This window comes from Sebastes fasciatus, chromosome 13, assembly GCF_043250625.1.
Source record: "Sebastes fasciatus isolate fSebFas1 chromosome 13, fSebFas1.pri, whole genome shotgun sequence".
Taxonomy (NCBI): domain Eukaryota; kingdom Metazoa; phylum Chordata; class Actinopteri; order Perciformes; family Sebastidae; genus Sebastes; species Sebastes fasciatus.
The window spans coordinates 1,830,399-1,891,346 of record NC_133807.1 but is presented as its reverse complement, the minus strand read 5'-3'; the positions used below and the strand labels follow the sequence as shown (position 1 = coordinate 1,891,346).

At 42.8% G+C, this 60,948-nt stretch overlaps 1 protein-coding gene across 2 annotated transcripts; it reads right to left on the bottom strand.

The window, feature by feature from the left end:
* Positions 1-2,611: 2,611 nt before the first annotated feature.
* On the bottom strand, positions 2,612-31,611 carry LOC141779965 (guanine nucleotide-binding protein G(I)/G(S)/G(O) subunit gamma-13-like). 2 transcript variants are annotated; one of them, XM_074655012.1, is made up of 4 exons: positions 31,563-31,611; positions 11,601-11,728; positions 4,040-7,990; positions 2,612-3,935 (listed from the first exon to the last, which is right to left on the bottom strand). In XM_074655012.1, exons 2-3 carry the CDS (start codon positions 11,696-11,698, stop codon positions 7,885-7,887), a joined length of 204 nt encoding a protein of 67 aa, XP_074511113.1. In that variant the 5' UTR covers positions 11,699-11,728; positions 31,563-31,611; the 3' UTR covers positions 2,612-3,935; positions 4,040-7,884. The 2 variants fall into 2 exon arrangements, with proteins under 2 accessions (XP_074511113.1, XP_074511114.1); XM_074655013.1 differs by lacking the exon at positions 31,563-31,611 and adding an exon at positions 14,776-14,920.
* Positions 31,612-60,948: the final 29,337 nt, after the last annotated feature.

The window sequence follows — 60,948 nt, the reverse complement described above, 5'->3', positions numbered from 1 at the left end:
GGAAACTTTAAGAGTTTTGCATATCCCAGAGCTACAGTAGGCCTGCTATAGGAGGCTGAAAAATGTAGTAATAAAAACCTACGGTCAGAGCCAAAGAGCTGTAGTTTCTCTGGCTAACATGATACTGAAGCACAGTAAAAAGGCAAGTGGCAGGAAAACATGTTAAGAATTTGAAGGCTAGCATTTTACTTGATGAAAAAAAAAAGAATTTGTGATGATAGTTGATGAATAGTCATGAATTACACTAACATTGATATTTTATCAAAAGCTTTTGTCTGCCATTTGTTTGAGGATTTCTGAGTTTAGACAGGCACTGATGTAGGAGGAAGCTATGAAGAAGAAAATTACCAACTTTAAAGTTCCCATGAAATCAAAAGAGATGTTTAAGTTGTTTTATCACATATGTATTGCATTGGTCTACGCCAGTATCTGGCCCAACAATGACAAAAAAGTTGTTTAGTAGGTAGGGATGTCACGATACCAGAAATCTAGTAATCGATAACAATACCAGTAAATTTCCACAATTCTCGATACCCAATAAATGATGAGACTTTATTCCTCAGGTATAGCTCAATGACTGTAAGAAAACAGCAGAGGCTGTACACGCACACACACACTCTCTCTATATATATCCTCAGATTGCAAGCAGTAGTTTAAATTCACTGACATGGGGACAGACCATTAGACCATTAAATATTTATTTTAAAATGCTAATGTTACATTTTGATGACGGATGACACAGACTGGTTAGGACGATAGCCTCCTACTACGAGCCATGGTTACATTACGTTAGCCAAAACACTGTAGCCTTTAGCGTTTTGCCATTGCAAGCGTTGTATGGAACATACTTGGCTACAAAACAATGCCAGCTGTCTCAAACAAAAATAATGGTAACGTGTAGGCCAGGAGTCTCCATCCTTTTTCCCTCTGAGAGCTACTTTCGGAAAAAATAATGTACAGTAGTCAACGGTGAGAGACAAATATTTTTTTAATACCGTTTGAATTGCGCCAAGAATCACACGTGATGTTTGTCAGTTTAAAAGATAATTTTGAAGGTCAAGAAAGTTGCAGTGTGTCGTAGGTTTGTCGTAGTATCGTTTAGTTTTGTGTGAACCCACTCAGTGAACAACATCTCTCGTTTCGCACAATATACGTCAGTAGCTAGCTAGGTAACTACTATATCCTGTGCGCATATGTAACGTTATCTTACTTGATGTGTTTTATCCAGCGACTTCTGGTCTTTTTATCAGCCGGGAAGTGAAAGAACGAGCGAGCTCGTGAAGCAGAGCTCTTTCTTCCTGACAAACTTAACTGTAGTTTCTTGGGCTAAGGAACATCAGACTGAAGTCCAGCAAAAAGGAGAGTAGCAGAGCAAGATGCTAAAAATTTGAAGACTAGCACTTGCTAATACACAATTTTGTAATAGCTGGTTTGATACATGATAGCATGTTAGCTGGTCAGCTAGATAACCGGCTGACTTCGCAAGACCATGACCCTGAATGCTAATATGGCCATGAATATCACTAACATTGATCACTTAACAAAAGTTTCTAATTTGTTGAAGAGTGTGTATTTAGCCAGGTGCTGTTGTCTACAACGGAGACAACTACCAACTTTAACCTGCCACCTAGAAAGAAGCCTGCATTTGGTACATTTTGGGTGGAGTATAACTTTTACCCACCCAGTGAGTTCATTCCTACATCTAGAGCTGCTGCCTTTGAGGATATTGTAAAATGTATTGCTGCTGTATGTCTGCCAGTTCACACAAAAAGTTGAATACATGCCACAATAATGCGCAAGGCATTTAGCGTGCAATAAGTGTGCCTTTCTTGATTTCTGCGTGTCTTTTGTACGCAATGTATCCCGCACTGACTGCAACGCAAACGTATCTGCATATAAATGCTACGGTAAGAATTTGTGATGTAGTATAAAAAGCGAGAAAGACCACTTATGGTGGACGGGTGGAGATGTGGATGGGCCTAACAAACACTGGACATTTAACCAGGAGACCCCTATTTGAGACCATTGTCGACCGGTGTTTTGTTGCAAGTTACGTTAGTGACGTTTGTCATGTCATGTGTTTCATGTTGACGTTTGTGACGTGTTTTCGGTAGTTGTATCCGTATGTGTTTCACTTAGTTTACTTACTTTTTTAAGCCCAACCATGACGTTTTCCCTTACCCTAACTAAGTGGTTTTCTTGCCTGAACCTAAGTTGGTGGTTTTCTTGCCTAAATCTAACTGCGGACGTTTGCGTGGCGTACAAATGACACAATAGCGCTAAAATGCGTACTCATGACACACAGAATGTCCGTATAATGTCGTGGTATTTATACGCTTTCCCGTGAGACCGAGTTGGCTATGTCTGCCCGTCCCTTTTTCTTTCTTTGTCTCTCTCATTATACAATGCTAAATTGACTGAATGGCCATCTGGTTTCACGTTGCCAATTTCTGGCTTGGAGATGGGGTTATTATGTATTATTTCGCCATAACAAATCAGTTGGAAGTGGCATATCTCTCTTGCTGATGCCATTAATCAGGCCACTCTTACTGTAGATTTGCAGTTGATGTTGCACTTACAAAGGTACACACAAAAGACAAAGACAACAGAGTTGTCTAAAAATCTTCTACTTTATTCAATAAGATAAATGTTTTTGCAAAACATTCAATAAAAAATGATCTTTAATTTATTGCTCATTGTCATCTTTACACTAGGACTTGATCTGATGCATAATATTTTTTTTCCAAAGCACTCTCACAAGGAATATGTTGCTAGATATTTAGACAAGATTTTATGCTGTCATTATAATAGTAATAACTTACATATGTACGCACGTTCAGATTATATAAAAACAAACCAAACAAATAAAGTTACAGTTGCTGAACAGAAAACAGAGAAGGGACAGGCAGACTCAGGAATCCTCTCACGTACTTTTGGAGCTGCTGTGAGACTGCAGCGAACAGCATTTGTTGCTTTTCCAGTGGTGTTGTAAGAGCAAAAAAAGTTTGAAACCTTTGAGTGGTAAAATCATGTTGGAAGAGGGAATAAACTTAAGCCTAACACTGGAAAAGCTACAAACCTGAGGCTCAGAACTTCAGTTCTTTGTACCGTGGAAGTCGTTTTAAAAGTCCCCCTACATGCATTTATCATGAAATTACAAGGCTATATTTTAACGCAAAGCTTTAGTATCATTCTGTCAACTAGTTAACACACATTGTACTTTCCAACACCTAAACTATTAAAATAAAATGAATAATACATAATGTCCAAAACAATGGAGGTGCATACTGTACATGCCAGTGAACCATGGAGCCTCTAAAATGATTCCATTTGGAATTGTCATGTTGCTTATATGCTTCTTGTTGTAGGCTAAAGTGACAATTTTGATTTTGTTCCCAAAAAGTATTTTAATAAATCTAAAACATGTCAATAGGCAGCCCTGTCTCCTAAAAATGACGTTCTCATACAAAGAAACTGCATTGTGAATCGTGTTTAGAGGGAAACACATTTTGTCGCGGATTACGTTTGTTTTTGATGCACCACAAATATGTTTTTCGTGATAGTCCGCGGAAGTCCGCCTAGGGAGGAGGTCGGGATGGTGGGTGGGTCAGACAAACACAGGACTTTCACCCAGGAGACTGCCGTTTGTGTCCCGTCTGAAACTAAGAGTCAATATTCATTTATTTTAATTTACGTCCATAGCTTAATAACATAATAAACATTAATTTATTTCATTAGTCATTAACCATGTAGTGGTTTTGTTTTGCCAAACCATGATGGGTTTTTTTCTTTTTCTAAACCTAACCAAGTAGTTTTGTTTCTTAAACCTAACCGCATAGTTTTGTTCCCTAAACCCAACCGCGTAATTTTGTTTCCTAAACCTAACCAAGTAGTTTTATTTCCTAAACCTAACCAAATGGCTTTGTTTCCTAAACCTAACCGCAGTTTTATTTCCTAAACATAACCAAGTAGTTTTGTTTCCTATACCTAACCACAGTTTTGTTTCCTAAACCTAACCACGTAGTTTTGTTTCCTAAACCTAACCACAGTTTTATTTCCTAAACATAACCAAGTAGTTTTGTTTCCTATACCTAACCACATAGTTTTGTTTCCTAAACCTAACCACGTAGTTTTGTTTCCTAAACCTAACCATGTAGTTTTGTTACCTAAACCTAACCAAGTAGTTCTGTGACTTGAACCTAACCAAGTAGCTTTGTTGAGTTATTTGTTTTGTTTTGTTTCAATTTACAGCGTTAACCACGTGTTTCAAACTGTTTAAAACTGCAACTGTAATCCGGTTGAAAATATGTTACCCTCGTAACGTAACTGAGAATGCATTTTAGTTGTATGGAAACGTAATTCTGTAGGACACATGGTTACAGTATGATTGGATGGAATCTTGCTTGCCGGATATGTTTTTCAGAAAGTAAGAAGTGCAGGTCTAAGATAAATGCAAGCATGTTTAAAAAAAAAAATTACTTCATTCAACAAACGTCATGGACCATATCATTGTTGAAATTAATTTAAGAAAAGGGGAAAATTAAACATTTTCTGTTACACGTTATAGGACCAAAGTCATCCAAGCACTGAGTAGCCATTGGGGAATCGGGTCATCTTGAAGAAAATGTTATATAATGAGACTCATTACAGTACTGAGATGATGTGAGGCTCTCCTGTCCCAAGTCATTTAGAGAATCCCACATCCTTGCCACTCCTCCCCTCATACACATTCTCAATAAGCAGCGTGTGTGTGTGTGTGTGTTTTGTTGATCTGCTCGGCTTCAGGCCTGCCTGTGTGTGTGACACAGCTGATTGTGTGTGCATGTACAGTATGTGTGTGTGTGTGTGTGTGTGTGTTTCACAATCCACAACGGGGCCTAATGTCCAAATTTATGCACTTTTTAGAAAAAAAAGAATACGCACACATAAACACACAATTACAGTCATGTGCACGCACACACAGGCCAGTTCTGAGGTCAGTGGTTATCATGCCGTATATTTACATTCTCGTTTTAAGGAAACTGTGTACAAGGCAGTAGTAGATGGTGATCTGGCAAGGTGTAGTCTTTTTTCTTCTTGTTGTTTTTTTTGGTCTTTCTGTTTTTTTCTTTCGAGTTGGGGTAGGAGGAAGAGGGGGTGCAGACATAGGACACAAAAACTAAGGTGAGAGAAAGGTCTCATCAATAAATAAATGAATAAATAAACCAAGTAATAAGTTAATAAGTTAAGTTAAAGGGCCTGTACATGTGTGGAGAGAGACGGTGTGCGTGCATGGTTCGTTTGATGTTGCATGTTGTCCTTAGGGGGCTGTAGCTAAGGCGGAGAAGGAGCAGTAGACTCAACCCACCCCCGCCCCCTAGAGACACCATAGCTTCATTCTGCTTCGACAACACAAACTGAGCTGCTATGAAACTTTCTGACCTAATGACAGTGAAGAAAAACAACACCGGTTGCAGATCTCGTCTTCAGAATGTAAATGTGAAAACCATGCGTTGCATGTTGTGTGAAATCAAAACGTACATATGAAAACTGTAAGTAGTCACACTGGGAGGATAGAAGTGAAACTGAAAACGCAATTTTCGCTGTCACGGTGAACTTTTCTTAACTCGTGCATGTTCGTTCTTTGTTTGTCTCTTTGACGGAAGGCTGTTCACCCTAGCAGATCGGAACTGCCACAAACACTTTTGTGTTCCGGTATGGGTGCTGTGCCATTGTTCCGATGGCCTATTGTTCCGAAACCCCAATAGCCCAAAAAATGTCCTGACAGCCCGTTATTCCGAACATGGCTAATTATTATGCAAAATGGCTTCATCGGACCTTCCCGGTCGAAGGCATGAAGCTGATTTGCAAAAACTCTCGCGAGACTCACTGCCCGAAGACCTATCCTAACCGTACCAATTTGAGGTCAATGCCTAACCTTAACTGTTCCAGGTCAATCCCTAACCTTAACTATTCGAGATCAATGATTAACCTTAACAATCTTGAGAGTTTCCTCAGTTTGCAGGCTCCCTTCTAGCCACTACCCTAATTTCACTCCTCATGCCTAAACCCAACCAACCCAACCAATGAAAGCTTCAAGGCAAATGAGACGGGAAGTTCCGTTAATGTCATTCTGCATAATAATTAGCTACGTTCTTCTGTTTGTTGCGCAGGGAGTGTGTATTTTCGGAACAATGGGCAGTCCCCCCGACATGGTCAGATGACACTTCGTACGAACTAATTTGTCTGGCATAATTTGTTAATTAAGTTTGTGGTTAACATATTAAAGTTAAGTAATTGGTTAACAAAGAACATGTTTATAGTTTGAAAATGCAGCATAAGAACCTATAAAGATTTAAAATTGATAATAATGAAATTCATATTGTCACAATGGCTTTTACACACCTGCATCCGAGAAGCATTCGAGATGGACTGAAATCCAATTGCACAAACCACTAAATATTAATTATTCATATGTTTGTGTTAGCTTACTATGGATAACTCTTAGCCAGCTAGCTGAGCTGTCATTATCGTAACTAAACTAATACTTCGCTCAAGGTATTCTTCTGCGTTTCTTGGCGTTATTGAACCACCTCATTACCACCACCCTCTATTCTAGAGTAAAGCCAACGCTGATTTACATGCAGCCCAGGAAAACCAAGCAATCCCGTTTGTGTAAATACAAGAGTATTAAATCACATCTGGATTTAATCTTACTTTACTTAAAGCTTCATATACAATACAGCCATGACTCTTAATGTCCCCTACATGTAGGTCCTACGGTTCTTAAGGCCTTTACACACCGGGGGCGTTTTTTTAAGTGATTCATTCGCATCAATATATTTTTAATAAAGGCATCGACCAATCATGGTCTCGGAAGAACGGGTTGAGATGCACCTATATTTATGCAGCAACAACACGGAGGCTCCGTAGTTCGAATCAGGACAGCCAACTTTATTACTCAACGCAGACCAGATCCACTCCTTCCGTTCTTACCTTTCACAATAAAAGCCCTACACATATAAGATTCGCAGGCAAGTATTACTCATATTTATGTCTCATCTCATTCGTCACACCCCCGGTGTGTTATGGCCTTGAGGTTAGTCAGATTTCTAACCCTAACCTTTGGGGAATTGTAAAACATTAAAACCATTGTCTGTAAGCCAACATTAGCAAATCCTTGGTGTATAAATATACTGTACTATAAATAAGCTTGATTTAATTATGAATCATTGTAGGTTCTTATGGTATGGTTTAGTTTTAACATGGCGTTAACAGCTTTAATGTAGTTATTTTGTCAACCACAAACTTGCGCAATTTATTAACTTTCAATCGATAAAGTACCAAAACTTTATTCTGGTTTTATGATCATTTTGTAAGAGCAAGTGGTTTGTATCTCAACGTGGAACAAAATCCCCCTAGCAGATCTGCAGTCAGTCTGGCAGTAAGAATGTGACTACAGTTTATTACAACATGGAAATGGAAAAAAAAAAAGTAGAGATTGTAAAAGAGCAGAGAAAGTGTGTGACTGGCAGCTGCATAAATAAGTCATCATATATCATACAGAGACATGTAATAATATTGATCATCGTCTTCATATATCGTAGTAATGATGCATTGCCGTGGCAGGAATAAACTTGCAGTGAATGTGTGGCGGTCAGGGAGAAACCCAAAGTTTGGAGTGTGTGAGTGTGTTTCTCTGTCAGTGTGTGTTTCTGTGCCCTTGTTGGAGTGTGTGTGTAGGGGGACATCAGCTGTTGTACATTCACGGTGAGAGGTTAGGAGGCGCTGTCCTGTCAGGGCCGTCACAGGCCCGGGACAGGAGGGTCAGGTTCAGGGGTCATCAGGTGTGTGTTGGCCAGCGTGGTTAAAGTTGAAAGGCCGTGGCAGGGTGGTTGGTTTCTTCTAGAGAAGGATGCACTTTCCTTTCTCCACCCATGGGTTGTTCTTCATCAGCTCTGGGTTCAGGAAGGGATCCTCTGGGACGCCGTCCTCTATCCACTTTACCAAACTTTGTGAAGAGAGAGAGAGAGAGAGAGAGAGAGAGAGAGATTTTTCAAATTCCTGAGGAAGTTTACTACCACAATCCATCCTCTCTTTTTCCATACAAGGCAAGAAGGAGAGGGGGAAGCTGAGCAACCAGAAGTAACTAATTACATTCAATTCTGCAGCTGTAGCTTTTTGTGTACTTTAACTTTTTTTAGAAAGTTTGAATTTGTACAAAAGTCCTTTTCTTTAACTAAAGTAGTGTACTTTACAGCAGTTGAACTTGTTGAACGGACTAGGGTTTTGCGTTATGACATTTAGTCGTCTCATTTAGCCACTTGTTAGCAGCCACCTTTTTCAAGACATATAAAAGCTTAAAAATTCACGAGTGTGTTATTTATTTAATGTATTTTATGCCGTAGAACAAAATGTTAAAATCTCTTAATCTTATGTTAACCACAGACTTTATTTCAGGCATCTAACAAAATACCCATTCAAAAACATTCCAGATGAAGGAATCGGGACTTGCTAAAATGATAACTCATTTCCGGGTTTTAGGACTCATTCCTCTAGCACTCTATGCCTCTGCACCTCGGTCATGACTTGTAGCTCATGGTCTGAAAATGTCCATTTTCTTTTTCTCTCTGCATCCTGTGTTCTTGGCGAATGTACAGAGTAGTAAAATGTCTCCGTTCGTTTTTTATCATATTTAGTCAACCTCATCCTGGTTTTCTTTTGTCTTTCTTAGGTTTAGTTGACTAAAAGTCTGGGCATTTTAGTCTCATTCAGAGAAAATGGTGACTATTTTAGTATAGTTTTAGTCAATGAAAACTGTTGACTTTAGTCGATTTAAGTCATTACGTCATATTGAACATTTTAGTCAATTTAATCTAGCCAAAGAATCACCTGCTTTCTTTCTCCCAAGCCCTGTTGTCGTCATTGTTAACTTTAACTTATATTTTAAACTACATTTTTAGTCAATATTGCCTGTTGATATAGTCACAGTTAGTGTTTAATGATGTTGGTGCCGTCTCATCTTAGTCATGGAAAAATAGGTCCTTGACGTACATATTTAGTCATAGTTTTCGTTAAAGGTATAATATGCATGGATTTTCTAAAAAAACAATGTATATACCGATACAAAAATAATCCCTCTCAATCATCTCTTTTCCTCTTATTTTGCTGTGTTCGGGACGTTACTTGGCTTCAGCAATAACATTTTATTTCTCTGATTCACCTGTTTCCCACTAACACCATTCCCTATCTTCATTCACTCTATAGCTTGCTCAACCATTGCTCTCTCTCCCCCTCGCTCGCTCATTGAGCTGAGGAGGAGTGGCCAACTTTGAATGCTGTGTGTTTACAAACGGCAACCGACAACGATTACATATTATATAGGGATGCTAATTTTAAAAAATTTCCTTATCCTATAACCGACCTTCGTTAACTGATTATTAACCGTTTACTGACAAGATTTGTGCCTCTTAAGCAGCGGTGCGTCAGCTGCAGTGTATGAGGACAACAGACAACGTAGTCCCGAGTTCACCCGTCCGGGAGCGTATACTGCATTCACTATCTCCAGTTCAGCGTCCGGGAGCGTTAATTTAGCAGGCAGACACTTTTTTTGTTGGTGGCGTTCTAGCTGTGAACGTAGGTGTAGCAGACACAGTTTATTTGTTGGTGAATAAATGCTACGAGGCTACAACTCCTCCGCTCAAGCGAGCTATAGACGGGAGCCAACTTCCTGTATCTGTAACGCCGGCTCCGCCTCTTAAGGTGGGCTTAAGGTGGACGTTTTTTTTCAGCTTTTTAATTACTTATTAACATTTCTTTTAACCGTTTTAACCGATAGCGTTAATCGGTTAAAATGCTTAATGTCGGTTAACGTTAAATGGTTAATCATGGACATCCCTAATATTATAGCTTTCACAAAATTAACACTAATACTTTGCCACATGGATAATTGCAATTATATGCAAAAAAAGGGTAAATTGCACTCAGCTCCAAAACTTTATGGGCGTGTTTGCGCTGTAATATCATTTACGCAATATCTTTTGTGAATCGGACGGGGTAGCAGTTGCAAGTGATTCGCATTTCATGGTGCTATCAGCGGCTGCAATCCATTCTTGGTGAATTTGCCTGTGCTGAAATTGGCAAAGGTGTGTTTTATTGTTTCAGGCATTTAACTTTTCTTTTGTAAAAGAAAGAATATGTTAATTGTTCTCTCGAAGTTTACATAATCTCACTTTAAATTCAGTTAATTAGCCTATCCATAACAGTACTTGAAGTAAATAAAGATGTAAGTAAGGAAAACAATGTACTCTTTCCATCACTACTTCTCCTATTTTTTCAGTATTTTTTTTATATTCACAAGTTTCAAAACACTGACCCTGAATACTTTTGTACTCTACATGAAAGACAGACAGTCCTCTCTAGCAGTGCTGTTGAAGCGTCAGAAGTGTTTCTTCTGATTGGCCCTTCATCTACTGGCACTGCAGTGAGAGCATGAGACAGACAAAGAGAGCGCTGAACACAACTTAATGACGGCTGCAGCTTTGCTTAATGATGCGATATGCGCTGTGACAGTAGCCTTCAAGGCAGCATTAGTTAATGAAATCATATCACTGTTTTATTATTGTGCTGGAATGACTTATGCAGTCATATCCAAAGTCATTGTGTTCATCGTACTTATTACAATGAACAACAGCAGATATTTCTAGCCGTATGTGAGTAGCATTTATATTGGTGTATAATTGAATAACCCACTGAATACTTGAGTTACCGTGGAAACAGCAGTTGGTTATACAACCTCAACTCGAGGTCCACTTACTCACATGTTCACAGGGTAGTCAAATTTAAGATATGAAGGAAAGTCACCGTGACGTCAACCATTGGATTGTGGACTACGGTTTTGAAGCCTCGACTTCGGCATTTTGGCCATCGCCATCTTGGTTTTTGGCCATTATTTGCGACCGGAAGTGACACGAGAGGGAGGAGCTAAGTACAACCGAACGCTGAATAAGACATTTCTAGGCGACCATAAAGGTTATAATTAACTTTCATGTACTGAAAACACACTGTGAAAGGGTTAAAGCTGTAAGAGGAACACACGGACTACTCCCAGATCGGGACTGATCGGAACACTGTGGTAGCGACCTGTCAATCACAAGGTAGCCACGCCCTAAAGCATACCCTGCTTTATCGTTTATGCTGTCTTGAAGAAGACTTGAAACTATGTTTTCTATTTTTACAATGTGTAATAAATCAAGTGAGAAGTAGGGTCATTTTCTCATAGACTTCTATACAATCAGGCTTCTTTTTGCAACCAGAGGAGTCGCCTCCTGATGGCCGTTAGAAAGAATGCAAGTTTAAAGCATTTCCGCATTGGCTTCACTTTTTAGAACCGGAGTTCACCACCTGGTTGTACTTCAAATATTCAGTTACAACCTTGTGTAAGTGGATTAACAACTTTTACATTGTTGCATGCTGTGTCTAACTGTCACATGTTTCTCATTGTGCTCAATGCATTTAGCAAAACCAAAGCTATTTCATTTCAGAGCTACTTATCACAGTTGTCTTTTGGGGTTTGAACTCTGTGCAGGTGCTTGTAGAGCTATTGTGGACCAACTACTCACTCAGTCACTGTTTTGGAGGACTTCTCTCGTTTGAAGGCCAGCTGGTACTTGAGGCTCTCCACCTCCTTCTTCATCTGGGGCAGGTCCATCTCATCCATGGTTGCAGCTTGTATGAAGGGCTTTTCTACCTGTGCACAACGGGGAGGCCAGTTAAATTTATGCAGTACCTAACACTGTTAAATAGCAGTCAGACACACTCAATGCAACTATGCCCTGCAGCAAGAACACCAGAAAGTACATCTGATTTATAATGGCTGCTTAGCGATTCCACCTACAGGAGGGGAGAACAGAGGCTATTAAACGTAGTACAAACAAGTGCTGCCAAAACTGGCAGACCCACTTAACGCCACAGGATACAGGGTGCCTTCTTTTGTGTCCTTGGGGCTTCTTGTTTCCACTTTGGAAAAGTTTCTCAGCTTTAATGAATATGCCAAATTTAATTACGTTTGCAACCAACCAACATAACAGCAGGTCAACAGCAAATCAATTTTATGCAAATTTTGGTTCATTTCTTCCATATTGCCACTTGCATTGACTGCAGGTTAGAGTAGAGTAGTTGATATTCAACACCTGAAGGGAGGGAAAAGAGACATTGTTTTGCTTCTATGCCCAAAAAGTAGAAAAGGGACATCCTGTACTTGTGCTGTGTCCCATTTCTTCCCATTTGCCCTCAATCCCCCCCGTCCTATTGCGTGTGCTTCTGAAATGTAGTGGTGTCCCAACACAAAACTTCACTCTGTGAGATGAGTGCTTGGCCCTCCTCTCCACAACCCACCACACCGAGGGCGAGCTGAAGCAGAAGAACAAAAAAAGAACAGTAAAAGGCAGTCGGCCTAATGTAGCTTTAAGATGGCTTTAAGCTGGAGGGGATGCTCTATTACAGTGATTCCCAACCGGGGGGGGTACATGTCTGCAGTTGCCATATGACACCAGCACTTCTTGGATCTTCTGAAGATTACATTTTCCCGTCTACCCGTCTTGAAAAACGGACCAAGGAGTCTAACGTGCATGCACAAGTCAGAGGGTGCAAGCAAAAAACCGTGGTGCAATGAAAGTGAGGGCCGGTGTGCGCCGGCTGAGGTGGGATCCCAGCCCAGCGGGGTCGGGCGCACCGTCGTAAAGTGGTATCGGTGCCGTTTTGCGATACGAGTAAATGAGCACAGTATCAGACCCGATACCCGGTATTAGTATTGGTGCATCCATAATGTGAACCACTCACCCACCAGCATAATAAGATCAGTACTCCCTCAACACAACCTGTAGAGATTAATGCATCAGTAATAGATTAATGCACCAGTAATATTTATCACTTTAATGGGTCATATCCACTGTAAGTTAGTAGGAGGAGCTGCAATGAACAAAAGACAAAATCCATCCTATGGAGACAAAACTGTAGTGCGTTTTATCATGTTATAGCGTATTAGCTGTAATGGAAGTTGGAGATTGAGTATTATATGATGTCTGTCTGTATGTTGATGAGAGAAAAAAACACTAACATATTTATACGGCAGTAGTTGAGTGAGTTTTCCTTTTATTTTATGCTAAATGTGAGGTTTCTATACTTTCTATAGCCTACTGTATAAAATGTTACAGTATTGTGGAAACTAAAGTCCTAATGCACAGTTATATAATGTTACCAGTGCAGCCTTCTAGTACTCTTCAACCTTGGACGAGAGGGAGAAAGTCACATGTAACCAGGTCAAAGTCATTGCTAGCTACAGCTAACTGCAGGCAACTGCACTTCTGTAGAAATGGACTGTTGCAAACAGAGATGTTTCTCAACATCTTTTCAGGATCTTTTTAGAACACGATCGTTGCTGCATTAAATGAATACTTCCACATGTTTGGAAATACGCTTATTCACTTTCTTTCCAAGAGTGATAAAAGATCAATACCACCCTTCAGAGTTAAGTACGGAACTAAAGTCGAGACACCGTTAGCCTAGCTAACTATAAAGACTAGAGAGAGGGCCAAACTGCTAGCATGGTTTTGTCCAAAGTGCAAAAATGCAACTCTAAAGCTCACTAGTTAACACGTTGTATCTCATTTGTTTACCCGACAGTGATGAAAAAAAATATTTATTGTGGTTCTATGGTGAGTTACTTGAGGTAACTATTGTTTAGCAAACAACAGCTTCCCAAGTCAGTTCATCACATTGAGGTGGCCAGGTTTGGTACCAAACCGGACGTAGCTAGCAACATGCGCTATAGCTGGTAATAGAGTGCTACAGGGATGACGTATTTTTTAGTCCAACCAGGAAGTTAGCATCACCCTGGTTCCCCCGACAAAAGCCAATGGGATTGTTCCATTGGATTTGGAATTATTGCAGAAAATCAGCTCTGTGGCAAACACATGTTTATGATACATACACGTTTTGTTCAGCAAGATAATCTTTACAAATGAACACCACTTTTATGATTTTTAAAGCGCGACTGCAATCGCCAGAAGTAAAAAGATAGCGTTAGGCTATAAAGGAACTACACCACGGTCACATGAGTGCCAGTATACACCACGAGGCTGTAAAGGAGGACTAAACGATGACGTTGAAAGACACAAAGGCTTCACAATTCAAGAGTGGGGTATTTATTGATGTATTTTATGTCGTAGAACAAAAAGTTAACATCTCTTAAGCTTGTGTTAACCACACAACTTAATTCAGGCATTTAACTAAAAATCCATTCAATAAACCCATTGACTTCTAGACGAGGGAACCGTATGTGCTACGGTTTCGGGTTTTAGGACTCATTCCTGTAGCACTCTATATTACACTGAAGTAGCAGGTTGTCTGAACTGTTGTTGTACATAACTCCCTCTATTGTCATTTTTATGTTTCTGGTCATGTACACATTAAACATACAAGATCCATTGTGTAAATTAGTGAGCTTTGGAGATGTTGGTCGCTGTATTTTTTAACTCTGGACAGAGCCTGACTGCGTCTGTCGTTTTTCCAACATACTTTAGATGAAACCACGCCCCCTTCCGTATGACAAATGTTTTGACGCTTGCGTTCCCATGGAAACCTCTTTCACGCGGGTCCTGCGACATATGAGAGCTACAGTAGTTTGGAAAATAGCAATACAGGGCACTGAATTGGATTAATTTACTGTTTATCAGATAACAAATGACTTAAGAATTAGCTAGCTAGCGCACTCTGCGGCCCCTCTGTCTCACTCACCGCCGCTGGAAGACTAGCTCGCCGGCAGGAGTGTGGGCGGCAGCTCCGGAGATGGACCTTCAGTTAGCGGCTGTAGCAACTTGAATTCAGCCAGCGCAAACTCCAGTGCCGAGAGTAACAGCGGGCTGGAGATCAGCAAACTTTGCCGTTACACAGGTTAGCGGCTAATTTCCAAGCTACTGTAGCTGTCATATTGTGTGGGACCCACATGGCGGAGGTTTCCATGGGAACGCAGCCGTCGAGACTTTTGTCATACGGAAGTGGGCGTGGTTTCATCTAAAGTAGGTTGGAAAAATGATAGTCATTTCTGATCTGAGATCTGCAAAAACTTGCAAAAACTCTCACGAGACTCACTGCCCCACGACCTATCCTAAGCCTTACTATTCAAGTTCAATGCCTAACCCTTACTATTCAAGGTCAATGCCTAACCCTTACTATTCAAGGTCAATGCCTAACCCTTACTATTCAAGGTCAATGCCTAACCTTAACTATTCGAGATCAATGCCTAACCTTAACAATATCGCAAGAGTTTGCTGGTACCCTTCTAGCCACTACCAACAACAATGGACGCAGCCAGGCTAGCACTTCTCCCCTTGTTTCCAGTCTTAATGCTAAGCTAGGTTAAACATGTACTGACTCTGCTACTTAACGCACAGATATGAGTGGTATTAACCTTCTCATCGCATTCTCTAAAATAAAGTAAATAGGCATTTTTCCCAAAATGTTTAAATATTTCTTGAAACACAGTATATTTAGGACTTTACATGAGCCACTGAGGCACACATACACATTTAGTTGTGAAGGATTATATTGAAAGGAAGGGCTTTTGTGAAATGTATTGTGGGCCATGACCAGTTTGTACCTCTATCTTATTTGCTAGGGTCAGGAAAACACTTTATCATATATTTACATACAATAAATAATTGGCATATTTAACTCAGGATACTGCAGGCAGGATAGCCAAACATGTCAGTGGTCAACTCTGCAGCAATATTGTCTCCATTCTCTTCTGCTGCGTCTTTTTCTTTGTCTTTTCCTCCCTCCCTCTCTCTCTCCCCACCCACGCTCTGCATCCACTACACCCTCTCAACAATACTCCTCCCCTCTTCAATGTTCACTCGTGAATGTGTACCCTCGAGTGTGTGTGTGTGTGTGCGTGCCCGTGTGAGCCATTTGAGGATTCGAGTGAGCCGAGCGCTCGTCTAGCCTGCACTCAGAATCGATCTCACTGAGGTGCTTCAACACAGAAACAACAATGGTATTTTTAAGGGACATTAAATAGTACTTGATATTATCAATTGTCCTCTATGACAGTTTACTGAGTGAGGGGGCATTATGAAGCAGGAAATAGCGGCTCTGAATTCAACACCTACTTCACCAAATCAGGATGCTATTGAACTACATAAACCATAACAATACGATAGGCATTTGTTTTATTACCTCCGCCAAGGACGAAGGGCCTAGGAAGGAGGTTCTGTTTTCACCGCCGTTGGTTTGTTTGTTTGTTTGTTTGTTTGTTTGTTTGTTTGTTGGATTGTTGGTTTGTTTGTCTGTTGGTTTGTTGGTTTGTTTGTTGGATTGTTGGTTGGTTTGTTTGGTTGTTGGTTTGTTTGTTTGTTGGTTGCTTTGTTGGTTTGTCCGTTTGGAGGATTACTCCAAAAGTCCGCAATGGATATGAATGACATTTTTTGGAGGGGTGGGGTGTGGCACAATGAACAATCCATTAGATTTTAGTGGCTTCGGGAATTGTTGTGGTGCATACTTGTATTTTGGGTTTCTACTAGAACATGTTAACACGCTGTCTGAAACACTTGAGCTCCTGCTTCCAGGCAGGTATTATGCAAATGTATTACTTGGTGACATCACCACGTTACGGAAGAAAAGGTGTGACTTCAGCCAATCAAATCCAGCAAGAGGCAAGCTTTACTACTTTACCACTTCCTTCCTATTTTGATGCCGGTAGATGTGGAACAGTGGGACAATGGCAAATGCAGACGAAAGGTTGACATTAGCTGTATTTAATTACTAGGGATGCACTGATACCGATACCAGTATCGGGTCCGATACTGTGGTCATGTACTCGTACTCGTACTCTCAAAACGGCTCCGATACAACGGCACCGATACCACTTTACGGTGGTGCGCCCGACCCCAATGGGCCGGGATCCCACCTCAGCCGTCGCGCACCGGCCCTCACTTTCATTGCGCCACGGGGTTTTGCTTGCACAACGCGGTCGGGATGCACTGAGGACAGTCCACCCCGGTCGACAGTCGCACCGGGAGCAGGGGAGAGAGGGCGCAGAGAGCCCTTTCACCACGGTGCGGCGAGGTCCGGGCGGGGAGCGCTGTAAAGCTGCGACCGCGAGCCACCTTCGTTCCGAGCCTTTCCAAGCCGACCTACGAGGCGGTCGCGGTGCACTGCCTCGTATGCGGGATTCCCCAGCCTGCCGTGTCGCTCACACCTCTTGGCACAGAGAAGTACTCGTATCGGTACTCTGCATCGGCGAGTACTCAATTGTAAGTACTTGTACTCGATCTGAAAAAAGGTATCGGTGCATCCCTATTAATTACAATGAACTATATAATTCAACAGCACAGCAACGGCAAGAGTCATGGTCTGCTTGAATACATTTTTCCCCCCCGTAATCACATTTAATTGCCCAGTTGCGCACGCAGCCCCACTCCACGGGCGTACCACGCTGTTAGCCCCACATGCTTTGCCAAGGCGTTTTTGAAGCGGCCACAACTGTAGCGATGCATCTCTTGTGATCACGATCTTTGGCATGCTGTACATGTAAATGGCTGGCTGATTTAAACAACATAGCTGTTTTTTATTTGAACTTCTTGGTCCCATATGGCAATAATTACTACTTCATAAAAAGTGATTCAAGAGGAGAGCCGAGAAAAGGATGTGGCTCCAAAAAAGGCGAAAGCAAGACAGGCAGTGAGAGAGACGTAGAGACATTTATAATGAGTTAGTGAGGTGTGTGTATATGTGTGTCCTTTTGCGAGTTTGAGGAAAACACCAGGTGCAATATTCCATGACAAAGTGTGTGTGTCTCACCAATATTAGACAGACAGAGAGAGGCCGAGTGATGGCCGGTTCCTGGCTGAGATCAGGTTTCAGCAGCATCCTCCAGAGACGGCAGGGGGATTGAATGCTTTCCTCTTTCTTACTCTATCACTCACCATCTCCTTCATCCCTGTTTTCCCCTCTCTCCAACTTTCAATTCTATTAGTCTGCTCCATCCATCTGTTTCCCAGCCTCTAGCTACCTCCTTTCCTGTCTCATTTTCTCGCTTCTTTTCAGTTTGTCGTTTACATTTTTCCTCTACTAATTTGTCTCATTCTCGCCATTTTTTTTTTCACTCTTTCTCTGCCTCAGCCTCTATCTCTCAGACAGAGGGATGCACCAAGCTTTGGGGTAAACTGGACTTAGGATGTAAAGGTGGTGTGTGATGGCACACTGTGTACAGCTAAAAAAATCACTGCATAACTGACAGAAAAGGCTCAGAAAACAAACTGTCGGAATGTTAATTTCATATTATGCTAGTGCTGCTTTAGCCTCAGTCTTTTAGCACATATGCATGCTAGGGATCGACCGATTATCGGCATATTCAGCATTTTGCCGATTATCGGTATCGTTATTTGTTTTTCTTTGGCTCTGATGCAGCATCCTCTCTCTGTCAGCGCGTTCCTATTGGCTGTGCTCCGGTCATGTGACCAGAACTTGGCGTTCCTTCACCAGATTTCACAATGGTGGCGGCGTCACAAACTTTCATTTTACAGCTAAACCGTGCACTACAAGATGATTCTGAGAACATCTGAGGAGAGAAATAGGCATTACAGTAACATGATATTGATTCATATTTGATCAGCGCTGCCTAGTTTGACCGTTTGGTCGGAGTTAAGGAGTGACTGACAGCCGGCTCTCATAGACAGCAGATGGACAGCAGACCTCAGATCAGCTCTGACTGCTTGTTTTCCTTCGGGCTGTTAAATCTTGCAGATGCCGTTAGGAGCACCGGAGGACACCGGAGGACACAGAGGAACATGATTTCAGGTTACCTGTTACCTCACGTACTACTGTCATGATATATCAACCGTTTTATAAAAATAACTTTTTTTAATCATATTTGCTCCAATCTCGCCTACTTGAGCATTAATTGTAACATTTTTGGTCGCCTAAAAATATCTTATTCAGCGTTCGGTTGTACTTAGCTCCACCCTCTCGTGTCACTTCTGGTTGCAAAAAAAGAAGATGAAGACAGCCAAAATGCCAAAATTGATGCTTCAAAACAGCAGTCCACAAACTAATGGGTGACGTAACGTTGACTACGTCTACTTCTTATATATAGGCGTAACGTTGACTACGTCTACTTCTTATATATAGGCTATAGTCTCATACTCAACAATTCTTGCTAATGTAGTATACACCTGGATATTTCTCACAAAATACACATACATAACTAAGCGGCGTTTTTGAACAATGTTGTCCACCTTTTTCTCCTCTCACTCATCTGTATACCTGCCTGTATCCATTATATTCTCCCCATTCTCTTCTCTCTCTATCATTTACCTATTCCATTGTCCTGTCTCCCTCTCCTTCTCAAATTACTCTGCCTCTTATTTGCTCAATACCCACTCATGCACATCTGTGTTTATCTTCTGCATCTCAGCTACAGCTAATAAACACCTGAGCAAACTATAAGCCTTTCAGCCCGGATACACTAGGAACGTCACAAGCGCGTGGCGGCCGCGTGATTCACGCATCGGGTGTTCACACCAGCTGCATTTCAGCTGCATTTCAGCTGCGTATCTGCTTCTGTCAGCCCTTTCTTCCTACATAGAGTTTGCCTTTTAATGGCCATTTCATTTCATTATAAATATCATTTATATTTATTTTAGACAGAGAAAGGTTAAGAAACATGTGGTAATTTATAAATAATAGTAATAATCCACAATTAAATCTCCGTACTATATTCATTCATGGAGCTCTCCAAGTCACTGCATGTTCTAGAACACTGTCCGACACATATTTCAGAATAAAAGCCTTGTGTTAACAAATGAAGGAATTCTGTCTACAGAAAAAAACGCTTGAAGTGTTGATTTAAAAATAAGTCTTTACTTTTTGTCATCTCCGTAACATATTCTACAGATAGACATCGAAATTATAGTAATCTTGCTGGTATGATGTTAATATACAGTCAATAGATCACCTTCATTGTCTGTTGCTGCTGTGAGACGCGCGCGGCACGCGGCAAAAATACATCTATTTTTATATCTAGAGACATCTATTTTCTAGAAGAGACGCAGCTGAGACACGTGTCTTACGCGGGCAGTGTGGCTGCTCTAACCTGTTAACACGGACGCCGAAATAAAAAACAACAGGTAATGCAGCCGCCACGCGCTCCTGGCGTTCCTGGTGTGTCCGGGCCGTTACACTGTGAGGTTTAAATCAAAAATATTAGTGGAGGCAGGTTCCCCCCTATGCTGTGCTGCATTCTCACTGTCTTCCTTTCATTGCTCTCTGATATCTGTTTTCTGTCTGTCTCCTGCTGTCTTCCACAAATGCCTCCTCACTAAGTGCTCCCTGTCCAGTTTCACAAACTTCAAACAGTTAATCCATTGCTCCACACATTGTCAATCTCTCTTCCTTTGTTGCCCAGCCAGGAGTTATTTACTGATAAACCCCCTCCAAAAATATATTCCACCTAAACCAGCAGTAAAGGTGCTCATGTAGTTTATTAAAACACGATATATATCGTTGACAAATTTATTGTGATCCCTAGTTAACTACTATGAACCAGTCTCGTGAACCGTTGTCTGCTCACTGTCACATAGACGACATCGGCTTCCTCAAAGACTGAAGAGGATAAACATGTTGTAAGTGTTTTTTTTCCACTAGTAGCTATTCCACCATCTGCCATCAGCAGAAACTCTAAAAGCTCTGCTTCTTGTTCACACAGGATGTGGTGAGGATGTGTATATTGGCTGTAGCCTGCTGGACATGTGAATATTTTACAGACATACACAGTGGAAATACACTACAAGTGGTTTTAATAATAATGGGCATTGTAGCAGAGCTACTGGGTGTCTGCATGTGCAGTGCCACTTGAACCCTTAACACATCGGGGTCGTTTTTTGTTTTTTGTGATTAATTTACACGTCAATATATTCTTCCGAACTGTTGCTTTTGTCATGAGTACTTTCATAAAAAACGCAAATATTACGCCGCGAAAATGAAAAAAAAAATGTGAATGGGGTAGGTTTTCTGAGCTTTCGCACTGCGAATAAAGGCATCAACCAATAATGTTGTCCGGAACGGGTTGAGTTGCACCTATATTTATGAAATAACAACACGGAGGCTCTGTAACCCGTACCAGGACGGCAAACTTTATTACGCCGTTCAACCATAACAAAGGCAGCACAGACCAGATCCACTCCTTACCTTCTTTCCTTTCACAATAAAAGCCCTCGACATATAGCATTTGCAGGCGAGTATTTCACATTTTCGAGTGCTCCAGGGATGACGTATTTTTGTAGGCCAACCAGGAAGTTAGCATCGCCCTGGATCCCCTCGACAAAAAAACCAATGGGATTTTTCCATTGGGTTTGGGATTATTGCAGAAAATAAACTCTGTGGCAAACAAGAGTTATGATACTTATACGTTTTGTTCAGCAAGATAATCTTCACGAATGAACACCACTTTTATGATTTTTGAAGTGTAAATGCAATCACCAGAAGTAACAAGCTAACGTTAAGCTATAGACGAACTACACCACGGTCGCATGAGAGCCAGTATACACAACGAGGCTGTAAAGGCGGACGAGTCGGCGTGATGATGTTTAGTCTCATTTAGCCACTTGTTAGCAACTGCCTTTTTTAAGACACAAAGGCTTCAAAATTCATGAGTGGGATATTTACTGACATATTTTATATCATAGAACAACATTTTAAAATCTCTTCAGCTTGTGTTAACCACAGACCTCAGTTCAGGCATCTAACTAAAAACCCATTCAAAAAATTTACTTCCAGACGAGGGAACTGGAAGTGCTAAAATGTCAATTCTGGGTTTTAGGACTCATTCCTGTAGCACTCTATTCGTCACGCCTCCGGTGTGTAAAGGCCATAAGCCCCGAGACTAGAGTCACGCTAGCGGCTCTGTGAGGCTGTACTTCACAGTGTGGTGCTTTGAGCTACATGCTAACATGTTCACAATGACGATGCTAAAATGCTAATGTTTAGCAGGTATAATTTTTTTTGTTTTTAGCAAATGTTAGCATGCTAGCATTTGCTAAAAACAAAAAAAAAAATCAGCACTTAACAGCTAGTACACCTGAGGCTGTCGGGAATGTTATAAAGTTGGCAGGTTTTTGTTACCGTGCACGGCAGCTGGATCCTCACAATGTCGCGAGATCACGTGAGAATCACAGGTTGACATATCATGAAATCAGGCTTTAATTAACATTAACGTGTTTGTGTCCGGCAAGCCAGAGCACGGACAAATCAGCATCCTGTGAGGAGCTACCAGCAGCTACGGGCGTGGCTTAGGTGCGTTAGACATGGATGTATTAAGAGAACTGGATGCAGCGTTGGAGGCGGGGCCTGGGTCATTCCTGTGAGAGTTGCTCATTGGCGCATGAAGCCTAAATGGCTCGACTTCCTTCTGGAAAAGTACCCGGATCTTGGCGGAGTAGCGTCCGAGATGATTGGCTGAATAGCGTCCGCTCGGTCACATGACTCGGTCACGGGGTCATAACGTCACGCCGTCGTCACGGCTTGCACTCCAGCCTCGGTCTGGGTCTCACTCACATGAACGGAGGAAGGGAAATAACTCTGGATTCAGCTATTAGTGCGTTTTACAACTTTAAAAACTGATTTTTTTTTTTTTAAATAAGGGCTATTAGAGTGTTCGTACTGGAAAGTTGATTCACCTCAAAAGAAATTATCCGCTGAGTTACAGACGTCTCTTTCCCAATGTAAGTCTATGGGAAAAAGTATTTTTGTGCCCAATGCATCACGTGACGACAGAAGTTGCAGTAACGCCGTTTGTCCTCTACGAAAGTCGAAATCGACGACCGGCGCAGTTCCTGGGGGCTTGGTGTCAGACCATAGTGTGAGACGACACGGAGCGACTGTTTGTTCTAAACAACAATGGCGGCTCCTGAAAAGGTTATTCTGCAGTAGCGTCAGTTCTATCTGAACTGGAGAGTATTTCTAAAAATAGAAAGAAGAGCAAAGAACGGCACTGAAGGCGATGCTTTCACTCTTCTCCCAACTGGCTTCGGCACAAGTTTGATTGACGGATGGTTTGTCCAATCACTTGCCAAGTACTTTTTGAAAGTCCCTTCCCTTTTCCAAAACAGTTTCGAATGACGGCTTCTCAGATGGTTCTCTGTAACAAACCATCTGGAAGGTCAGGTTAGGTATTTGGTCATAAACCAAAGTTTTGGACACATTAAAATTTTGACCTGATGCTGGCGCTAGATGGAAAAAAAAGTAGGATGCCTGACCAAAGTCAGTAGGATGCATTTTCAGGGGACCATGCGATCCATCTAATAGTTGTTGAGGTGTCTCAGTCTGGACCAAAGTTGGTGGACTGTCTAAATGATAAACTGACTGTCGACATTGCCATCCCTAGAGTCAGGCTGTTAATATAATGGCATAGAAAGATTGAATGTTCTTCATCTGCTGCACTGGATCACGGTGTACTGTGTGATGTATTTTCCTCAACAGAGCTGCTGAGTCATTGTAGAAATAAACTTCTAGTCAATTTATACATAATGTGTGTACCATCTGAACCAGGCTTTGTCTGTGTTTGCACTGGAACTACAGTGCTCTGTGCTTTGCATGAAATCTGACTTAAGAAACACAGTGCAATGCAGTCTTCATGGCAGTGGTCTCATTTTTGCAGTATTTGCTTAAAGGGACTGTTTGTAAGAATCAGAAATTGCTTGTTAACAGCGACACCTGTGGCGGTTAAGTCAACGAAAGTCAGCGTCGGGCTCGCGCTTGTGCTCGCTCTACATAGAAACGAACGACCATCGGTCAAAACAGTGAGGCGACACACGTCAGCTAAAAGCACAATATCACTCTATATTTCAGCTGCTTGGCAGTAATGTTAGCTGACCAGACGAAGGTCTCTCCATGAATCACTGCTGATCCTAGTGTTGGCTTTTCCTGCCTCCGCCTTCCGACCGCAGCCGGAGGGAACAGGGGAGACACCGGAGTTTTGGTCGGAGACGATAACGTTTCTCTCTGCGGAGCCCCGTCACTTCACAAGACACGGAAAACCTCTGTTAGTCTGGAGGAGCTGCAGCAATTATTTCTGCACAAACGCCCACTGTACATTCACTAGATATTCCCAGAGCTAAACTAACTCTTCTGCAGTGTGTAGTGTGCGTGCATGCACGTGAGAGTGGAGAGGAATAGCGAGAACGAGCACGGTGTGTGAGAGAAGGCAGGCAGAGGAGCAGAGTACAGCAGAGACTTAGGTCCTGGAGACCAAAGCTGCGTCACCCCCCATCCTCCGGTCGCGGCCAACACTGTTTAACAGACGGGCTTCACTAGATAGAACTTTGAGGTTTTGGTGCTTCCGTGTAGTTTGTGTTGGAGTCTTGTCTGAACAGCGTAGCCACACGCAAGCGCGCATGGGACACCGACCCGCAATGGTTCATGACATCCTTATACATCCTTATGGTCAGTGTATTAACGTTACATACAGTAACCGTGCCGGCATGCTCCCAGTTTGGAAAAACAGGCAGGAGTACCGGCACGGAAGCTAAGCAATGTACTACTGTGTGGATGCTACATAACTTCGGATCCGAAAGTCACACAACAACACAAACTCTCCAATGGAAGCAGTGGTAGACCAGCAACTCCTGTGTTCTGCGAGGTAAAACTACTGTTTTTGTTAATGGAGTCTGGTGGCTTTGAAGACAGCGATAAAATAGCTTCCGTTCCCAGCCAGAAAGGGCTATCTGATGGCGAGGTAAAACTGTGAAAATATTCTAAATATAGCGTACACTCTAACTGATATATATATTTTTTTTTTAGATGGCTAAAATAAATTGTTCAGTTGCTCCCATCCACAGCCGCTTCACCTCGCCATCAGACAGCCCTTTCTAACCGGGAACTGAAGCCATTTTATCGCTGTCTTCAAAGCCACCAGACTACATTCACAAAAACAGTAGATTTACCTCGCAGAACGGGGGAGTATACATACAACCCCACTTAAAAAAAATCCGAACTAACCCTTTCAGTTGTTTCCAAACTTAGCACAGCTAACGTTGACTCAGATAGTGCTAGCGTTCACATTATTCATAACCTTATTGATTAGCTTACTGTGGTAACCTACGTCACTGCTTTTAGCTAACGGCTGAGTGGACATTTCCATTTGAAAAAAAATGGAAAAGAACGCAGATGGACCCGCCCTTAAATATGACAATAATTTAATGTAAACCTGATTTAGGCTCAACTTTCAAGTACTTCAGTATCAGTGTAATAAATGTTGGATCAGATCAACAGTGTGTGGTGTTTGGTTGAAGTTTGGGTGTGTATGCAGTAGGGATGCTTCATTTTGAAAAATGTTCTTAACTGATAACCGACCCTCGTTAACCGATTATTCACCGTTAACCGACAAGATTTGTGCCTCGCATGCAGCGGTGCACCAGCTGCAGGAGCACAACAGATATTGGTTGACGGGAGTCCCCAGTTCACCGTCCGGGAGCGTTAACTTAGCAGCTACGATGCTGCGTTCACTGTCTCCAGTTCACCGTCCGGGAGCGTTAACTTAGCAGCTACGATGCTGCGTGTAGTGTCGCGGACATGCAGCCACTTTCCCAGTAAAAGTCTCCACCGCACATTTAGTTTAGTTTAGCAGGTTGTCAGCTGTGTGTCTGCCCGGCATAACTTTAGCGAGTGTCCAACAGTGTGTGTATTTGTGCTACGTTAGCAGCTCTAGCATTGTCGGAGGCTTCGTGCTCGCCGCCGCACACGTAGTCTGAGTAACTAGCGAGTTTCCAACAGACCGTGTGTGTGTGTTGGCGGTGAGTGTGAGGTTGTTGGTGGCGTTCTAGCTGTGAACGTAGGTATAGCAGTGTGTGTATAGTTTATTTGTCGGTGAATAAATGCTAGGAAACTACAACTCCTCCGCTCCGACCAAGCGAACCAGAGACCGGAGCCGACTTCCTGTATCCTGCAACTCTGGCTCCGCCTCTTAAGGTGGGCTGTTAAGGTGGACAAGCTTTTCTCCTTAAAGAGACGAGCCGCACCGCTTTTGAATTAATTATTAACATTTCTTTTAACCGTTTTAACCGATAGCGTTAATCTGTTAAAATGCTTCATGTCGGTTAACGGTTAAACGGTTAATTATGGACATCTCTAGTATCAGTGTAATAAATGTTGGTTCAGATCAGCAGTGTGTGGTGTTTGGTTGAAGTTTGGGTGTGTATGCAGTGGTTACTGCAGCTGATGTGGAGCTGTAAGTCAAAACTGGGACACTTTGTCATTAAGGGAGGTCGGGTTGCCTTAAGATTATGCTCAGGTATTATGGCAGATGAAGAACCAGTTAATTACATTTACTTTATTAAAAACTATTTTTTGAGATCTTCTAATCAAACTTTTTCTTCTTCTCTGCTTGAAGGCAATTTAGGCCGAATCTAGCACGTTTTGTCACAGGTAATTAATAACTCGTCGGGCTTTGGAAATTTGTTGTTCATTCGGTGTGTATTTGTGTGTGTGTGTATGCTGACATGTTTTGGTGTGTTGGGGACTGTGGTTGTTTTAGGAGGGATGTATGTAGGTTACCTGGTAATTTGGGTCAAAAGCATTCAGAGATTAACCTCTAACCCCTTGTCTCCTCCGCTGTCTTCCCAGCCTCACACAGTAATATACTATATGTGTGCGTGTCAGTGGAGCAGGTGGCGCTTTGTGGCGAGCTGCTACCAATGCTTAATGTGTTGAATTGCTCTGTCTGACTTGATGATCTATGATGATGACGGAGACTGCAGCTTGAAGGAGAAACCAAAGGTAAAAAGGGATGTTTAAAAAGTGAATGAGGTAAAGACAGGAAGAAGAGGATAAAACGGAGAGGGAGAGATGCGAGGCAAAGAGACAGATGAAGGGAAACAGAGTGAGAGTGCCACTATAGCTACCGCATTGTAAATAGAGACTAAAAATAGAAAGGAACAGGCAGCGCTGCTCTGACCAGCTGAGAGTGGAGGCTAAGAAAGAAGGAAGAGGCTCCTTGCTGTTAAACTGAGGAGGAGACGCTGCTGAGGGAAATAAAAGGCAGACGCTGACAGACGGTAGTTGAGCTTTTACAACCAGCCGAGCTGTTGGGCACTTCAATGAGCCCCGAGGCGACTGGGACCGGTCCAGCTGATATCACACCAGCATGGCCCGACCCACACGGGGAAATGTCCAGTCGATTGTATCTGATCAATATAGGCCTGAACTGGACTGGATGGAATAAAGTTTTTTTGTGTGTGTCAGGGTCCGCTGTTATGTATCTGCCCCAACGTTCCTTGTCGTAAGGAGCCCAATCGGACACCCTGTTTACACTCGGTTTTAAAGGGCCCATATCGTACTCATTTTCAGGTTCATACTTGTATTTTGTGTTTCTAATAGAACATGTTTACATGCTGTAATATTCAAAAACCCTTTATTTTCCTCATGCTTTCTGCCTGAATATACCTGTATTTACCCTCTGTCTGAAACGCTCCGTTTTAGTGCATTTCAACCGAATTGCAACGGAATTGCGTTGCTAGGCAACAGTTTGGGTCCATGTTTACTTCCTGTCAGCTGATGTTATTTACATCGACTGCAACAGGAAATAAACTAGGACACATTTAGATTGTTTACGTTTAAAACCGTGTAATGGTCTAAATATTGTATATTTGTGACATCACAAATGGACAGAAATCCTAACGGCTTGTTTCAAACGCACAATTTATGAATATGGGCTGTGTGTGTTTCTCCGTATATTGAGCGTTTTTATGGTTAAACAGTATTTTTATAGCACTTAAACCTGCTTTATAATATAAAAGACATGAAAATCTCACTTTTTACCATATGGGAACTTTAAAATGTGTCTCGGACGATCAGATCACAAGTCGACGGCGCTAAATACAAGGGGAAACGACTACCAAGATGCATTGAGATCCGATCACTCAAACCACTTGGCAAGGTGGTCTGGGATGCATTTAACCACATATATTTTGTAGTGTAAACGCTAATGTGTACTGATGTGTCCCTGACAAGGACGTAACCTTTTGTTCCTCCGTTTTCTCATCTTCAGTTGGTTCTCAATTTGCGCAAACTATCTTTGTCCACGACATCTGAAAAATGTCATAAAGTCCATAGGGATATATTATGAGTCTTGGGCGATTGGGTTTGCCTGGAACACAACAAGGAATAGACCCAGGCTGTTTTTAGTTAGTATGTGTTGTTATCATCAATTTAGACGACGTAATTGTGCATCACGATATCTCTATATATATGATTTCTTTGCGATACGATTTCATTGACAAATGATAAATTATCATATTGAATTATCGCTCAGCCGTAGAAGCATGTGGAAACGCATTCTAATGCTAGGTGTGAACTGACGTACTGTCCGATTGCGATCGGATCACCTACTGTAATGCCAGGTGTGAACTGGGTCAGAGTTCTCTAATCTGGTTGTGTTTGTCCATAAGTGTGTCTGTGTGTCTGTGTGATTGTGTGTGTGTGTGTGTGTGTGTGTGTGTGGCCCCAACAGGGTGAAAAGGAGACTCAGAGCCAGGAGCAGGACCAGAGTGAGGGGTGGCACAGCCCCCCCCCTTCCTGAAGTGGCCTACCATGAACAGGACCGGGGGCCCCTGGACCAGAGCCTTGGTGTGAAGTGACTGACTGTTAACATGACTTGTTGGAAAGTCAATCAAAGGACTACAATGAGATGCAAAATGATCACAAAGAGATGCAAAACGACTACACAAATGCAATCAACCACAAAGACTAAAAGCAAAAGACATGCAGAATGACTACAGAGATGCAAAACGACTACAAAGACACACAAACGTCTACAAAGAGACATAGATTGACTACAAGGACGAGCAAAACGACTACAGAGACAGAAAATGACTACAAAGAGAGATGCAAAACAACCACAAAGACACGCAAAACCACTACAAAGAGACGCAAAATTATCACAAAGAGACGCAAAACCATTACAAAGAGACGCAAAATGATCACAAAGACACTCAAAACGGCAAAATAAACCCAAAGGACCACAAAGACTGATGTAGCGAAAAGCAAAAAAGGGGAAAGTGAAAGACCTGCAGAACGACTACAAAGAGACGACAAATGGCCACAAAGATGCATAATGACTACAAAGATGAAAACAACCACAAAGAGACACAAAAAGGCTACAAAGAGACACAAAAAGACAACAAGGACACATGAAACAACTACAAAGAGGACCACTGACCACAAAGAGACGCAAAACGACTACACAAACCCAAAGGAGCACAAAGAGACGCAAAACGACTACAAAGAGACACAAAATTACTACAAGGAGATGCAAAACAACCACAAAGATGCAAAACAATTACAAAAACTCGCAAAATAACCAGAGACATAAAAAGAAAAAAAAAACACAAAGACGACTACTACGATAAAACGAGACAGCCATTTTGCGTTTTGTGTCCCTTTCAGTCTAGATGTCCTACTCATATGACGGAGGGGTGGGGGGGCTTTTGCATGTCTATGTCCAGGAGCCCGTTACCTCATAATCTGTATATGCTATATGATATTATTTCATATTAGAATGTTTAAATTTGTTTCTTTGGCATTCATTCATTACACTGAATGAGCCAGGGCTTTAAATGTGAGTCTGAACAAGCCTGCTCAGAGCCAGGAGTACAAGACCAACATCTTCCATCCTTAAAACAGGGTCAGGTGAGGCCAGAGGAAGAGAGGGAAGAAGAGACACAGAGAGACAGATGAGGAAGTGCAGAGGAGAAATGGAAGTTTTATGTAATATTCGTGGGTTCCTTATGGCCCAGTATTGAGGCGTGTGGTGCGTTGGGAGGCTGGAGGCTGGAGGCGGACAGCAAAAAGTGAAGTACACTTAAAATAAACAAATGATCACATACTTGCATGTATAGCCTAAATGATTAGTTTTACTTCTGATAAATTACATTCAAAGAAATTCATTTTCAAGCCAATTTGATGCCCCATCTTGTATTTTATACATTAATGCAACCTGCGATTTTTATGTTGTAGCGTGCTCAGTTTTAAAGCTACTGGCATCATATGGAACTTAAAAACCTGATGAACACATCGGTACCAACCATGTCATACTAGCTTGTAGTGAAGGAGGCTAAATAACGCTCCAAACCTGCGCAAAATTTGGCAAGGAAAAACTGTCACGGCCATTTTCAAAGGGGTCCCTTGACCTCTGACCTCCAGATCAGTGAATGAAAATAGGTTCTATGGGTACCCACGAGTCTCCCCTTTACAGACATGCCCACTTTATGATAATCATATGCAGTTTGGGGCAAGTCATAGTCAAGTCAGCACACTGACACACTGACAGCTGTTGTTGCCTGTTGGGCTGCAGTTTGCCATGTTATGATTTGAGCATATTGTTTTATGCTAAATGCAGTACCTGTGAGGGTTTCTGGGCAATATCTGTCATTGTTTTGTGTTATTAATTGATTTCCAATAATGAATATATTAGGGATGTCCATAATTAACCGTTTAACCGTTAACCAACATGAAGCATTTTGACAGATTAACGCTATCGGTTAAAACGGTTAAAAGAAATGTTAATAATGAACTCAAAAGCTGAGCGGCTCAGAGGAGTGGCTTGTCACTTTAAGGAGAAAAGCTGGTCCACCTTAACAGCCCACCTTAAGAGGCGGAGCCAGAGTTGCAGTTTAGGAGGTTGGCACCGGTCTCTCCAGCTCGCTTGGTCGGAGCGGAGGAGTTGTAGTTTCGTAGCATTTATTCAGCGACAAATAAACTGTACACACACTGCTATACCTACGTTCACAGCTAGAACGCCACCAACAACCTCACACTCACCACCAACACACACACACGGTCTGTTGGAAACTCGCTAAAGTTACTCAGACTACATGTGCGGCGGCGAGCACGAAGCCTCCGACAATGCTAGAGCTGCTAACGTAGCACAAATACACACACTGTTTGTTGGCCACTCGCTAAAGTTACGCCGGGCAGACACACAGCTGACAACCTGCTAAACTAAACTAAATGTGCGGTGGAGACTTTTACTGGGAAAGTGGCTGCATGTCCGCGACACTACACGCAGCATCGTAGCTGCTAAGTTAACGCTCCCGGACGGTGAACTGGAGACTCCCGTCAACCAATATCTGTTGTGCTCCTGCAGCTGGTACGAGACACAAATCTTATCGGTTAACGGTTAATAATCGGTTAACGAGGGTCGTTATTGGTTAAGAACATTTTTCAAAATGAGCATCCCTAGCATATCTATAAACATTTGCATGAGCATATTTGCCCACTCCCATGTTGATAAGATATTGATATTAAACACTTGTCCCTTTAAGGTACATTTTGAACAGATACAAAATGTGTGATTAATTTGTGAGTAATGGCATTAACTATGGACCATGAAGCATGTGGTAATGGATGGACAGCCCTGGTGTTCTGCAGGATGCTTGTTGCTGCAGGAAGTCATCAGGATGTTCAGTGTGTTGGAACAACAGGCCCGCTGCTAACTGTGTAATATGGCTCAAAGAGGCAGTCGCATCTCTTACCTCACTGATGCTCTCTGATGCTCTCCGGTGGAGGCTGTTGCTCTTCCCGAGTCTGACCGGTGCAGTTAAACCGGGGGGTGGGGATATAAAAGACGGCTGGACCGGCACACGGAGAGAGATAGATGTGAAAGATGTGATAGATGTGATGTCCCAGCAGCTCTTCAACAAATACCAGCACACTTAATGTCCGTGCACTTTGTTGTTATCTCAGGGAGGCGGCGCGCACTCTCAGTATCCACTGGAAGAGACCCGGGTAAAATCCGCAGTCTCCGGTAAGTAAGACACACGATGACGACCGGTCTGGAGTCTCTCTGTAGCCGGTAGTTAGCCCGGTAGGTAGCCCGGTAGGTAGCCCGGTATAGTCCGATGCGGGTCTGCAGCTGGAGCTGCCGGAGTATACGAGGAGAGGGGGGGATATGAAGTTAGAACGAGCTGGTCCGGTGCGCGCTCTGCCGTTCACTGCCCGCTGCTCTGCTGGGAGCCTCCTATATGAGCGCCCGTGCGTGTGTGTGCGCGCGCTAGAGAAAGAGAGAGAGAGCGCGCGAGAGAGAGAGCGAGTTCCCTGAGGATGCGTTTAGAGAGTTGACCAGGCGAGGAGGGTGGGGGGTGGGGGGTGTTGTAAGCAGGTACTGGAACTGTCAGTGTGTGTGTGTGTGTGTGTGTGTGTGTGTGTGTGTGTGTGTGTGTGTGTGTGTGCGTGTGGACCCTATTTGCCCCCATTGCCAGACTCTGGATTTATGCCCTAATATGGCCACTTCCAGCTTTATCTGCTGAAGGCAGATTTAGAGTCTCACTGCTGAGGTGGGTTTGTTTTATTTTACATAGGAGGAATATATAGTGCATGTGAGAGAAGAAGTGTGCTTGTTTGACTTTACAGGTTGTGTCTACAGTTAAACAGCTGATTCCGTGTCTAAATTGTTGTGTTCTAGTAACCAGTCTGTCTGTCCGTCTGTATAACCTTTGAATTACATGATTTAAAGCAGCAGTAGGCAGATTGGAGCAAATATGATTAAAAAAAGTTATTTTTATAAAACGGTTGCTATATCGTGACAGTAGTACATGAAACAGGTAACCTGAAAAAAATCATGTGCATCTGTGTCCTCCTGTGCTCCTAACGGCATCTGCAAGATTTCACAGACCGGAGGAAAACAAGCAGTAAGAGCTGATCTGAGGTCTGCTGTCCATCTGCTGTCTATGAGAGCCAGCTGTCAATCACTCGTGAACTCTGACCAAACAGTCAAACTAGGCAGCGCTGATCAAATATGAATCAATATTCTGTTACGTTAAAGCTTCAGTAGGCAGTATATTTTTGGCATCATTGGGCAAAAATTCCATAATAACCTTTCAGCATATTGTAATTCAAGTGTTCTGAGAGATAACTAGACTTCTGCTCCTCCTCATGGTTCTGTTTTCAGGATTTAGAAAATCTAGCCTCGACGGGAGACTTTGACCAATCACAGGTCATTTCAGAGAGAGAGCGTTCCTATTGGCTGTGCTCCGGTCATGTGACCGGAACTTGGCGTTCCTTCACCAGATTTTACAATGGCAGCGGCGTCACAAACTTTATCATTTTACAGCTAAACCGTGCACTACAAGATGATTCTGAAAACATCTGAGGAGATAAATAGGCATTAACGTAACAGAATATTGATTCATATTTCATCAGCGCTGGAGCGCGAGTGATTGACAGCCGGTTATCATAGACAGCAGCTGGACAGCAGACCTCAGATCAGCTCTTACTGCTTGTTTTCCTTCAGTCTGTGAAATCTTGCAGATGCCGTTAGGAACACAGGAGGACACAGAGGAACATGATTTTTTTCAGGTTACCTGTTTCATGTACTACTGTCACGATATAGCGACCGTTTTATAAAAATATATTTTTTTAATCATATTTGCTCCAATCTGCCTACTTGAGCATTAATGCCTATTAATGCCAAGAGGCATATGTTACATCTCACCCCCACTAAATGCAAGCATTACATAAAAATAATACATATCTGTATATTATTTTTTTTCTTGCATTATGGGAAAATTCCTATTAAACAAATACAAAAATAACTTTGTTTCATACATAAAACCTCAAGGAGACTCAGAATTAGTAAAAAGGTGTGAGTGACTCACTCATACAGATGTATTACTTGTCAAGATACTCTTAAAGAAATAGAAGAGTAAGAGAAACTGGCCAGGTAACTCTACTCCACATTGATATAATGTGCCCGTATATACATTTATATATCCTCAAATGCACCTTTAATAATGTAAAAACACACCTAGTAAAACATACAGTATATTCAAACATTGAATTTGATTCAAAACCCTTTTTTCAGGGATTACACATTTCTACTTTGACCTCATATTTTCATTGAAATAAGTACTCAATACTCATGTTGAGGCCACTCCACTTGGTTCGACTTGGGCCTCAGAGCGTACAGGGTTTGGGCATGTTTGAGGGTCAACAGGTTCTGTTGTTATGGGTTTAAGAGCAGGAGAATAATTTTCTCTCTCAGCTTGGCTGCGCTCAAAAGAGTTTGAGTTATTGGAGTCTCTGTTATCTCTCTCCGCACTCGGAATATTCTCATCTTCTTCCTCCACTTCAACTCCTCCATCTGGGTTTGGAACTGCTCTCGGTGTATCCATAGATGCCATGTCACCATTTTGCAAGATCCATTCCCTTATGCAAGACTCTACATCTCCTGGTTGCAGAATATTACTTGGTGGTACTTGGCCATCAGAAGATCCACCAGAGGACACAACATCCTCCACATCCTCTTGTTCCATATCCAGAGGCAGAAAGTTGGCAAGCATGATGAGATTTCTGTGAACCACTTTCTCCTCATCAACGCCGATTTTCTTTATGCGGTACACAGGGAGCTTGAGATCCTTCAATATGACCTCATAGGGGTCAGATTCCCATCGGTCAGCCAGTTTCTTTTTCCCTCGTTCAGTCACTAACTGCTGTTTTTGAGGTGATTGCTGTCTCGTTGCGTGTTGTTAGGCAGCTTCCATTGACTCCCTCAGGTCTTGCTTCAGCTTGGTGACATAGGCATTATAGTCGACCACTCTCTCATCTCTCGAAGCAGACTCAAACATGACATCCACTGGCATGCGGGGAATCCTTCCGAACATGAGATAGAAGGGGGCATAACCTGTTGTCTCATGGCTTGTACAATTGTATGAGAATGTCAGGAAACTTCCGTTTCCAGCAGGATGATAGGCTGTGGTGCGGGATTTGTGAATGTGGGCTATGTCAAGAAGGTCGCGAATGAGCTGAAACTCAAAGTTGGACCCAAGGTCTGAATGGATCCTCTCTGGGAAACCATACACACAAAAGAAATCATTCCACAACCGCTTGGCCACCTGTTTTGCTGTTTGGTTCGCACAGGGGAATGCATGAGCAAGACGCGTGAAATGATCTGTAACCACAAGGACATCTACAGAGCTGTTGTTCAAGGTCTCAGCACTCCAAAAGTCTATGCACACCAACTCAAGTGGAGCATGAGTTTGGATGGACTCAAGAGGGGCTCTGGCTTCAGGTTCTGGAGATTTGTTCATGACACACCCTTTACACTTTGCCACATACTCCTTCACTTCCTGCTCTTGGCCAATCCAGTAGAACCGTTGACGTGCCAACTGAAGGGTGCGATTCTGGCCTTGATGCCCTGCATCATCATGGATGCCCTTGAGCACTACTGGTCTCAGTTCTGTTGGGACAACAAGCTGGTGGACCTTATGGCCTGAGGATAGGTCTTTGGTTACTCTGTACAGAAGACTGTTTACCGACTTCAGCTTTTCCCATTGTCTCAGCAGTCTTAGGACCTGAGCATTCTCATGGCTCCTCTCACGCCTGGACGGGCACCGCTTTCGCTGAACATAATACATGGCTCTGGATATGGTGGTGTCTTCTTCCTGCTTCTGTTGGAGTTCTGCATGCGAGAGGGCTGGGAGTGTTCTCTGAGAATGCAGGGAGCAGATTGCCAACTGCCTCTATAGTAGCCACTCAGTCATGTGAACAGGGCTCCCATACACTATGAGCAGAAAGGAGGGCTGCAACAGTGTTGGTGGTGATATTACCAGATTTTTCCTTTGATGTCTCATGCTCTGAGGACAGGACCAGAATGTTCACAGTCAGGTGAAATGCATCCTGGACATCATCCGGCTGAGCCTCCTTTGCCTCGTTGACAAGAGACTGGTAGGGCTCATGGATAATTCGCCTGGTGACACTGCCCTTAATGAAAGGGATTCTGCTAAGGCGATCAGGGATGACATTCTTCACGCCTGGGACATATTTGATATCAAAGTCAAAAGAGGCCAATTTGGACACCCACCGCTGCTTACTAGCATCCAGCTTAGGCTTGGTGAGGATGCAGGTGAGTGGGTTATTATCAGTCCACACTATGAATGGTTTTCCTTTCAACCAATGAATTTGTGGCTAACAGCCCACTTCAAAGCCAGGAACTCAAGGCGGTGTGCAGGATATCTGGACTGAACTTGGTTCAAGGACAGCCATGCACCCAGACCATATCTGGAAGCATCTACTGACAAAATGAAGGGCTTGTTGAAATCTGGGTGAGCCAACACTACAGTGTCCAAGAGAGCCTGTTTCAGAGACTGGAAGGCTTCTTGGCATTCTGTAGTCCAGTCAGCAGGAGACAGCTTGTGCCATTTTGGGCGCTGGGAACGAGGCTTGGACTTGGGCTCAGATGTCAGTTTGTATAGTGGTCTCGCTAGGGTGGAGAAGCCTTCAATGAAGTGGTTGTAGTAGTTCAACGTGCCCAGCATTGATCTCAGTTTCCGAGGAGAGGGAGTATATCCATCCTCCATCATGAGGTCTTTCTCCGTTAGGTTAGCTATGACCTCAACCTTTTCTGAGTCTGTAGACACACCATTCCCAGTGGTTATATGGCCCAGGAACTTGAGTTTCCGTCTCAAAAGGTGACATTTCTTTAGAGCAAGTTTGAGCCTATGGTTCTGCAGGCGACTGAACACCATATTGAGTCTCTCAAGGGCTAGCTCCTCAGTTGGTGCAAAGACAAGGAGGTCATCAAGGTAGCAAAGGAGACTAGTGTAGTTTTGGTCACCAAAGATGGATGTCATGAGTCTCATGAAGGAACCTGGACTGTTGCAGAGCCCCTGTGGCAATCTGTTATACTCATAGAGGCCAACAGGGGTTGTGCATGCGGTGAACCTTTTGTCATCTTCATGGAGGGGGACATTGTAGAAGCCAGAGGTCAGGTCCATGGAGCTAAAGAAAGCATTACCTCCAAGAGCAGCCAGGGCATCTGACTGGTGGGGCAGACGGAAAGCTACCTTGAAGGTATGTCTGTTTAGCTCCCTAAAATCCGTGCACAGTCAAAGGTCTCCATTCTTATTCCAGACTAACACCAGGGGAGACGTCCACTCACTGCAGGACTTCCTGAGGATACCCATTTTCCTCCATCTCATCAAGAACCACCTTGAGCTTGTGGTAGTCTGCTGGAGAGACTCTTCTGTAGGGTAGACGGAAGGGCCGCTCATCCTTGAGATGGATACGATGAACAAAATCCTTTGCTTCTCCACAGTCAAGCTTATTCCTGGAGAACAATCCATTGTAATTGGCTACCAGAGCGTTGACCTTAGCTTTCCATGACTCACTCACTTCACAGGAGTTGAGATCCAGCCCAGCCTGTTCAAGCTCCTGGAGCACTGGACCAATGTCCTCCACAGATTGATGGTTCACTCTGATGTCACCATTGGCTTCCTGTTGGGTCTCCTGAGGAATGTCACCTGCACAAGTTGACAGATCAAGGTCTTCCAGGGCGATACAGGGGGACACATCTGCCAACTTTGAGTTACGCTGTAAGGTAAGTGTCTCATCCAAGGGGTTCAGGACCTTGACTGGGACCCGGACATCACCCCAAAGAGGTACCACAACTCTGCCAACTATCGCATTTCGGTTGAGGGTTCTTGATGTTGGAGGCTCCACGATGACTGCACTGCCAATGGAGAAGTCGGACCGCATGGGGATTTTTCCCCATAGTATGTGCTCTGTGCGAGGCTGCAGTGTTACAGACTTCTTTAGCTTCACTGTGCCTATCTTGTCTGGAATATGGGGGCCTCTCCAATGCTCAAGATTTGCCATCAGCCCCAGAAACTTGGCACTTTCTCCCACATTTCCAGTGTCAGGTTCATTCAGAAGTTTCCAGTAAGCCTTGTCATTTTGCATGCAGTGCAGAAGGTGTTTTACGACATTAGTACCTATGATGAAATAATCAACTTGGCAAGGTATCACAAGTACAGGAACCACCATCTGAATGCCATACACAGTCATTTTCAAGTCATGGATGCACTTACACAACAATTGCATCTGTGTCTCTAGTATTGGAGATGTCTGACCCACCACACTCAAGGATGATGCGCTCTGTCTCCTCATTTATAGTGCAGGCCATGGAGCCGCTGTCTAAAAGTCCACAAAACTGTCTGCCTGCTGTCTCAACTGTTGTATAAGAAAAGAATGTTACTGTCCATTAAATGCTGTGTTCTCTGAAATATCACTTTGTCATCTACTTCTTGTTCACAAAAGTAACTATACACTGACTGAAGATCATCTGCATTTGAACTGCTGGGGGCAAAATCAGTGCCCACACTCTCCCCCTCTGAATGTGGACTGGCTAGTTTTCCGCCTCAGTAGGGCTGGCATGTGCAGGAGTGGGAGAGGCACTGATAGTGTGCTGGCGTCTGGGGCAATCTTTGATGCTGTGGTCTCTCGAATAGCATGAGAAGCACAGGCGGTCACAAACACAGTGTGTTTTTGTGCTGTGACCTCTGCTGTCACAGACATGACACATGTTGCGGGGCCTGGGGTACTGCAGTGGAGAGTTTAAGGGAGGACTGGGTCTGTTGCTCTGAGCCTGTTGATCATGGAGGAGCTTGGAGAGCATGTCTATCAAGTGAGACAGTGATGTGGCATCAGGTTTACTAGATAGAGGGACTGGCTGTGAGACAAGAGGGTGGGTGGCAGAGTTGGGGGACTCATGTCACATGACTTGACTCGAGTCAGACTCGAGTCGCACATTTGAGGACTTGAGACTTGCTTGACTAACATTGATAAAAGACTCGACTTGACTTTGACTTCGTATTCATGACTTGAAGACACCGCACCTGCTAGCTAAAACACACGTGGCTGTGTATTACTGTATTACTGTATTACTGCTCCACATATTAGTGACTGTATTCTAACATGCTGTTCCATGTCTGTAGTAGTGAGTGTATTGTTTCCTCCTGCAACGGTAGCTGAGATTATGCAGTGGGTTTAAAGGTGGGGTATGCAAGATTTGTTATTTGATATTTGCAGGCGGTGGGCAGTGCCCCTGCAGACACACACTCCTAGTGAGTCATAGGTGATGATTAAAGGAGATAGTATGTATAAATCTATATAATTTGGAGGGAGAATACTGCCTTTAGAGTGGTGCATAGTTTATATATAAAGTATGTATGTACTATATAATTCCTTTGCAATGTTGTCTGAACCATGTTGTATTTGATTGGCAGAACCTCGCATATAAACCAACAAGCCCATGTTCTGTACTGCTGCTCAACCTAATTAAACTCTTTAAAGGGACTGTTTGTAACTTCTTACACGTATAAATCTACCAGGCCGGAGTTTCTGCTCGTCTGCCTGCTTGCTTTCACTCAAACACCGCGCGCATTCTCGCTGTCTCGCTCCACCTCTAAACGTGCATGCGTGCACACTACACACTGCAGGAGACTTCGTAGCTCTGAGAATATCTAGTGAATGTTCAGTGGACGTTTGTGCAGAAATAACTGCTGCAGCTCCTCCAGACCAACAGAGGTTTCCCATGTCTTGTGAAGTGACGGGGCTCCGCAACGAGTTACGTTATCATCTCCGACCGGGTGCTGGAGGGAGACACCAGCACCTGGTCGGAGATGATAACGTTTCTCTTCCTGCTTCAGCCCCGGAGGCTGAAACAGCGGGGCTGAAGCAGGTAAAACCAACACTAGGATCAGCAGTGTTTCATGGAGAGACCTTCGTCTGGTCAGCTAACATTACTGCCAAGCAGCTGAAATATAGAGTGATATTGTGGTTTTAGCTGACGTGTGTCGCCTCACTGTTTTGAGCAATGCTCGTTCATGTCTATTTAGAGCGAGCACAAAATTCTAAATATGAAATTAACACAAATATGTACACCTAACGATTAGCAAATAAAGTTAAAATTACTAGAAAAATTAATAGTAACAATAGTAACAATTTATTAAAACTGAAATTGTGTATCTAATGTAACATGCAATATATGCAGTAATATGCACAATTCATCAGCCCAGCAGCACACAGTTCATTCATTCTCATCTGTTCTACTGAAAGGGAACATACTTCATTCAACAACAACACATATGGCATAATGGATGCTAGGTGTAGTCTGTTGGATTTAACATGTCAATAGAGAACTTAATGGAAAGACAAATTTAACCTTAAACTAGAAGGCTACATTTTCTGAAGACAATGTGCTTTCTGTTGAAAATCCACGGTTGAAACATTTGTTAAAATACTGAAACGGTTGAAATTGTAGTTGAAGTGGCAGGCGGAATACAAACACTGATGGTAGCTGAATTTGCAGTTGTGTAGGCACTGAGCGAGGCTGAAGTGACAATTTAAGTGTAATCACTGAGTGAAGTTGTGGTATCAGTTGAAGTGAAAGTGCTGACAATAGCTAAAGATTACGGAGAACTGAAAGGAGTTGAAATGTCAGTCGAGGCGTAGGTGATGGATTGAGCTGCAAGTGTCCGTTGAGGTGGAAGTCCGGAAAAACATTTGTCGTCATTCCAAGTGTACAAACTGAAAACAAAAGAGACGTGTCAGTTGAAGTGTTGGCTGAAGTGTAAACACTGAAAATACTGAAGAGACGATGTCAGTTGAAATGTCAGTTGAACTGTGAGCAGTTAAAGATTCATTCAAACAACAGCAGTTTGTTTGTATAGACAGAAGAAAAACTGCTGGATAGCATGAACAATATAGCCAACATGGATGAATAAAAGAAAGGGTGCCACCTACAGAAACTCAAACATGTAACCCTAAAGAAAAATATACATTTTGGCACTGCTTTTGATGAGGTAAAATGCAGATTATGTGTATGTAGATGTCACCATAAACAACATATTCTCATACAACGGTTCAATGATATCTTACGAAAAGTTATTCATCATTTTTTGTGCATTTTCCTACAAATGTCCAGCAACACGTGACGAATGTCCGGCAACATGTGTCGATTTCCGCTCGTTTCATGCATACAGTCTTTTGAAAAATAAACTTACGTCTTCACAGGAAATAACTTGGTTAGGTTTAGTCAACAAAACTACTTAGTTAGGACTAGGGCCCCGGCTGCGGGCGGAGAGAGCAGAGGAGACATGCTGCAGAGCCCCGCTGCATCAGCCTGCACTTAGGCAGGAAAAGCCAACACTAGGATCAGATCTAAACCATGTTCATGGAGAGACCTTAGTCTGGTCAGCTAACATTACTGCCAAGCTGCTGAAATATAGAGTGATATTGTGGTTTTAGCTGACGTGTGTCGCCTCACTGTTTTGAGCGATGCTCGTTCATGTCTATGTAGAGCGAGCACAAGCGCCAGCAACAGGACGCTGACTTTCGTTGACTTAACGGCCACAGGTGTCGCTGTTAACAAGACATTTCTGATTCTTACAAACAGTCCCTTTAATACCACTCTCGTGCCTGTACAGTTGATATGCAGCTCTAGAGCAGCTGGTTAGCTTAGCTTAGCATAATGACAACAGGTGAAAGCAGAAAGCCTGGTAACCGTGCCATCACCGTCACCATTGCACCACGCTCACATTCACACCCAGCGATGTTGGAAGTCTTCCCAAGACACGGATCTGGTTTCAGCATATCAATTTCTTACTCCCTATTATGGTGTCCATTGTGGTAAAGCTGACTATTAGAATGCCCGAGCGGTCCAAGAGGCAAATGAGGAGAAGTCCACGACAGGATGGCGTTTCAGCATGAAAACATTTGACTTTCCTTTCACAGCACCGTGCACACATGTTGGCCTCCACCTTAGCAACGCACAATCGACTGAGATTCACCAGCCTTATATAGCCAGTTCAATTGGCACATACCATTCCTGATATTAAATACAACCCACAAATATACAAAAATATACAAATCTATTTACATAAAACCATTACCCAAAATATAAATACTCTTAATAAATATATACACACCTAAATATCTTCACTAAATACCAACAAATATTTCACATGAATAACTACATTTAAAACAGCTTCCCTCTACCCACTTCCCACTGGTTTTTCCCTCCCAGAACTATTTATTGGTGCGCGAGCTCCCAGGGAACTCTTTTACCCGAACACCCTGGGAGATGGAAACAGGCAGAGGTAGTACATGCATGATATCGAAATGACCATTTTAGGGATGTCCATAATTAACCGTTTAACTGTTTACCGACATTAAGCATTTTAATCGATTAACGCTATCGGTTAAAGCGGTTAAAAGAAATGTTAATAATGAACTCAAAAGCTGAGCGGCTCAGAGGAGCGGCTCGTCTCTTTAAGGAGAAAAGCTGGTCCACCTTAACAGCCCACCTTAAGAGGCGGAGCCGGAGTTGCAGGATACAGGAAGTCGGCTCCGGTATCCGGCTCGCTTGAGCGGAGCGGAGGAGTTGTAGTTTGGTAGCATTTATTCACCGACAAATAAACTGTACACACACTGCTATACCTACGATCACATCTAGAACGCCACCAACAACCTCACACTCACCACCAACACACACACACGGTCTGTTGGAAACTCGCTAAAGTTACTCAGACTACGTGTGCGGCAGCGAGCAAGAAGCCTCCGGCAATGCTAGAGCTGCTAACGTAGCACAAATACACACAATGTTTGTTGGCCACTCGCTAAAGTTACGCCGGACAGACACACAGCTGACAGCCTGCTAAACTAAACTAAATGTGCGGTGGAGACTTTTACTGGGAAAGTGGCTGCATGTCCGCGACACTATACGCAGCATCGTAGCTGCTAAGTTAACGCTCCCGGACGGTGAACTGGGGACTCCCGTCAACCAATATCTGTTGTGCTCCTGCAGCTGGTACACCGCTGCATGCGAGGCATAAATCTTGTCGTTTAACGGTTAATAATCGGTTAACGAGGGTCGGTTAGCGGTTAAGAAATTTTTCAAAATGAGCATCCCTAGACTGTTTTAATGTTAATACCAGCTTTCTGTCTAATCAATCTACTATTTCCTTACCCCATATTACATTCCTCCACTACTGGGGTTGTACATCAATGTGCATTTTAATGCATATTTTGATCCTTTACAGGAGAACAACGAGGAGGAATCGCCCCGTGTCCCCGCTGTAAAACGCCCCGTACGCCACACTCACACCACTGAAATACATCGACAATGAATTAATCAATAAGTACATCTGTTGAAATACCTTCTGCGTGTGTATTTAACCCTGTTACCAATCTGTGTAAATAAGTGTGTTCAATAACCATTTCTGCATTGTAATTATAATTATAGTTATATTTACTATGATTAACATTCAGTAACGGCGAGCCGTCATTACACTGACCCTGACCTTACAGCAGTAAAAATACCAAATGACATCATTATTAATACTTGTGATAAACCCACCACACACAGTTTAAAAACACATTAAAACAGAACAGACAGTTGTTTTTTCTGAGCATGAATACAGTGAAGTTATGTTGAGGGGTGTAAATCCAGGAAGGCAGCTGCAAAAACAGGACGGAGAGAGATGAAGAGAGGAGGAATATAGATGGGAACCCCCAGGCCCCCCCCCACCCCCCGTCACTGTAAGAGATATGACACTTTACAGGCTCCATTAAGAGCTGTGACCGTCTCACAGAGTAGAGATACCAGGATGCTGGCTAGATGAAATTAGTCCCCTTCACCTCTTAGGGTCATGGTCCACCACTCTTTAAAGTCCCCTGAAAAAAAAAAAATCCATTTCCATTCAACGGCAGAAGATTTTGTGTACCCGCCGTCGCTGTGCTGCTGGAGCCAGAGTGCACACTGGGAGCAGAGGCGGTCAACCACTTACACAGAAGGTGTGAAATGACCGGGAAATTGGCTGTCTCACTGTCCTAGAAAAACCTGGAGGAGTTTTCTTTTTTCCTTGACACTATTGATTCCCAAGAGCAGTAGGCAGGAGGTCAGCTGGAGAGCTGTGGTGCTCAGCTCCCGACTTACTGATGCTACATTCATGCCGTGTCAACAGAATGGGAAGAGCAGCCAGATGTGCTGTTGGTAAGACTTGGGAGCGTTCATTATTACATACATACTGATGAATTAATATCCCTTCATTCTTCTAAAGACCTAGAGGATTAAAGAGATGAAGAAAGTATCTGGACATTACAATCTTTTGCAAAATCACAATTTCAATAACTCAAATCTTTTCAGTATGACATTTTTTATTGGTCTAGTCTATACTCCTGTGTTGACATCAAGCTAATATTGAGGTTCCTTCTGTCTGTATGTTGAAATTTTGTTGAAAAAAGACACTGAACCCCCCCCAACACATTCTCACTCCCAACTTGCCACTACCGCCGCTTGGTCAGTGCCCCTCGGCAGGGTCTGAAATTAACTTTTTTCACTTCCTGCCACTGTGGCAGGTAAGTTTTTTTTTTGCCTGCCACTCAGAAATGTTATCTGCCACTTTTGAAATCCCTGCGCTAAATGAAGCAATAACATTTTAGATCTGATGTCATTCAATGTTTGATATTTTTTACATGAAAAACATTATATACATGGTAAATTGCATTTTTTAATTACACCGTAGCTTCCGGGGGAGCCCTGTTTCTGGGGGTGGGAGGGTACGGTAGCCTACACAGTACTCTACTGTACTTTGTTATTGCCATCTATAGTGGTTATTTGCATAAAAAAACAATTCAACAGATTATGATTATTTAAATATAATATTTATAATCAGGTCATAATTCCCTTTCTATTATCTATTTTATATTGCTGTGAAAAAAACAGCATTTGGTCGAACAAGATTTTGCATAGGGCCCCCAAAAAGTTAGGACCGGCCGTGCTAGCAGGATCCGGCCCTGCTAGCTGGAACCGGCCCTGCTAGCTGGAACCGGTAGCTAGCTGCTCCTGAAGTTGGAGGAGCTGCTGGAGATGCTCCTGTGATGGGGAGAGACGCAGCATGTTGGTACGGACAAAATTCCTTCATTGCAGCATTGTTACCCAAAGAGGATGAAGAGAGGAGTAAGTAGGTAAATGAGTGGTTAACATTAGTAACATGATTTGAGCTGTTGCAGAGATTTGACTCCTCATTAACGTAACGTTATCGTCAACTCGCTCACTATAAATACAAACGTCTGCTGCCGGCTCGTTAGCGTTAACTGTAACGTTACCGTTAACATCGCACAGTCTAACGTTAGCTAACTGTAAAGTTATCGTTAACGTTGAACAGTCTAACGTTAGCTAACTGGTAACGTTATCGTTAACATCAAACAGTCTAACGTTAGCTAACTGTAATGTTATTGTTAACATCAAACAGTCTAACGTTAGCTAACTGGTAATGTTATCGTTAACATCAAACAGTATAACATTAGCAAACTGGTAACGTGACCATTAACATCGAACAGTCTAACGTTAGCTAACTGTAACGTTATCGTTAACATCGAACAGTCTAACGTTAGCTTAACTTACTGGAAACGTTAATACTAGAAAGTTTACCTCTTTGATTTGGGAATAATTCCCGTTGACGCTGCAGCTGTCCTGAGATCAGAGGCCGGCGGTATATGCTATGTGTGTGTGTGTGTGTGCACATGCGGGACGGATCGGGCGCATACAGTGTGTATGCGTGTGTGTGTACATGTTGTCTCAGAGGTTTAATAATAACGGTGCGCTACACAAAACGTGCAGTCATTTTCATTACCGTTTATTTTAATGTAACAGGTACTTTTCTTTCAACTCTTGTCCCAAAATTTCATCCTCCCCAATCATATTTTTTTCGTCCCCGGGACAACGGGACATCCTTAGTGTTTTCCCTGCCTGCCAAAGTGGCGGGAGGCCTGATGATTTTATCTGCCACTGCCAACAATTTACCCGCATTTGGCGGGTGGTAGGTGCTAATTTCAGACCCTGCCCCTCGGCATCAGAGACCGACACAAGGGGTACCCCTCTTGCGTTACTTTTGGACGGACCAGGAACGGCGTGTCAATATACGCCTGTTACATGCATAGTGTCCTTTCAAAATAAACTTACACACGAAGTTAGGTTTAGGCAACAAAACCACTTAGGTAGGGCCAGGAAATGGTCGTGGTCGACGTTAACTTCACTGACTAGAGACTCACGTGACTCACGGGACTGACGATACCGACGAGTCACATGACTAAAGACTGACGTTGCAACATGAGTCAACGTTACTTTTAGTTTCACACGGGACATGAACTCCGGTCTCCTGGTTGAAAGTCTTGTGTTTGATTAGACTTGACCACGACTGCATGTGATTATCATAAAGTGGGCATTTCTGTAAAGGGGAGACTCGTGGGTACCTGTCGAATAAATTTTTTTTCACATATCTTGAGGTCAGAGGTTAAGAGACCCCTTTGAATATGGTCATGCCTGTTTTGCCTCGCCAAAATTTAGTGTAAGCACTCTAAGAAAAAAATCCGTTGAAAAACAGATAACGTCCTGGCAGAAAATTACCAGAACATTTTCCGTTAAGTTTATGGACATTTTCGTCAACCCTAAAACATAAATTTCTGTTGATTTACAGGATGTCCTCCATGCCATTCACGGATTCTTCTGTTAATCCTAAAACGGAAAATTCCGTAAATTTACAGGATGTCCTCTGTACCGAGCCAAATAGCAGACCCAACCTTTACATTCTGGAGGGACAACAGACGCTAACGCTAGCATTTGTACGTTACCTATCGGCCTTTGTGGACCACCTGAGGCTAAAACTGGGGCTAACTCTACCTGACGTCCACTGAAGTCTAAAATGTAAACATTGGTTAAACATAAATTACGATATCAAACTCGCGTTAGTCTCGGTCAACAGTCGACAACAGCTGAACTAAACAACAAAGCAGCTTTCCAACTAAAGCGATATTGAGCTAACGTTAAGTCCTGAACATAAATCACTCTGGTTAGACATCAACTGTTGATTTTTTTACTACGGAGGTGTAAGAAAGGTTTCTCCAAATCTAAACTTTGCCATGTGTGATGGTCTCTGCCTCTTCCAACTTTCGCGCTAGCGGAGGTTCTTGTTCCAACAATGCAATGTGTATTTAAAAATACGGGAAAAACTCCTGTGAAAAATTGATACAGAAAATTCCTTCATATTAACAGGTTACATTGGCCCGTACTTTTAGGGACTTTTCTTAGAGTGAGTTTGGAGCGTTATTTAGGCTCCTTCCCGACAAGCTAGTATGACATGGTTGGTACCGATGGATTCATTAGATTTTATAGTTTCATGTGATACCAGTATACAAATACACATGAGCACGCTACAACCAAAAAAATTATTAAAGAAATTAGTGGAGTTAAAATGAATTTGCGTTGGCATTATTATTGTGTTAACTTTGACAGCCCTATTTTATACTGATTCAAAGGTATCATCAAATTTATTAATTTACACTGAGTCAAAATGACACCCTATTATATTTGTGTTTCTTTACGTCCTTTCTCATTGATTGTTTTAAACATTTTCCTGCCGAGAAACCCAGGCCAGTGTTGCCAACTGTTTTCCAACGTGTGTGTGTGTGTGTGATTGGTGTCACTGTGTAAAGGTCCTGACCACCAGTGTGTTGATGAACTGGTGTTACTAAACCAGCAGACTTTCTCTAATGGAGCATCAGTAATCTGCTGAAGGACGTCTAATCCCAACACACCAAACACACACACACACACACACACACACACACACACAGATTGTATGCAATCTCACAGCAACGTGCACATTTACACAAAGAGATGTGATCTGATCTAATCCAGACCCTCTTTACTGGCTCTGACCGTTCATGGAATAAATCACACCAGATATAACACCAGATTAATGGGAACGGGTGAAAGCATGGACACTTCCTGGATTAGAAACAGCTCATCTAGAGCCAGAAGGTGTTTCCAGAGCCTTCTCTGTGGAAACTGCAGGGGGGGTTCAGAGGCAGAGTCATCATAGGACTATTATTTTGTTGTATATGTTACAACTGTTTGAACTGAACCAAGTGTCAATGAATCAATCTACTTCAGTCCAGACTGAAATATCTCAACGATTGGATGGATTTCCATTAAATTCTGCACAGACATTCACGGTACCCAGACGATGAATCCTACTGACGTTGCTGGTCCCTTGACTTTTCCTCTAGTGCTGCGGTCAGCAACCTTTACTATCAAAAGAGCCATTTTAGGCAAAAATTTAATAAATATATCTGTCTGGAGCCGCAAAACATTTGACCATTGTGATGAAGGTAACACAGTTTATTAAGTATATAGTATACTATTATACTACTACTATAAGTCTACTGCAGTTAGGGCCAAAGTGCAAATGTTCGGAGTATTAGGTCCACATTGAGGGGGGAAAAAATCTGAGATTTACAGAATAAAGTCATAATAATACGACTTTTTATAGTCGTAATATTAAGAGGAAAAAGTCATAACTTTACGAGAAAAAAAGTCGTAATATTATGAGAATAAAGTCATAACTTTCCCAGAAAATAAGTCGGAATATTACGATAATAGAGTCATAACTTTATGAGAAAAAAAGAAAATAACACGTAAAATTACTACTTTATAATATTATGACTTTATTCTCATAATATTACGACTTTTTTTCTTGTAAACCTATCACTTTATTCTTGTAATATTATGACTTTATTTTCAAAATCTCCGATATATTTTTTTTCCTCAATGTGCAGCCTGGTATCACCAAATGGTGTATGAATAACATGCCAAATGTCGTATGGTGAGTTTTCTAGATGACCCAAACGCAGAGTAACCAGCAGGAACGGAAGTTCTTTAAACAAAAGCGAGCTTTAATTAAGCTGACAAAATCCAGAAAACCACAAAAACAAGGAGGGGAACAAAGTACAAAGAAAACATACCAAAAACCAAACAGAGAAACAAAACAAAACTACTAACCAGAGAATACAAGAACACGGGCAGGAGGAACACTAAGACCAGAGCTGGAGGAAACAATGAACACGGAGGACAAGGTAGACGGGACTGGGGAGACAAACGAACCGACAAGGACAGAGGGGAAACACACAGGCTTAAATACCATACATGACTACACACAGGTGAAACAAATCAGGGCGGGGCAGACAATCAACAAAAGGCGGGAAAACAAACAAAGGAGGGAAGTAAAACCAGACAAGACACAGGAGGAGTGAATTACCAAAATAAAACAGGAAACACCGGAATAATCTAAAAATACAACAAATCCAAAATCACAAAAGTAAATAATAAGAGCTGGCACAGCCAGAACATGACACCAAATTCTTAAAGGTGCTATTGATCACATTGATAACATTCAGCCACTAGATGTTGCATTCTCCCTCTCCCGCAACAAGTCGTTGCCAGGCACTTACCATCAATCTCAGCCATTTATCCTTTTTTTTATCCTCTTTTTTTCCATCTTTTCCTAAACATACCCAAGTAGTTTTGTTTGAATTCACAACGTTAATCACCAGTTGAAAACTGCTACCGTGCATCTGTATGTTACAAGTTTGAAATGAGAACAGGGCGTTAAAGTGATACACGAAAAGCTCAAAATACGTATACATGACACGCAAATGGTCCTTAAAAGTGCTGTGCTTTTTAGATATGCCTAGAACAGAGCCAAACAATCTGTTTCTGCCTGTTTTGTATGTCTTTATGCTAAGCTAAGGCAAACTAATTGACTACTGGTGGTTGCTTCATATTTAAGTATTACTTTTTGTCAGGCACTCGTCTTCAACCGCTTATCCGGGGCCGGGTCGCGGGGCCAGCAGCTCCATCAGGGTACCCCAAACTTCCCTTTCCCGGGCCACATCAACCAGCTCTGACTGGGGGATCCTGAGGCGTTCCCAGGCCAGTGTAGAGATATAATCTCTTCACCTAGTCCTGGGTCTTCCCCGTGGCCTCCTCCCAGCTGGTCGTGCCTGGAACACCTCCCTAGGGAGGCGCCCAGGGGGGGGCATCCTTACTAGATGCCCGAACCACCTCAGCTGGCTCCTTTCAACGCAAAGGAGCAGCGGCTCTACTCCGAGTCCCTCACGGATGACTGAGCTTCTCACCCTATCTCTAACAGCCCGGATACACCAGGAACGTCAGGAGCGCGTGGCCGCTGCATTACCTGTTGTTTTTTATTTCGGCGTCCGTGTTAACAGGTTAGAGCAGCCACTCTGCCCTCACGCGTGTCTCAGCTGCGTCTCTTCTAGAGAATAGAGGTCTCGCCTATTTTTGACGCGTGCCGTGCGCGTCTCACAGCAGCAACAGATAGTGAAAGTGATCTATTGACTGTATATTAACATCATATCAGCTACATTACTACAGTTTCGATGTCTAGACATCTGTAGAATATGTCACAGACAGTGAAAGTGATCTACTGACTGTATATTAACATTATACCAGCAACATTATTAAAGTTTCGATGTCTATCTGTAGAATATGTTACGGAGATGAAAAAAAGTACAGACTTATTTTTAAATCAACACTTCCTGCTTTCATTTCAAAATAAAAGCCCTCAAGCGTTTTTTCTGTGGACAGAATTCCTTCATTTGTTAACACAAAGCTTTTATTCTGAAATATGTGCTGGACAGTGTTCTAGAACATGCAGGGACTTGGAGAGCTCCATGAATGAATATAGTACGTAGTTTTAATTGTGGATTATTACTATTATTTACAAATTACCACACATTTCTGAACCTTTCTCGGTCTAAAATAAATATAAATTATATTTATAATGAAATGAAATGGCCTTTAAAAGGCAAACTCTATGTAGAAAGAAAGTGCTGACAGCAGCAGCAGAAAAGCAGCAGACAAGCAGCTGAAATGCAGCTGGTGTGAACCCCCGACACGTGAATCACAGCCACCACGCGCTCCTGACGTTCCTGGTGTGTCCGGGCTGTAAGGGAGACACCAGCCCTCATGACCAGAGGTGAGAGTAGGAACGAAGACTGACCGGTAGATCGAGAGCTTTGCCGTCCGGCTCAGCATTTCTGGACGGATCTCATCAATCCCCGGGGCTTTGCCACTGTGGAGTTGTTTGACTACCTGAGTGACTTCCACCTTTTGTATTTTCCAAAATGTGAAACTGTGCCTTTAAGCAATTGAAGAAATACTGTAACATTACACTCCCCAAGGCCAAATGTGTCACTACACCTCACTTTATTTGTTTCCTTTTGGGATGCATTTCTTTGATTTCTCTTCAACTGAAATTAATCATTATTGTGTAAATTTGCAGAATAGTCGGTAGGAAAAATGAATTGCTTTGATCAAATCTTCAGCATTAAAAGTATTCATCTCGATTCATTCCCAGAAAACACTGTGTTTTGCCGAGCATCACTGTTTCACTTTCTCTCTCGCTAATGTGACCAGAAGGTTCAACTGCCAATATCTGTGATTGAAGAGTTAACCGCCTCAGGTTGTGTGCAGAGAGACCGAGCACATTTCAAACTGGGAAACACACACACACACACACACACAGACAGGTGGGACAGCAGTGGTGATATGAGCACCGGCAGTACTTAGACAGGGTCTTACTCAGCACTGATCATTAATTCATGACGCACGTCTCAGATGGAACCTTCGATCAGAAACCTTAGCCTTACATTATTGAAAAAAAAGTCAAAGTGAAGAGGAATATGTGGATGTTTCTTGAGAAACGTTGACTCTTTAAATAAATCAGTGCAGAGATGATAAGCACCAGATTCAACTGTTATCAGGCCATTAAAGCAGCAGTCAGCAAGATAAGAACAAATATGATTTAAAAAAAGTTATTTAAATAAAATGGTCACTATATCCTGACAGTAGTGCATGAGACAGGTAATCTGAAAAAAATCATGTGCCTCTGTGTCCTCGGGTGTCCTCCGGTGCTCCTAACGGCATCTCCAAGATTTCATAGACCGGAGGAAAACAACCAATCAGAGCCGAGTGGGGGCCTTGCCGCCCACCAGTCGGAGCAAACTTCCTAATTTCACAGCTAAACCGTGCATTACAGGATGATTCTGAAAACATTTTAAGTAAGAAATAGACATTACAGTAACACAAAATTAATCATATTTGATCAGCGCTGCCTAGTTCGACCGTCTGATCGGAGTTTACGAGTGATTGACAGCTGCCTCCGTTGAATGTACAGCCAATAGGAACGCTCTCTCTCTGAAATGACCTGTGATTGGCCAAAGTCTCCCATCGGGCTAGATTTTTTAAAGCCTGAAAACAGCCATGAGGAGGAGCAGAAGTCTAGTTATCTCTAAGAACACTTGAATTACAATATGCTAAATTTTTTGTCCAATGATGCCAAAAACATTCTGCCATTCTTGTATTTTTATATCTGGTATATATTTTTGTTCTTTGTACTTTGCACTACTAACTTTTTTACTGCCTTTTTACTAACATGTTTTGCACTATGGAACTGTGATGCTGGAAACTTGAATTTCCCTCGGGATTAATAAAGTTACTATCTATCTATCTACTATGTTGAAACTTAAAAGCAACATGTTAAACATGTAAAACTGAATGAAAACGTTACATAACACACATTACAAACACAAACAAAAAGGCTTCTTTAGGATTAGGCAACAAAAACACTGAAGTTAAGTTTCAGGACAAACATCGTGTTTTGTCTTAAAATGAAGCTTAAAGCGAAAGTTCAGAAAGGAAGACCCTTAAACACTCTCAATCACAACCTTTCTCTCACTGGCTCCTACTCTATCAGCTGACTGTGGGTGGTTCACTCTTAAATAACCTAACAGATTCTACCAGGCTCTCCATGAGCCAATCATATCGTTGTTATCACATTTTAAAACTGTTCTCTTCTCTGCTGCTGTCAGTTTTCAATTCAGTGTGACTTGAGGCAACCCGCCTCCACCCCATCACCTCCAGTCTTCATCAGATTCAGTGCTCAGGCCTGCTTCACATCCCTTCATTAAATCTTCAGCTACTCCCTTCACCCCCAACACCAGTGTCTAGACTCCAGGGGGGAATATACCTAATCTCATCACGGAATCACTACCCCCCTTTTGATATACTACGTCACGATGGAGTCTAATCGCCAAAGACTTTGCACTATTCTGCAATTATGTATCATGTAATCAATTTATTGTTCATTCTATACGGGGTCTCTCCTGATTGAAATAACTACGTTTCAAAAGTGAAAGCGAAAGCAGAAGGCAGAATGTTTTTGGCATCATTCAATAAAAATTCCATAATAACCTTTCAGCATATTGTAATCTGAGAGAAAACTAGACTTCTGCACCTCCTCATGGCTATTTTAATCATATTTGCTCCAATCCTACCTACTGTTGTTGTAATGCTTGTGAACACCAAATTAGCTAGCCCACATGTTGGTTTTGTTCGGATGCGAACCTCGACCTCCTGGGTGAAAAGCCTGTTACGGGTTCTGATATTTTCAAAGTGGAAATTACTTATTAGTGTGGTAGATCTCTAGCATCTCTGAATAGCTATGCAGGTCTCCAGGCTGCTGAGACTGGTCCGCCTTGCTGGGGGATTTCCAGGACGATGATCCTGCCGCGTTTGCTTTTCCCCTCCCACTCCGTGCGACGTCACTGCTGCTGTACACCACTCCGTGGCCGGGGCGAAACCGATTCGAACAGGATAAAAGAGGCCCGGATATCAACAGCATGGGTGGCTGTGATTATCCCTTGATCAGTCCACCTCGTTGCTTCTTTGTTAATGCTGTCACTGTGTCTGATTCTTACCCGTTACCTAGAATGGAAGACTGTATTGCCAATCTGGGTAGTGCTAAATGTCATAGCAAACATTATTTATGAAAAGGTTATTGGCAGGTTCCTTTAACGGACCGCATCTCGGTCATTTCTGCCTTTGTGACGCCCGACCAGTTTTTACAGTACACCGTTATGGCCTTCGGTATGTGTAATGCACCCGCCACGTTTCGGTGTCTCATAAATACAGTTATAGCTGGTGTGTCTAACTGCAACGCGTACTTGGATGACCTGATCATTTATTCGTCCACCTGGACTGAGCACATTGCACTTCATCTGAGGTGTTCCGCCGTCTCTCTCGAGCCTCGCTCACCCTCAACTTGGCCAAGTGTGAATTTGGGAAGGGTACCATGACTTATTTAGGACGACAGGTTGGGCAGGGTACGGTGCGTCACATTGAGGCTAAAGTGGTGGACACACTGCCCGCATGAGGCTCACGTGGCGGCTGCGTGTCGTGTTGTTTTTTATTTTGGCGTCTATGTTAACAGGTTAGAGTGGACAGACTGCCCGCATGAGACGCAAGTCTATTTTATAGAATAGAAGGCTCGCCTATTTTACACGCGAGCCGCTCGCGTCTCGGCTGCGTGTCCCAGCAGCAACAGACAGTGAAGGTGATCTATTGACAGTATATGGACATCATATCAGCTACATAATACAGTTTACATGTCTAGACATCTGTAGAATATGTCACAGACAGTGAAAGTGATCTAGTGACTGTATATGAACATCATACCAGCAAGATTACTACAGTTTCCATGTCTAGACATCTGTAGAATATGTCACAGACAGTGAAAGTGATTTATTGACTGCATATCAACTTCATACCAGCAAGACTTTACTACAGTTTCGAGGTCTATCTGTAGAATATGTTACGGAGATGAAAAAAAGTAAAGTTAAGTAAACTTATTTTTAAATCAACACTTCCTGCTTTCATTTCAAAATAAAAGCCTTCAGGCGTTTTTTCTATAGACAGAATCCCTTTATTTGTTAACACAAGGCTTTTATTCTGAAATATGAGCAGGCAGTGCTGTGGAACACACAGTCACTTTGAGACCTCCAAGAATTGATAAAGTTTGGGGTCTAAATCAACACTTCCTGCTTTCATTTCGAAATAAAAGCCCTAAAGCGGGTTTTCTTTGCACAGAATTCCTTCATTTGTTAACACGAGGCTTTTATTTTGAATCATGTGCCGGACAGTGATGTGGAACAAGCAGTGACTTGGAAAGCATCATAAATGAATACAGTACGCAGTTTTAATTGTGGATTATTCCTATTATTTACTAATTACCACACGTTTCTGAACCTTTCTCTGTCTAAAATAAATATAAATTATATTTATCATGAAGTTAAATGGCCATTAAAAGGCAAACTCTATGCAGAAAGAAAGGGCTGACAGCAGCAGCATAAACACAGCTGACAGGCAGCCGACACGCAGCCAACAAGCGTCTAGTGTGAACACCAGACTCCTGCATCACGCAGCCACCACGCGATGCAGACGCCACGCAAGCCTCATGCGGGCAGTGTGCCCACGGCTTAACGTAGAAGCTATTGCAGAGTTCTCTGTTCCTACCACTAGGCGTGCCCTGAGACGGTTTTTAGGCATGGCCGGGTATTACAGAAACTTCTGCAGGAACTTTTCCACCATAGTCCACACTTTCACCAGTCTCATTAGCCCAAAGCAGAGTATCGGTGGAGTATCGATGGACTTGATAGTGTTAAAAGCCTCCTGTGTAACGCTACCGTGCTTGCTGCCCCTGATTTCACTCGTCCCTTTAAGTTGGAGGTTGACGCTAGTGCGGTGGGGGCTGGCACTGTCCTCATTCAGGAAGTGAACGGGATAGATCATAGTGAGTTACTTCTCTCGCAAGTTCATTAAACATCAAATGAGTTCACTCCACTATTGAGAAGGAGACTTTGGCTTTGCTTCTGTCTCTACAGCATTTTGAAGTTTACGTTGGGTCTAGCTGTCTACCTGTAGTAGTGTACACTGACCATAACCCCCTGGTGTTCCTGTCTCGTATGTACAACCACGCCTCATGCGCTGGGCTCTGTTGGCTCAGGAGTTTAACCTCCATATAAAACATAAGAAAGGTTCAGAGAATGTGTTAGCCGACGCCTTGTCCCGTGTGTAGTTATTCGGTGTGTTAATTAGTTTACAAACCCATAGGTTTGTATTTATGGGGAGGGGTGTTACGGGTTCTGAGATTTTCAAAGAGGAAATGACTTATTAGTGTGGTAGATCTCTAGCATCTCTGAATAGCTTTGCAGGTCTCCAAGCTGCTGAGGCTGGTCCGCCTTGCTGGGGGATTTCCAGGACGATGCGGCGGTCCTGCCGCGTTTGCTCTTCTCCTCCCTCCCACTCTGTGAGATGTCACTGCTGCTGTACACCACTCCTTAGCCGGGGCAGAAACAATTCGAACCGGATTAAAGAGGCCCGGAGATCAACGGCATGGGTGGCTGTGATTATCCCTTGATCAGTCCACCTCGTTGCATCTTGTTAATACTGACTCTGTGTAAAATTACCCTGCAGGTATTAGTGATTTGTGAGTTGTTTGTCTAGAAATAGCAGTAGAGATGCACCGATACCGATACCAGTATACCGATACCGGTATCGGGTATCGGTATCGGTAGCCTTTCCAAGCTGACCTAGAGCCGGTCGCGGCGTACCGCCTCGTATGCGGGATTCCCCAGCCTGTCGTGTGTTGCTCACACCCTCCGGCTGTTCTGTTTAAAAACACTAGGTAAGTGGGTGGCTGCCATTAGTGCATTTTGATGTATTAGAGAGCAGGTAGAGTAAACTTTTATTTTCTTGTTTATGTCAAATAGAGCTTAGCTGTGATTTTAAGTTCCAGTTTGTAGCTGTTTTGTTTTATTTGTTTAATATTTATTTGATTTGTTTATTGCCATCTAGAGCCCGTTCCTAAGTTTTTTTCATACCAACACATTGTGTTCACTTTTGTTTGCTGCACCTTGTTTGTGGGTTGCCTGTAGCCCGTTGTGCTTTAATTGATTGTTCACTTAACAATGAATGGCTAGGTTACGCCTGACTACATCGGTTTATGTTGCTTATGTTGACGAAACAGCCTGTGTAGACTTCTACTTCTGTCATAATTACTACGATTGCTTGAGGTCGCTGTCGTGTTCTTTTATATCTTCTTTTGGTGATCTACCATGTGAATAGATGATAAAATCTACTATTGGGAAAAGTCATGCAAATAGTGATACAAGCACCAAATTTGGCATGATGATTCCCGAGGGGACACTTAGCAAATATAAATGATTGGCCACTTGAAAATCCAAGATGGTGGCCATTTTTCAAGATGGCCACCAAATTGACCTGCCAATAATGGTTTCTCTCATAGAAATTCATCTACTTGGTCTAGTAGGGGATTAGTAGTCCAAAGTTTCCTTCCCTGAAAGACCGGATAAGCAGGAATATGATGAGCTCCATATCCAACACCAGGTGCTAGAACTGGAACTGTGGACTCTCAAGCCCCAAAAAACACAAAGCAAAGACTCAGCAGACAGCCAGAAAGTAAGAAAAAACTTATTGGACGATGTTAAAACTGTAAAAATTAGATCAAGCATACCAGAAAACATATAACTCTACATCACACATTCAAATTGACCAAGTACATGCATTTCCTTAAGAAAAACATTCTCTGCGAGTAAATTTGACAGCCATCTTGAAAAATGGCCGCCATATTGCAGTTAAAAATTGTTAAAACTATCAAAATTAGATCCAGCATTCCAGAAAACATACAATTTGACACCAAGATCACTCAAATCGATCAAGTAGATGAATTTCTATGAGAGAAATCTTTATCGGCAGGTCAATTTGGCGGCCATCTTGAAAAATGGCCGCCATCTTGGATTTTCAAGTGGCCAATCGTTTATATTTGCCAAGTGACCCCTCAGCAATCATCATGCCAAATTTGGTGCTTGTATCACTATTTGCACGATTTGATTGAAAAATGGATGTTATCCGCTCCACTAGTAGTAGGCCCCTACTGACCCACATCTATGGTGCTTACAGCGAGTGATGACGCCTATATAATAGCCTCACAACAGTCTAATTGGCTGTGATAAGTGTGTGTGGGAATTGACATTTCTTTGAAACTGAAGAAGAACTTCATTCATAGATAAATAGACGTGAGAAAATGTATGGGATGCATACAGGGAGGGAAACAGAGAAGAGAGAGGGGTTCATTTGAACCGGTCAGTGAATGACTAAAAGAGGAGCGCCTGTGTGTCTTCTGTTTCTAAAAACATCCACTCTTCCACATCATGTCCCATAAAGGGAATATTCCATTTCAGCCTTAAGCCTTTCTCATCTCTCCTCTCTACACTCAAACTTTGACCTCATATCTGCCAACACTCTAAAAAAAGTTTTCATCTCAACAAATCCACAAAAAAATTTACTTTGATGAGCTGGACGGAGGTCACGTTTTTGCCCCATCTGTTTGTTAGTTTGTCAGATCAGTATGAATAGATTCTGAATGAACAATCAGTTAACTTAAATGACAGTTTGACAGTAGTCAGCTGTTAATGTGTTTACAATATGAAAATGGAGCCTTTATGAAAATACATTAAATCCTACATTCTCTTTCCCCCCCATCCCTCCCTCTCTCTCTCTCTCTCCTTCTGCTTCCATCATCCTGCTCCTCTCATCCGACCCCACCACCACCATCCCCCAGCCCTCCTCTATTGTGTGCCTCTCTCTCTCTCTCTCTGTAATCCAGTGTGTCTCTTTGTGGCAGTACAGCATGTGGCTCAGCTGCACTTTGGCCCCTAATGGACCTAGTCAATGGGGAGAATTGCCACCCTGTTGTCTGTATCAAGGTCAAGCATGTGCATATAAGCGTGTGTGTTTGTTTGGTGGGCGGGCACGGCCTTGTGGATTGTGTGTATTCTTTGTTTGCATGTGGGCTAGCTGGCAGAGTCATGCATGTGTGTGGAAAGATATCCATGTATGCTGTGCAACTAATGTTAGTTGTATTTAATTGTCAACTCTGTTTCAGTTTTGTGTGTGTGTGTGTGTGTGTGTGTGTGTGTGTGTGTGTGTGTGTGTGTCTGCATATAAGTCTGTATTATCAAAAATTTTGAGTGTGTGCACATTAGAGTGTGCGCAGTGTGTTTGACCCAGTTCCTTGCTCTCCAAAGGGAAACAAGACTAGACACAACAAGATTCAAGATTCAAGATGTTTATTGTCACGCCGATTATACAAGTAAAATCTTTTGAAATGCTTTTTGCTGGTAAGCTCCATTAAAAATAATAAGTTATATTACAATTATAAAAGGAAATACTTTGTACAAGGCATATTAAGAACATATACATATCAGGAAGTATGAATGTAGATATATAAGAAATACTTTGTACAAGGCATATTAAGAACATATACAGTATATACAAAATAAGATATAGGATTGAGGTACTTTTTGTGTGAGAAGGTGTCGTATGAATTATCTATTTAAAAGTCTGATGGCCTGGGGGGAAAAACTGTTCCTCAGTCTGCTGGTGAGAGTCCTGGGGGTCCTGTATCTTCTACCAGAGGGCAGGAGGGAGAACAGGCTGTTGTGGGGTGGTTTGTTGTCCTTAATGACCCTCAAGGACTTCTTGAGGCACCGCTGGATGTACAGCTCCTGCAGGCTGGGCAGCTCGCACCCGGTGATGTGTTGGGCCAAGCGCACCACCCTTGCCAGCTGCCGTACCAGGTGGTGAAGCAGCCTGTCAGGAGGCTCTCTATGGTGCCCCGGTAGAAGTCCCTGAGGATATGTGGTTTCAGTCTGAAAGTCTTGAGTCGCCTCAGAGCGTAGAGTCTCTGCTGGGTCTTCCTGACTACAGCGGTGGTATGGGTGGCCCATGTCAAGTCCTTATGGATGTTGACACCCAGGTATTTAAAGGTGTCCACCCTCTACACCGCTGTGCCGTTGATGGTGACTGGGGGGTGAGTGCAACCCCCCCTCCTGTAATCCACGATGACCTCCTTGATCATTGAGATGTTCAGGGAGAGGTGGTTGTTCTGACACCACTGTTCCAGGGTGGTCACCTCCTCCCTGTAAGCCGTCTCGTCGCCATGGGAGATCAACCCCACAACTGCTGTGTCGTCCACAAACTTCACGATGGTGTTTAAAGCTCTTGTTGCCACACAGTCGTGGGTGTAGAGGGAGTACAGGAGGGGGCTGAGAACACAGCCTTGAGGTGCTCCTGTGCTCAGAGTCAGTGAAGTCGAGGTGAGGCTGTCACTTCTCACCACCTGGGGGCGTTCCGTCAGAAAGTCCAGGATCCAGTCACACAGTGGTGTGTTCAGGCCCAGATCCTTGAGCTTAGTGACGAGCCTGGAGGGCACTATGGTGTTGAACGCTGAGCTGTAATCCACGAACAGCATCCTCACATAGGTGTCCCTTCCTTCCAGGTGGGAGAGGGCGGTGTGTAGGACGTGGGCGATGGCGTCCTCTGTGCCTCTGTTTGGGCGGTATGCAAATTGCAGGGAATCGAGTGTAAGGGGAAGCATGGGGCAGATGAGGGATTTAACCAGCTTCTCAAAACACTTGCTGGCTATGGGGGTGAGGGCTATGGGGGTCAGGGCTATGGGGCGCCAGTCATTTAAGCTGGTTACTTTCTGTTGTTTGGGGATGGGGATGATAGTGGTGGATTTGAAGCAGGTGGGGACAGTCCGGAGAGAGAGCGACAGGTGTAGCAAAATAACATAAAACTGGCCTAAGAACACAAACTAACCTTTAAAAAAAACACTAAAATAACCAAAACAGGTACGGAGCTCCTGGCATGTCGTCCTCTCTCTACGGCGCCATGGCAACAAGAGTCTGCAGCCATGCTAGCATCTCTGTGATACCGTACATAAGAACAACGGGCGTCACGTTAAAATCGGCTGTTCGTCCGTGTCCCATGTTCACAACGTTGAGTGTCATTTTCACTGTACAAACGTAGTAGTTTGAAGCCCAACCATGTAGTTCTTTCGTAGACCTATCTAAGTGTCTTTGTTGCCTAATCCTAAAGTGACGCCAAGGGTAACTATAGTGGTTTAGATGCTGAAAATATCGTGACGCAAAGGCAAGGGGCGTGACGCCAACGCAAGGGGCGTGACACTACGCCAAGGGGCGGTATGTGACGAGTTGTGATGAGAACATGTTGAATATTTCAGTCTTGACCAAAGTGGTGGACCAATAGATCAACACTGTACCCCTATATCCATGCCGTTAGCATAGCTAAAAGTAAAGACAAACTTGCCATTAAGGGCCCTGATAACTATATTTCAAATATAGTTTTTCTTGATAACATTAGGTATGCATGACTAAATAGGCAACAAATCAAATGTTAAAATAAACAATACAGTATCTCCTTAAGTATTATTTATATGTATTTTATCAGCCTTAATCACAAAATAGGGGTGTAACATACAGAACTGACCAATCCCT

Bases quoted from the DNA above. Each gene is read 5' to 3' on its own strand.
- LOC141779965 (XM_074655012.1), bottom strand. From the start codon at position 11,698: ATGGATGAGATGGACCTGCCCCAGATGAAGAAGGAGGTGGAGAGCCTC. The intron at 7,991-11,600 runs GTGAGTAGTTGG...CTCTTCACAAAG, and splicing joins TCCTCCAAAACAGTGACTGA to TTTGGTAAAGTGGATAGAGG.